We start from the raw sequence: 70,863 nt of genomic DNA, 5'->3' as shown, positions 1-70,863 counted from the left end.
ATCTTGTCGTTGAAGATCTTTTGTGGTAGTTGATATTTAAATGTATTTGTCATTATAGCATGTCGATCATATAATAATCAACGTGTTAGGTCCTTGCCTTGGCTTATCTTGGAGATGCATTCAGTCATGCACCAGCATTACAGTTCAAACGTCATATCTCTGTAAAGATGTTATTGGGCACTAGCGTCAGAATGGGGCTCCAACCATGAAAAGTCGCAACCCGTTCTTCAAAACGAAACGACGAAAAAGGACTCAACGCGTCTTTAGTTTTTGAACGGAAATTACGCGCCGCATCACCTTGTCAAGCGAAGCCGAAAACAAGCGAAACGTCTCTGTAAGCGAAGCCAGCGCGAGCTCTGACACTGATGAATGGAATGCACTCGCCGTTTCCACTCCACCTCCGTCCAGCGCGCTTACTTGCGTTGTAAAAACGGACAAAATAAATCATGCTTGCGGAGAGATCTCGAAGCGGTCCCGGTTCAGCGATCTCCTACAGTGGGACTGGCCCAGGATCGCGCGCTGTCAAACAATAGCCCAGGTTGGTCGCGGGGCGGCGACTGGCACGCGTAGAGCCCGCCGCGCGCTCTTCCAGCAAACCACGGGGTCTCTCTCGGGTGCCAGATGCCCTCGGGTCTACATCTGGCTTTTATAGCAGGGATTAAATCGATTCTCTCTCTGACATGTGGGAAAGATATCTACGAAGTTGCCTATCTTGCAATGCATGCACGACTGCACAGACATGATAGCTCCTTCGCGAGCGCTGAGGCATGTCTCATTAGCGCAGGTGTGGTTTTTCGTCGGATGACGTCCTTAGGGTATTTGTTTGCCTCTGTTGGCGGGGCGAGGCCACTGACTGGATAACATAAGCATATGTGCGTGTCCAGGTACGTGAGCTTGAATCGGCCGAGAAAAGTGAGATACATCGCATAGTGGACCGCCTCGTCACGTCAGTCCAGAGGAACTGTGTGACAGAACGCTTGTCTCGTTTGGCCAAAAGGCTGCTGGTCTCATTTGTTGCATCCTCTGAAGCCATTTGGTTAACATCTGGCATGACAATTAAAATGGAATGGTATTCAACATAACGTTGGCGTAACATGTGCCATACCGACATTGTTACTCTGTGGTGATCGTAGCCACCGGCGTAGAAACGGCGTTTCCTGTAGGAACCGTCGTTTCTGTGGTTTCCCAATAATTTCACTGAATACTGACCTTCAGCATTTCCTATTTCGCGTACAGCGACCTTTTACGTCAGGTCATTTCAGTCCATTCCGCATCACTCTGACGCGTCTCCTCGACACCCAAGACACCGTTTCTGTGGCCCACTGCCGTGTCACGTCCAGACCCTGGCGACCGCGCCTCTGGCCTTTGCCGCCGTGTGCGTTTGCTCACCGCTCACCGGAGGGCGCTCTCCGCCAGCCATCTCCCGCTGTCCTGCCTCCCCGCCGTGTGTTTTCGCTCTCCGCCAGCGCTCTCCATCTCGCGGTCGGTGAGGCGTGACGACCGGCGCCGGTCGGGCCGGCGCGTGACGGGGCTGCCGTCGGGAATCCTCGCGGTCTGAGCCGGCCCGGTCCAGCCGGGTCAGACTCGCACCAAAGTATATCACAATACGTGTCCGTCTGCTCATTCCCTCGCTTTGGTCATGCCGCACTTACTAATTCCAGAGTTGTAACATGTTCGAAGACGGCGATGACATGCTCATGCGGTTTCGTAATCCGACGATACTGATATCACAACAGCTGGATTTTAAGCTCCCTTACTCACCTGCTCAGGTTGATCATGCTGTATTTGACCATTTCGACCTTACAGCACATTTGCCGTTAATGATGTCATGCTTGACTGTGCGACCGCTTCACCGGGCTGACTGATGTGATTTCTCCCCTCTCGCTCCGTGTTATGGAGCGCCGATAGGCAATCGCTGAGCGCCGGCAGCGGCCGGCCGGCTGCCATCTGTTGCAGCGTGGAGACTCCGCCTGAACTCAAGTGCCGCGGAAGAGGTCCGCACGCGCCCCGAGCCACCTCACTGTGGCGTGCTGCGTTGCAACAGACCAGGGGTAATATAACGCCGGTGATAGCTGTTCTATTGCTTTGCGCCCCCGGTCCGTTTCTATGAAGACCGGGCCACAGCCAGTCGTGATGCATGTAGGGCTGCCAGTGCTCGTGTCATGCAACACACTGAACACTGACGTTCTCTAGAATAACGAGCCTCCCTTGTCGTACAACGTTACATAGAGAATCACACTTTTCACGCTATGCTTTACAAGCAAACTCCTTTATCACACTATCACTTTACTATGTCTGCAACACTTTTTGTACACGGCTCGTCAGAGCAGCATAATGCTAGACCTAACGTTGAAAAATACGAACTGACGCATCATGCGCTTGCAGTATGCAGTGCCTCTATAGTATTTACGGCAGACAGCGTTTATTTCTTGGGCGTGCGAAAAGTGCAACACGCGGTGGAGCCATCGCTATGCCTTAGGTAAAAACAACCAGGTAACCGGTGAGTCTGTATTGGGTCTCATTGTCGTATCTCGTGCAGAGCCCGTCCAACACTCGGAATGCACATTACTTCAAAAGCCACATCGGAGCCCACGCTGCCGGATGAACCTGGTTAGTCATAGTGATTTAGTACCTAAACGGAAGCCCGACGTCATCGATCTCACTAACAATATTGCACTGCTCGTGATCTCGCACCACGCTGTGCCATCCACGCACCTCGTCTGCGGCGCATCGCACCCGCAGCGTACCGAAACAACCGGAAGCCATCCGAGCCAGTCTGCGGACGCAACAACACTGTTCCACACGGTGATCGCCAATCTCTCGACACGCCGTCAGTGTCACACCGACGTCAGTCGTCGCCTTGGGCCGGCGCAACATAATTGATAAGATGCGGCCAAGCCCCAGATGTCTCTACTCGCGCACGCCCGGCCTAACAGGCACCAATTCCTACATGCACGTCACAGGCACGTGCCTGCAGAAAAATACTGCGATATCGGCAGAGCAGGAGCACATGACAGCTACACGTCTTCACCCCGTCTACCGATTTCGAAACGTTGGTACAAGTCACGAAAATGGTCACGTAGAAATGTGGCATCGGCCATCCATTGGTGCCATCAGCCGTGCGTCTCCTGAGCTAACCCGTGTTATTTCTACCATACTGTCGTGCCAGTCATGATCACTTCGACCGCCCGGGTCACAGCCACCCTCCGCCAGACCCCGAGGTTCGGCAGACCGCGCGCTACACACCCGCCGACCGCTCAACAAGCGACCCTCAGCTCTCTTCCGGCAGGACCTTGTGCGGGTTCAGGATACCGTGCGGATCCATCATCCTCTTCAGCTGCCGCATCAAGACTACAGCGCCGGGCGACTTGGAGTAGCCGATGTAGTCCCGCTTCTTGAGGCCGAGGCCGTGCTCGGCGGAGATGGAGCCACCTCGCTCCGCCGTCCAGCGGTACAGGCTCGGCTCGATCCGCGCCAGTACGTCGCCGTCAAACTCACGCGACGTCATGTTCAGGTGCAGATTACCGTCACCTGGGGAGGGGACAGTACCAGGTGCAGGTTACTGTCACCTGGGGAGGGGACAGTACCAGGTGCAGGTTACTGTCACCTGGGGAGGGACAGTACCAGGTGCAGGTTACTGTCACCTGGGGAGGGGACAGTGCCAGGTGCAGTTACCGTCACCTGGGGAGGGGACAGTACCAGGTGCAGGTTACCGTCACCTGGGGAGGGGACAGTATCAGGTGCAGGTTACCGTCACCTGGGGAGGGGACAGTACCAGGTGCAGGTTACCGTCACCTGGGGAGGGGACAGTACCAGGTGCAGGTTACTGTCACCTGGGAGGGACAGTATCAGGTGCAGGTTACCGTCACCTGGGGAGGGCCAGTACCACGCAGGTTACTGTCACCTGGGGAGGGACAGTGCCACGTGCAGGTTACCGTCACCTGGGGAGGGACGGTAGCAGGCGCAGGTTACCGTCCACCTGGGGAGGGGACAGTAACAAGTGCAGGTTACCGTCACCTGGGGAAGGACAGCACCAGGTGCAGATTACCACCTGGGAGGGGACAGTACCAGGTGCAGGTTACCGTCACCTGGGGAGGGGCAGTGCCAGGTGCAGATTACCGCCACCTGGGAGGGACAGCACCAGGTGCAGATTACCGCCACCTGGGAGGGGACAGTACCAGGTGCAGGTTACTGTCACCTGGGGAGGGGACAGTACCAGGTGCAGGTTACCGCCACCTGGGAGGGACAGTACCAGGTGCAGGTTACTGTCACCTGGGGAGGGGACAGTACCAGGTGCGGGTTACTGTCACCCTGGGGAGGGGACAGTACCAGGTGCAGGGTACTGTCACCTGGGGAGGGGACAGTACCAGGTGCAGGTTACTGTCACCTGGGTTACTGTCAGTACCAGGTGCAGGTTACTGTCACCTGGGGAGGGGACAGTTACCAGGTGCAAGTTACTGTCACCTGGGAGGGGACAGTACCAGGTGCAGGTTACCGTCACCTGGGGAGGGGACAGTACCAGGTGCAGGTTACTGTCACCTGGGGAGGGGACAGTACCAGGTGCAGGTTACTGTCACCTGGGGAGGGGACAGTGCCCACGTGCAGATTACCGTCACCTGGGGAGGGGACAGTACCAGGTGCAGGTTACCGTCACCTGGGGAGGGGACAGTACCAGGTGCAGGTTACCGTCACCTGGGGAGGGGACAATACCAGGTGCAGGTTACCGTCACCTGGGGAGGGGACAGTACCAGGTGCAGGTTACCGTCACCCTGGGGAGGGGAACAATACCAGGTGCAGGTTACTGTCACCTGGGGGAGGGGACAGTACCAGGTGCAGGTTACCGTCACCTGGGGAGGGGACAATACCAGGTGCAGGTTACCGTCACCTGGGGAGGGGACAATACCAGGTGCAGGTTACTGTCACCTGGGGAGGGGACAGTACCAGGTGCAGGTTACTGTCACCTGGGGAGGGGCCAGTACCAGGTGCAGGTTACCGGTCACCTGGGGAGGGGACAATACCAGGTGCAGGTTACCGTCACCTGGGGAGGGGACAGTACCAGGTGCAGGTTACCGTCACCTGGGAGGGGACAGTACCAGGTGCAGGTTACCGTCACCTGGGGAGGGGACAGTACCAGGTGCAGGTTACCGTTACCTGGGGAGGGGAACAGTATCAGGTGCAGGTTACTGTCACCTGGGGAGGGGACAGTACCAGGTGCAGGTTACCGTCACCTGGGGAGGGGCCAGTACCCACGTTGCAGGTTACTGTCACCTGGGGAGGGGACAGTACCAGGTGCAGGTTACCGTCACCTGGGGAGGGGACAGTACCAGGTGCAGGTTACCGTCACCTGGGGAGGGGCCAGTACCACGTGCAGGTTTACCGTCACCTGGGAGGGGACAGTACCACGTGCAGGTTACTGTCACCTGGGGATGGGACAGTACCAGGTGCAGGTTACCGTCACCTGGGGAGGGGACAGTACCAGGTGCAGGTTACCGTCACCTGGGGAGGGGCCAGTACCACGTGCAGGTTACCGTCACCTGGGGAGGGGACAGTATCAGGTGCAGGTTACCGTCACCTGGGGAGGGGACAGTACCAGGTGCAGGTTACCGTCACCTGGGGAGGGGCCAGTACCAGCGTGCAGGTTACTGTCACCTGGGGAGGGGCCAGTACCAGGTGCAGGTTACCGTCACCTGGGGAGGGGACAGTACCAGGTGCAGGTTACCGTCACCTGGGGAGGGGACAGTACCAGGTGCAGGTTACTGTCACCTGGGGAGGGGACAGTACCAGGTGCAGGTTACCGTCACCTGGGGAGGGGACAGTACAGGTGCAGGTTACCGTCACCTGGGGAGGGGACAGTACCAGGTGCAGGTTACTGTCACCTGGGGAGGGACAGTACCAGGTGCAGGTTACTGTCACCTGGGGAGGGGCAGTACCAGGTGCAGGTTACCGTCACCTGGGGAGGGACAGTACCAGGTGCAGGTTACTGTCACCTGGGAGGGGACAGTGCCAGTGCAGGTTACCGTCACCTGGGGAAGGGACAGTACCAGGTGCAGGTTACCGTCACCTGGGGAGGGGCAGTACCCGTGCAGGTTACCGTCACCTGGGGAGGGGACAGTACCAGGTGCAGATTACCGCACCTGGGGAAGGGACAGCACCAGTGCAGAGTTACCGTCCACCTGGGAGGGGACAGTACCAGTGCAGGTTACTGTCACCTGGGAGGGGACAGTACCAGGTGCAGTTACCGTCACCTGGGGAAGGGACGTAGCAGGCGCAGGTTACCGTCACCTGGGGAGGGACAGTACAATGCAGTTACCGTCACCTGGGGAGGGACAGCACCAGGTGCAGATTGCCGCCACCTGGGGGGACAGTACCAGGTGCAGGTTACCGTCACCTGGGGAGGGACAGTACCAGGTGCAGATTACCGCACCTGGGGAAGGGACAGCACCAGGTGCAGATTACCGCCACCTGGGGAGGGGACAGTACCAGGTGCAGGTTACTGTCACCTGGGGAGGGGACAGTACCAGGTGCAGGTTACTGTCACCTGGGGAGGGACATACCAGGTGCAGGTTCTGTCACCTGGGGAGGGACAGTACAGGTGCAGGTTACTGTCACCTGGGGAGGGGACAGTGCCAGTGCAGGTTACCGTTACCTGGTTTGGTACGGGCGCCAAATGCCAAATGCAAATGCCAAATACCCAGAGACACGGGATGCCTCAGAAAGGACGAGCCAGGCTCGTCTAATACCCCCAACTTGGTGCTGGTATGCGCCAACAACTGCATGCGTACGATTGTGCGTACCGCGTACAGCTCCAACGGCGCATACCGGCGCAGGCAGTGACTGACGTATACCAGCGCAAGCAACCCGTCTAACACACCCAAAACTGGGGCTGACCAGGCAAGTCAGTCACGTCACGGCGCGCCAAATGTGCACGGACCCGGCGCCCCGCAGATCCCGGGGACTGCGGCCGGCCGGACGCTCACCGATGTGTCCGTAGCCGCAGCAGGTGACGATGCTGTCCCCGAGCGTCTGTCGCATCTCCGTCACGATGTCGTAGAAGGCGTGCAGCGGCAGCGAGATGTCGTACTTGTAGTTGTAGCCGTCCACCAGCAGCGCCTCTGCGATGCGCTCCCGCAGCTGCCACAGCGACTGCCGGGGACCGCGGTAGTCAGCGGTAAGGCAACGAGCCCACACACGTGACAAACGCGCATACGCACGCGCACACACACGCGCAAACGTACAACCACACGCACACGTACACGCACACACCGACGGCGGTACAAAATATTCGCAGCCAGCACATGCAACCGCAATACCGCACTTCACTGCAGCATCCAGCAGGTTAAAACATCCACTCCGCAACAGCCGGTAACCCACATTAGCCTGGGACTTCACCTGGGCAGTCTAGTACCCACCTTGATCTGGGAGATGTTGGTACCACCTGTGACCCACCTTGACCTGAGCAGTGTCGGTACCACCTGTGACACACCTTAACCTGGGTAGTGTCGGTACCAGACGCGACCCACCTTGACCAGGGCAGTGTCGGTACCACCTGGGACACACCTCGACCTGGGCAGTGTCGGTACCAGACGCGACCCACCTTGACCAGGGCAGTGTCGGTACCACCTGTGACACATCTTGACCTGGGCAGTGTCGTACCAGCCGCGACCCACCTTGACTCGGCAGTGTCGGTACCACCTGACCTACCTTGACCACCTGGCAGTGTCGGTACCACTGCTGCGACCCACCTTGACCTCGGCAGTATCGGTACCAGCTGCGACCCACCTTGACCTCGGCAGTATCGGCACCAGCTGCGACCCACCTTGACCTGAGCAGTGTCGGTGCCACCTGTGACCCGCCTTGACCTGGGCAGTGTCGGTACCACCTGTGACCTACCTTGACCACCTGGGCAGTGTCGGTACCAGTTGCGACCCACCTTGACCTCGGCAGTATCGGTACCAGCTGCGACCCACCTTGACCTCGGCAGCGTCGGTACCACCTGTGACCACCTTGATTTGGGAGGTGTCAGTGGCCAGCACGCCGTCGATGACCAGTTCCCGCTGCATGCCCTCCTCGAGGAAGAGGCTAAGCTTCTCCTCATCGTGCGTGTCCCGGCTGCCGGCCGTCTCAATCACCATGTAGAACGGGTGGCCCGGCAGCGGGTGCGTCACCTGACACAGACGGATGACGTCACCACTGGTACTTCGGCGACGTCATCGCGAGCGTGCGGCAACGTTATCATCGGTGTCGCGGCGGAAACAAGCGAGGACGACGAAGGAACTCCGCGGCGTGGGAGACGCCCGGGGGTTGCACCGGTCGCCGCCTTTTCGGTGTGACGAGGGGAATGAAAACCTGACAACCGACACGATTCGAGCCGAGACGGCGACGAAAGCAGACATCACCTACACCCGACACCCAACAGACACGGACTTCATCACCTACTGGACTCATTTCCTCACTCTCATTTCCTCAACTCCTGTCAGTTTTCAAAGCGTGCACACGGCTGGGCGTCGGCACACAGGACACATGATAACTGCTGAGACAACCTCGCACAGCTGACACAGTTGGAGCGGAATAACTGGATGACAATCAGCCAGCTGCACATACAGGGCCACCAACGCCCGAAGACACTGCCCTCACTAACCAAACGACGCCGAGCACCGACAGATCGTGGGCACCCCGACGGGGACAGCGGCGGCAACACGACACCCACCTTGAAGGTTGTTGCTGACGCACTCCTGCGAGGCCGCGTCCATGAACTCGATGGAGGAGAGGATCTCACCCAGCTGCGTCTGCGCGAACCGGTACGTGGCCAGCACGTCCTCAAAGCTCTTCACCGCTGGAGGGCGGAGGCGACGACGTTAGTGGAGCTCACACCCGGCAGTGGTCGGGTCTGGCTAATTCAAATAATGCTTCACCTTCAAGGGAAGTGAAAAAACGACAGCACGTTTTTAAATAGTGCACGATGGACAAGCCACGTTATTCTGGCACGCGAAGAGAGACGTTAGGCTTTCTTGGAGTGCTAAAATCGCGCCCCAACTTTGACGAAAAGCAGGTCATGCAAATTTATCCCAGTCCGAAAGTGTTGTCGATATCATGACTTTTTCACGTAAAACAATCGGAGATTGAAAGTCAAATAGTTGACCACTAATGTGATCATGACCACGGATGACCACGGGATGGTGATGACGGGGCCTGCTCTCGGGACCCCTATCAATACTTCGGTGTGGGATGGTCCGGTAGTGGTCCTATTCGGGAGTGAAGCTCGAGTGTTTTAGGTTAGTGAGAAGACCACGATTCTACAGATCTCTCAGAGTACTGGAATGAGTGCATCTGAGTTTAAATCCTCGTAAGAAGGTGAAAATCCCCGAACGAGAACAGCCGTGATTAATTTAGCGTCTCTGCTCCATATCACGTTTCGCACGCAACCACTGCCAAAACAGCGTGCAAATTGCAAACGTATTCCAGAAACTGCGAACCGTGCTTGTGCGTGCGAATCGTGCGTGATAAAAAAGCCTCCGCCCCCAATACCGCGCTATCGCAGGACTGAGCCCCTGCTATGCCCCGGGGCGTTGTGCTCCGGGACCACCCACCGGCCGCCTCTCACCCAGCAGCACGAGGTTGACACAGTTGGGCCGTCGTGGGCAGCTGATGGCCACCTTGGTGACCACGCCTAGCGTGCCCTCAGAGCCGATCAGCAGGTGCTTCAGGTCGTAGCCGGTGTTGTCCTTCTTCATAGTGGACATGCAGTCCAGCACCTGGCCGTCGGCCATCACCTGCGCCGGCGTCGACCCAGCCGAGTCAGTGCCGGACAGAGGGGCCGTCACAGGCCGGCTGTCGACCGCTCACGGACTGAGTACAGGCCTCCGCCAGCGGCAGACACCCTCCCACGCAGATGGCATGCCCGCTTAAGCACACATGTTGACGCATTACCGATGTCATACCAGACACCCACCATCTAGCAGTCATCGCCATTCGAAAAACAAAATTGAAATTGTTTATTCAGTCTGGGCATGGTTTGCTAACCACATCCGGTCCCGTTGAATCATGAGTTCTCCTACAGCCTCCTCCAGCCCCAGTCACCAGCCCATCTTACCTCCTCCAGCCCCAGTCACCAGCCCATCTTACCTCCTCCAGCCCCAGTCACCAGATCATCTAACCTCCTCCAGCCCCAATCACCAGCCCATCTTACCTCCTCCAGCCCCAGTCACCAGCCCATCTTACCTCCTCCAGCCCCAATCACCAGCCCATCTTACCTCCTCCAGCCCCAGTCACCAGCCCATCTTACCTCCTCCAGCCCCAGTCACCAGCCCACCTTACATCCTCCAGCCCCAGTCACCAGCCCATCTTACCTCCCCCAGCCCCAGTCACCAGCCCACCTTACATCCTCCAGCCCCAGTCACCAGCTCCATCTGACCATCTCCAACTCCAGCCACTAGTACTTGACCCCACCAGTCCCAGTTACTAGCCCATATTACCTCTTCCAGCCCCAGTCACCAGCTCATCTGACCACCTCCAACTTCAGTCACTAGTACTTGACCCCACCAGTCCCAGTTACCATCCCACTCCTACCCCATCAGCCTCCCCCCGTCCCTGCAGCCCGGCCTCCCACCTGCCGTCGGCGCCCAGCCGCACTCACCGCCTCCAGGCCGAGGACGGAGCCGTGCAGGCCTCCGTACCGCACCAGCCGCAGGCCGCCGGCGTTGGTGGACACGTTGCCGCCGATCTGGCAGCTGCCCTTGGCGCCCAGATCGAGCGGCATCATGAAGCCGTGGTCGGCCAGGTAGGCGTCGGTCGCCTCCAGCACGCAGCCGGCCTCGCAAGTCAGCGCCCCTGGCGGGGGCACAGGCCGGGTCAGCATCACCCACTGCAGGCTCGGCTGGTGGTGGGGCGCGGGGCAGGACAGGCCCCTACGCGGCTACCGCAGTCGTGGCGGGCGCGGCACACCCTGGCGGCATCAGCAGTACCAGGACGTTTACCCGAAACTTCAGGCAAGGCAGACCAACGTAACAGAATGTCCCAAGGTTGCCCCCAGCCACCCCTACCAAGCACAGCTCGCACAAACACGGAACCCTGGACGTATTCTCCAAGCGGCCGCCGTTCGCGCTTCTCCATTCAGGTCCGCGCGCCGTTGACTGCCGCCACCGGAGCCCGCCCCGTCTCACCGACCTGAGTTAGTGTCCAGCGCGATGATCTTGTTCATGAGCGAGGTGGAGAGCACGATCTCGTCGAAGACCGGCGTGCTGCCGCCAACCAGGCCCGTGTTGCCGCCCTGCGGGCACACCGCCAGGCGGCGCTCCGAGCAGTGACGCAGCACGGCCGACACCTCGGCCGTGCTGCGCGGCCGCAGCACCAGCTGACTCGCACCTGGCGGCCGGACCACGAACCGTCAGTGCCGTGGTCGCTCACAAGATGGTCAAGCGCCGGCTCCCAGCTTGGTTGAGCGCGTAAAGTCAGATGGACAGCCCCCTATGTATGTACGTCGTGAGCAACGGATGGACGGTAAACGACAGCCCACTGTTAAAATGCCGAACGCGTGACAAAAAGTTCCCAGCCTCACTATTCGCTACCTGCAGTGCCACACTGCTATTCGTCACAGTTAGCGCTTAAGATCTGGGCGCAGCGTATAACCGTGGTAAAGCGCATCGCGTTACCTCGTGCCCTTGCCGTGCCTTTTACAGTCACCACACAGAAAAATCACGTCAGCGGCATGACCCACGGATTCGGCGCAAACCTATTTTGTACTGATCAGTATTGAAATCATCAAAATAAGCAAAAGAAGTGGTTGAACAGCCCTGGGCCCATTCGGCCTCTGACCTCTAACGGAGCGCATCCAGTCAGTGTTGTAGCCGTCCAGGTCCTCGGTAAGCACCCGATCGGGTCCGAGCAGCTGACGGAAGTGCGTGACGTCATCGCTTGTCAGCTGACTGAACCGGCCCCGCCTCAGGTGCGGGTACCGCTTCGAGGTCAACTCAACCTGAGGGATCGTGCGCTGGTTAGCGAGCTTCGAGGTCAGCCCAGTCTGAAGTGCCGGCCGCTGGTTACCAACGGTCGGTCGGCTCAAGATGAAGCACCGTGCACTGAAAGCCTGACCCCGAGATTGGCCTAACCTGGTATTCACTCGCGCCGAGTAATGAGCTTTGCGAACATCTCCACCCGAATCACCATGCGCTAGCTGCCATCATTTAGTCAGCACACCTGAAACACCGCCAGCTGATCACCGGGCAGACACATCGTCTTCTCGGACCCTCTCCGCTGATGAGGCTCCGAAAGTGGCCAACAGTGTGTTCACTGCATGAAGCACCTGAGCCTGCATGATTGAGGGGTGCCAGGTTGATCGCAGGTTAATGCTCAGAAACAGCTGTTTGCCTCTTCTTGCCAAACTGTCGAAAGATTCATTACCACCAGAGGTGGTTTCAGGGGGTGGGAACCATCCTGCTCCAATGGAAGATTGGGGCAGAGGCACTTGCCAAGTTAATGTGACACCAAAGGCATTCCCTGGAATGATGAAAGGGTGCAAGATAAGGCTAGGAAAGCACTCCAAAACACAATAGGGCACTCATGCAGCTTCCCTGAATTTGTGACCATGCAGAAAATCACTATTCAATTTATTCATTTTTCTTGCTTCATTATATTACTAAAATTGAGAGATGCGCTTTCTCAACACCCAGAAGTGCAAATGGAAAACAAAAATCTATCCCAAATGCTTTAGGCCATCAAAGACATTTGCAAAATAAATGCATGGTAAAACATGCATGTATGTCCAGATGTGTGCTCATTCTGCTGTCTTGACAGTGTGAAGCTCTGTATTTAGTTCATCAAGTTTACACCCACACTCATTTCTGAGTTCACTGATTGCAACACAAAAGAAGTTGATACAACAGCTTTTTTGAATGAGGTAAAATACAGCCTAGCACAATAAAAGCATATGTGGCTGCTCACATTTGTTTCACCTGCTAAGTGTGGCAAAAAAGCACATGTACATATTTTCTTGATCTCTTTAGCAATGTCAGAGGACACCTGACAGTAGCATGAGTTGCTATATGCAGTGAAACAATGTTTTTTGGAACTTATCGTGATTCAGCACTGTTTGCTGCTTATGCTTACCATAACTTGAGACCTGCGGAAGCAAACAAGAAAATGCTGTACTACCTGAAAGTTTTGCATGTTATGCACCAATAGTGCTCAGGACATATTAATGCTATGCATGATGCATTATGTGGATTCTGTCCCATGCAACAAACACCAGTAGCTACCTATACCAGAGAATGTGAACTAAATTTTTTAGTGGCACATCTGGCATCACCTTAATAGCCAGAAGCTACCATATCAAGCCCCTGCCCCTCTTTGCTTAACCATCAAATTCCTTTTTCTGGGGTTCTTAATTTACTTGGACCTAACCTGCTAGCCAACCTACTTCTCATACTACTTACATTTCCAAATGAGGTTGCTGAGGTGTGTATCCGTGCAAGACATTGTCGGCAGGATTTCAAAACTGTGTGCTGCATCTTTTGCCAGCTGCAGGTTGCTACCTGAAACTAAGGCAAAGGGTCTCAGTCCTGCAACTCACACTTAAAGCACATCTGGACTGAAAGCATCTGGCTCAATGCAAGCCCATTTTGAAAAACAGTGAGCATTCCAGACAATGAAGAATAAAATCCTGAAACACACACACAAATGACAATGAGGGTGAGGCTCACAATACAAAATGTGGCACAGGTGAAAATGTCATTTTGAAAAAAGTTTGAACTGAGCCTCAGAAAGGCCAAGACTTCCACAAGCATACAACATCTGGGTGTCCAACTAAGGTGAGTACAAAAAGGAATGCCTAAAGACCAGCAAAAAGAATGACAATATATGCAATCAGCTCAAAAACTGCATATCATGAACAATATGACAGTTGTTCAAGGACTTGCCAACACTGACCACCATTATTGACCTCCAATCCTAACACCTAACACCATTGTTGATCTCCTGGCTGCTAGACTTATATGTAAGCTGTGCGCACCCGCATCAACCACTCTCAATGCACCGCAATGCATCAAATGCCCTCAAAACTGGGTCAAGTGCTAAATACAGTTCACATTTCATTTCACAGGGGTTATAATCATTTCATAGAAGAAAATCTAAAAAGCAAAGCTGTTGACCTATAAATAAAATGTATATGGTGAACTGCCAACAATACTATGACTGATACACTGGTCATAAGAAACAAGAAGTGAAATGCAGCCCAAGTGGTACAACAGTGAAAATTGCTGAGCGATGTAGGGCTATTTCATTCTACATGGCACACTTAGTTAACAAGTTATTTCACTCTTCGTACAGGATGACTGCTTTTCTACAAGTATCATTACACGCAAGCACGTGCAACTCACGTGCGGACCGACAACTCGCAAGTAGACCTGAACACAGCATTGTACGCAAGGTGATCGTGCGTATATTTTTGTTAGTATGCCCCATATGTCACTGTTGCGTTGTGTTTGCAAGGTATGGTAGCTGTGAATATGGAAACTATCGTAAAAGACAAATTTATATTTTATTGGTACAGAAGCCCAGCAGTTTGTCAGTAAATTTGGAAACTATCGTAAAAGACCACAGTTTATATTTCATTAGTATAACAGCCCAACAGTCAGTCAGCCAATCAGTAGGCGACAAGTCGTACGCTGGGTAGGCTAAGCTACGGTACGATTTTCAAAATCCTTTTATTCTTGCGGGAGGCTGCGGCGGTGTGCATTCGAAAGCACTGCGGGGCGCTGTGAAGTACTGTCACTGTGAAGTTAGGTGATACTGTGAAGTATCCATCAGCCAGAGACTCTTATTTCAGGGGTATGACCTACTGGCACTGCCAACGCATTACTGAGTTGCGATGAAAAGGCCGGAGCGTGGTGCTGAGAATGCAGCAGCTTTAACAAATATATGCATGCTCTCGCGCGAGTTGTGCGACGGTGTGTCATATTGTTTTGCGATATTTTGGCCCCTGCTGTAGCTCATTTGGTAAGCACGCATGCCTTCCGGTCCCCCCCCCCCCCATCTCTGGACGGGTGGGTTCGGCTCGCGTAAGGTGCCCATTATCTCTGCCTAACAGGTCTGGCCTGCAGCCAGTGACAGCGGTCACGCTAAAGGTCAGGTAACGTCAGAGGACAAAATGAGCCGTGCCCGGCATTGCGGTTCGCCGCCAAATTCTGCCGCTGACCTGGAACCGCACGCTGGGATTGTAGGGACCAGGGCTTGCGCAACAAGCGGTGCTCAGCATAAGCTCTGATCCCAGAAATCCATCCATTACAGTTTTTTGACAAAATCTTGAAAAACATGGGAACAAGCGGCGTAGTCGCACATAATGAGTTATAGGAATGAGTGGTGAACAATGACGTAATTATCCAAAAACATAGCAATAAACGGGTTTCTCCCGGATTTCGTCCTCTTTCTTGTCAAGTTGGGTGATTGCTGATGAAGCACAAGTTGGGGAGGAGAGGGGTAAGTCCATCCAACTGAAAAAGAAACTACACCCCCGATTAGTTCACTATAAACCGGCACCGTAAAACTGCGCTGGGCGGAAGGCGCCTATTTCATTGGAACGGCAACCTAATAGTGCAGTGCCGAATACCGAAAACGGCCGGCCGGCCAGGAGCGTGGGTTTGCTATGCTACGGCGGCCTTTGAAATGCTTATGATCGTTTCCGCAGGGAGCTACCGTGCGCACTCAAAAGCACTGTGAGAGAACCATGGGCTGCCGCGGCAACATAGCCAAGGTGCCTGTTGTATTGGTATGACCCCCTGGCAGTACAATACTGAACGCGGGCGGACGGCCGGAGTGCGAGGACGAAAATGAGGCAGCCATTTAAAAAACTTTCATTCGTGCGCGTAGGGCTATCAACCGGCGGCATAACAGCGGGTGATCATGAAAGAACCAGCCGGAAACAGGGCCAGTGTCTCGTTTTTATGAGGGAAAGTGGGAACACGGAACCAACACTGAAAACTAGGCAAATGTCTGCTGAAGACTTTGGCCAAATGGAGGCATGGCGAGCATCAGAATGGCGAAGCGCATTTGGGCAATGAAGCCCGTATATGTTGCCGGGTTTGTCACATGCCGCTTTGGTCACCTGAAACCCAGGCAAGGACGGCTCCAAGACGGCTCAATCCAGTTTGGTGCAACACATCTTGCTTCGGAGGGTCAGCCAATGGGGCCTCGGAGGTCTTCCAGCGGGAGATGAATATCACAGCACAGATGCCCTCTAGAGAAACACATTCCTTCTGCAGAAAATCCTGGATCAGCGCCTGCCGCGCCTGGGGGCCGGAACCAGCTCCTTATCAGCAGAGCCTGTCGGGCCAGACGGCGCGTCCCGAGTCAGCTGACCAGCCACTGGCGATCACGTGACCCGGATTGGCGGGCGCCGCCGGCCACCGACAGGAGAGAAACCGGCTCGGTCGGCCCGGCAGCGTACAGATCTTGATGGATGGGGTGCCTGCCCCAGACTCGGGCGACGGCCGAGCCGACTCAGCTGTTTGTGTCGTGACCGCGCGTGCCGCCCGCTGTCGGGCCGGGCGTCCAATGGAGGCTTATTCAGCTCCGCCGCCGGCCGTGAGCCGTGAGAGAGCCAAATCTTGCCCGAGTTTCGTCACGCAGGCGCGATGCGTTTCAGCGTGAATCCCATAGTTCCCTCCTCGCTCGACAAAGACGTCCGCTGGAAGGGCTCTCCCCGTCCGAGAATTTCGTCAGCTCTGGAGTGAGAAGGCAACCGGAGCGCTGGGCTGCCAGCTCATCCGGGGCTTTCTGGGCGTGCGCGAGTCGTAAACAATAACGGCTCGGGAAGCCCAGAATGATTACATGGCAGGCGGGGCCGGCGGTGGCCTACCCCACAGCCACGAGAATGCCGTCGGCACGCAGTCACTTCACAACACCACTGCGATGACGTCACGACGCCGTCTCACCATACCGAAAAAGGCTGCGATAAACCGGTTACGACACCGTTTCAGCGACAACGTCACAACTCGGCCGAAACATCACGACACGGTCACGGCAGCGGGCACTGTTACGACGGTGAGTCATCGCTGCAAGCTGCGCCACCCCGCGGCCACCGCGGCATATGCAAGGTACACATCATCCCAACCGATGCCGTGTGCTGTTTACAGTTTCAGGTACTTGCGCACGTGGAACGGCCGGTTGATGGGAAGTGCTGCAGTGTTGCAGGTGGAAGTGCCATGGTGCGGCCGGCGGCGCGCTGCGCACGAGCTCAGGCGGCAAGGTCACGACTCACGACTTCTGAGAACGGTGACGAATGCGCGGGTCGTCTGGCGCTGTTTGCACCGACAACGCCTGGCTTCCTGACGATTGACGTGTCTAAACAATATTCGTGCACGGGGCTGGTGTCAGGTAAGCGCTTCTCAGGCAGGAGGCATTGGCGTGCATGGACGGCACCATCAGCAGAGGGCTGCAAGAGACGGAGGATGATCAGAGGGGATTGCAAGCATTTTAGGGCCATTCATTCATTGAATCCACCCCACAGCAAGAAGAAAAGAGCCGAATCAAACCTGTGGGTGCAAATGACGGTTGACATTAATTATCGATCCGAGTAAAATGGCATCCTGATTCTGACTGATTCTAAATATATAAAAACAATGTGAATCATGATTTGAGCCAGCAAGCCACGAACGTTAAAACATATCATAACGGTTAGAATATTTTATAGCTTGTTGGAACATTTTATTACAGTTCTAGTTATAAAAACTAGTCATTCCCGAGGTTACGCAGTTAAGGCTGTAAATCATCCACAAATCATTTATCGCACACAAGGACAGATTCACAAACGCTGTCTTCGGGTGTCAACAAAGCCTTGGTGGGCCAAAGTCCGGAGGTAAGTGTCCTGGTTTAAACAAGTAATCGGATTTCGCTTTCCTTCATCTTGCGGATTGTTTCAAAACAAACTTCTTATGGTCAGTAGTGCTTAGTTCTGGTTCAGAAAGGTGACATTTTTTGCTCCACTTGGGCGGTCCAGTGGGGGAATGCCTCGCTATTCCCGGCTGGATCCGCCCATGAGTAAGAACGATACGTTTAACAAAATTTTTGGAAGCCCGTTTGTATGTAAATAAAATGCATGCGTTCCCTGAAGAATCAGGCAAGCAAACCGTTCTAAAAATAGATACATTGCACATTTAGAGATACAAAGGTTTCGGCATTGTGTAAATATCCGTGAAAACTTTGTATTTTCCTTTTTCTGAACTTCTTTGTGTTTATAAAGTGTCTGCGTAAACCATGGCTTTCATGCGTCAGCTTTAGGCCAAGTAGTGTGCTAGCTTAAAAAAAAACTCCGATTTATTGGGTACATCAATAAATCTACACTGGCTGATCCATAGTCATGAAGTATTCAAACTGGCTTTTTTAGCGCGTGGTGAGACTTACGACTTGGTTTTGATTCAAGTCCGTTGGCATTGATCCAGGATGATCAGTGCTCATTCAACGCTTCAAACCTCCAAAGCGAGCAGCACGAGACTTTCGATGACTCGAAGATGGTTCAGAGTTTGTGCAATGTCGGCCATGCTAATTACTCAGCCGAATCAAAAGGAGCTTACAAAAGTTATGTAGTCTGAGTCATTAAGTAAGGTGTATTTCTTAGTCAAAAACACGCCCTACGAAATGACCAAACACGTACATAATTATCACAAAGTGATCTGTATTCAATTCAATAACGTGTACGCTCCAAATCACACCAAGCGCCAAGGATCGCAATCGAGGTTGGTGCAAATAGTATTCTTGCTGGTTGTTAGTTGGTTATAAATCTGAATCGAGTCGAGCACACCTCTCATCGGGAGCATATGTTTCCAGCCGTCTGCGGCAGCGCTGCCGAAGGCCGCAGCACTGATGCGTGAATGTCACGTGAATGAATGCGTGAATGCCACGGAAATACAAGCGTCTCAGCACTGCGAAAGATGATGCGGGAGATGTCATGGGGCTTGGGCCTGGCCGCGCACAGAGGGGGTGCACGCATATATTCGTTGGTGTTGACGTCGTCCTAGTGCATGTCTGCTGGTGTTAGAATGCTTCAGAATTTTTTGGATCAGTCCAAGAAAATTATCGTATCCTCATCTTTATCAAATTTCATGGTTATGACTCGCTGGGAACAAACTAATGCGCATTTGAACCCAAGTGATCACCGCAGTATGCTGAATCGGAAAGATATATATTTTGGTCATTCCTGCCAGCACAGATTGACATACTATTTTGGATCATCCACTCGTTGGTTTGACTGCTGCCTCTGATCATCCATGCCACGCTATGCTGGTTATGTTTGTAGAAGAAGACATGCATTTCATTGAGAGCATGTCATTGTAAGCAATACTAGCCAGATGGGTGTTGCGTGTCTGTTGCTAAGCTACAGATAGTGTGCGATATTTTTTCAGCCAGTAAAAACATCGTTTGCTCCACAATATAATCATTCATTGGTAAAATTTCCCCTCTTGGTGTGCGGTTAAGAGATGATATAACGACTTACAGTCCTTAAGGTGATACCTTGTGAATCATGTGCTGAGAGCCCAGGCAGATCCGACACTGTGCTAGCCATATCCGTTAAAGTTCCTGGTGCCCTCTTATTGCTCTCGTTTTGTGGGCATGCGGCTTCAAACGCGGCAGCTCTCTGGATTGTGTTGTGGGGCACGGGCCAAGCAGCACGGCGTACACTAGACAACTTCTGCCCACATGTTTATTTTACATTGTTCCCGGTTGCATCATACTTTATCATGCCTAAAGAGTTGAGAATATACAGCTGAACCCATCCACAAATAAAGCCTACATTGTCATCCGGATCCCAAGCTGGCCCTGTTGTTTTAAAACACTGTACGCCTCAGAACAGCTCGAAATCCGTCTGTTGTCAGGGAACCATTCCAACGGAATTTTCCGGCTTGCGTTCGTATGGTTACATGTTGACTTTCCGAATGTGTGATCAGCTTCTTTGATGCGATGCACTCCGCAGTCCACCTCCATCACCAAACCGATGGTAAGTTACAATTGCCTCGCAAAAATAGGGTCAGCTTGCTCATCGTTTGCCGTGGTGTTGTCATTATCTGGAACCAGCAGTGATTACCTGCCATGATTGGCATGTCCAGCGTATAATTGCCGGGGCGGGTCAAACCACGCGCGAACATTCCGGAAAAATGTTTCGACTACCGTTCCGGGCTATTGGCTGCCCGGGACAAATCTGCAGCGAGCTTCGTGCGCAACAGCTTTGGTCACGTCGGTCTCATCATTCCCCGATGCTTCGTGTGCTTGGTTCATAGAATGCAATGCCTAGCCATGATGTTTTGTTTGATTGATGGTAAGATCCTTCAGTTTGAACATTTTTAGTTTCCATAAGGTACGGATCTACGGATACAGGCTCGGACAAGTCGGTCTGGATCACAAGCTGCGGATCGGTGCGTACATGCTCATGCATAACACATTAACCATGCATTCTACGCTTTTCGGAAATGCACTCTGCCCCTCCCTCATGGCTCACGCGTGTCGCCTGGGAAATCCAGTCCGCCCTCGAGCGCGGCGGCAGCGGCGGCGCCGGCGGGGGGCGTGCGGCGGTCTAACCCCGTGACGTCACGGCAGCCAGCGCAGCGGCGGCCGGGAGATGGGGCGCCGGTCACGTGACCTGGCGGCCCGCCGGACTGGGCCGGCCGGACCGGCCAGCGCCGCGCCGTCGGGCGGCAGTCTGGGCCGTGCGAGCCGGTGGTGAGTCGGCAGAGGGCAGTGCGGCGGGTGTGGTGGACAGTACGCTGGAGAGGCAGGAGCCGGCAGGTGGCCTGTGAGAGGGCGCGGGTGGCGGTATCTGCCGCACTTGGGGCACTGGGCGCTCGGCGGGTGCGGTGCAACCGGTGTCAGCCATCGTCACAGGGCCCACGCGTGCAGGACTCGCCCGCAAGGCGCCGACAACAGGTGGGTTGGCCGCGTGTCGTGAACAGCCTGAGACTGTGACATCTGTAGCGATTCCATTTGACAGTGAAAGCGTTCACATTCCCCAACAGGCATTTGACAGCGCCAAGCCGCATTTGGCCCGTTGCGTGTCCTCGAAGCGCGTATGCTATGCACGGCACGAAACGATCAATAGGTTACTGCTTGAAGCGGGCACCGAGCCAGGCAGCGCGGGCCCGCTAAGGTATGTGTACTGCATTGGGACAGCATTTGGGACCCGGGTGTAGATCGGGGCCAGGGCGGGGCAGGCCAGGGTGGGATCGGTGATGAGCACAGGCGGGGGACCCTAGCAGCCGTGATCGACCGGACGTAGAAAACGCGCGCAAGTGGAAATGACGCATCTGGGGTAAACAGCTTCACACAGGCGACTCGTGTTCCTAACGTGCCCGACCTTAATGCAGAGTCCGAGCCACGGCAGCGGTCTACACAGGTTCCACGGACAAACTGACGCATATCGGCGACCCGCTCTTGTACCTCGCCTCGCCGATTCACCGACGTATGGGGATACCTCACCGGTCTCATAGGCTTTTTCAGTCCTGATCAGAGGTGTAGCCTTCTTTTCAGTGGGGGGGGGGGGGGGCAGGGCTTCAGCCTCCTAAACTTGGGCTTCATCCCCCCCCCAACTTTGGGAGCAAAGTGGGCAAAAGTCTGGGGAGATACCAGCTTGTTGGCATATTGTGGGGGCAGGTTTGGGCATTTTTAACTGTTCAGCCCCGCAACTCATTTTGCGAAACTGTGCCCCTGGTCCCGGTCGATGTGTGTATTGCTGGCAGCGCCGTGGAGCGTACCGCTGAGCAGTCTCATCTTACCCGCTGGCCGTGCTCTGAGAGCGTCAATGGCCCAGGATCTCAAGAAATGTTTTGAAAAAAGCAGTAACATGGCAGGCACTGGCAGGCACAGAAGGGCATGGCACTGCAAGTCATAAACCATATTAACTTTCAAATGCAATAACCGGGCGGTCGCAAGCTATTGTGAGAAGAGAAATATATTGTCATTGAATTCATGCCACCAATGGGCTTGGATTTGACTGGTCTTTCATTTGGCATTGATATCTTCTATGGAGACCCGGGGGTCCTCGGATGATCACGACGGGGAGCTCATTTTGATGGTAACTTATATGACATTATCATTTCTATGAGACTTTTTCAAGGCTCAAGCAATGTCTTTTATTGTGAACCAGTGAATCAATTGCGCCTTTGACATGTATATAGCCTACAGGCCTGTATCGCCATATCTTTACAACCCAGCGCCCAATGATCAAACATTCATCGCGTGCTTCTGGGCCATCCCTCGAGAAATCAGTTCCGTGGTTATTCATTGTCACCTGTGTGTAACACCTACCCGGAACATTCCTGCAATGATCGATTACCCACTGGGATGGACTTGTCTGAAACAGTTTTTTTTTTATTACGTGTGTGGAAAGGCTGGGTATGCGATCGTGATTCAGTTCTCCTCCGTCTTTCTGTTGTGAGTTTTCTGTATGCGCTTTAAAAATTCGGCAAAATATTGGGTGCCAAATCTGCTTTAATTCAGGCGTTCGGTACGTTTGGTTGTTGCTGAAAAAGGGCATTTTGAAATTGTAGTTTTATGCTTGTTCTAAAAATAATAAAACGGGGAAGCCGTAGTGGTATCTATACCTGATCCTTTTACCCGTACTCGGTGCTTTACGCGCACTGCTTTTCTTTGGAAGATGGCCAGGTCGTATTCGATAGAATTGTGGCAACTCATAAATGTTAACCATTCCATTACTGCACGCTTCAATGTACCACGCACCACGAATTTAAGACATCTAATAAGGCTTGGTGTTTCTTACCAATGAACGCTTGGCAGCTGGCGTGTTGCACGGTACCCTTCCTGGTGTGCGAGCTAAAGCAAGCAGTTCCCTGACTCACGGAGCGCCCCGAAACGCTTAGAACAGCTGAACGTCCCAAACGCTCAGAGCAGCTGAGCTTCCGAAGCGCTCAGAGCAGCCGGACGTCTGAAGCGCTCAGAGCAGCGGAACGTCCGAAGCGCTCAGAGCAGCGGAGCTTCCTAAGCGCGCAGAGCAGCGGAGCGTCCGAAGCGCCCAGAGCAGCGGAGCATCCTAAGCGCGCGGAGCAGCTGAGCTTCCTAAGCGCGCAGAGCAGCTGAGCGCCCCGAAGCGCTCAGAGCAGCGGAGCGTCCAAATCGCTCAGAGCAGCTGAGCGTGCGTCGGCGCGGCCGGGTGCCTGGCCACTGAGGAGCCCCATGCTCTGCAGGCCATCATGCTCGAGCCGGGTGACCTTACGCTCTATCAGGCAATTGGTGGGGCTCGACTCCTGGCGGCTCCCGCCCGCTGCTGATAGTGGCCAAGTGTGGACGTGTCGGCTGACAGCCTGGCAGCTGGCAGCTGTCCACGGCCGGTGCTGGGTGGCCGGCTCACTTGTCTCGACTGCCCCCCCACTCCCCCCTCACCGAGCCCGCCATCGTTACATCCGGGTCGGAGCTGATTGACCCGCGGGCCTCAATCCTTCGCCAGTGAAAGTCCATCCAGCATCCACAGCACATTCTGATGCGACATCGATGCAAACAAGATCATGTCCCCTTACTCTGCCTTCTCAGAAGCCAAGAGCAGAATCGGAAAGGGCGAGGCCCCGACACAAAAATAGAATATGAGAAGATCACCTTCGCACTGTTTTATGCTTTACATGTCAATGGATGTAACTCGTGTTCTCGATTTATGTACAACAACCAATGAGACGAAAATTAGTGCGGCTGTGCCCATAAATTTGCCAAACTATGTAGTTTCTACGGAATGTAGCCACTTCTGCTGTGGTTTCGATGAAGACATGTTGTCGAACTATCAGCGCATCTATATCTCCATTTTCCTGCTTTTCTCTTAGGAATGAGGCTATTGCTACTGTCTTATTTATGTCATAACGTTCCTCGCAAATGCACCTCACGACTTACGAATGTAGCCTTTCGTTACCCTGGTTAAAGCACGTCCTTTTTGAAGTATATTCATTTCACGATTACCGCGAGCTTGATATAGACATTTTGTTTAACGGTTACGCTCATTGCTCGCCATGTTTATGCACTCGACAATGATGTTATCGATATTTCCACAATTGTATACAATATTGTGTGACGACAGCCATGTAGCGGGCCAGTGCAGTTGCATGCTGTTCTGGTTCGATGGCGTGACAGCTCAACAGAAATGAACAGAAGGTCAAAGTACTGAACGAAAGCAAGACCGTCCGTGACTTTCCGCCATGGAACGCGCGGCTGCCCCACCCCAGGTGGTAAGCAAAGCCTCTCCCGCCCGGGTGTGTTACTTGTGGAACATCAGGTCATGCCGGTCAGGATCCTCCGTCTTGTGCTCTTCTTTCGATGGCGGTGAAACGAGGTGAACCGTCCAGCGATTTCACTCTGTTGGACGCTCAGGTGTACCCACACACTTGCTCACACTTGCACACACTTCTACACGCCACTTCAACACACTCACACACCTACACACACTTACGAAGCACGTGTTTAACGGGAGGCTGGGGATGGATGGGTTTCCGCATGCATATTTCTTTTATCCGCCTGGTTGGAAGTCCGTACAAATCATTTTGTGCGCTCGGTGCACGCCCTTACCTTTTCTGTGTCAATTGGGAGGGAATGAGACTGGAGACGTGTGTTTGTACTGAGGCAAGGATCTGGTTTATCCACCATGATATTGCTCAAGGCAAATGACGCCGTGGTGCCCTTGGTCGGAGGACGAGTTTTAGGCGGGATGCTTTTGAACACTCACTATCTGTTAGAAACAAACAACAGCAACACGGCCATATTGAAACAATCGATGATTAGTTCATGTGATCGAGCCTATCAAAAAGTGGAAAAAAAAGTACGAAATAAGAGAGGAAAGACAAACATTTTAATTCACGAGGATGAACATGAAAATGTGTACAACGAGAGGCTGGGAATGCAGGGGTTTCCACTTGCACATCTTCTGTTTTATCCAGTCAGGATGGAAATCCGTGCAGATCATGTGCCTAGTCAGTGGCGGTGAGTGACGAGTGACGCGCAGTGGCGGTGACAGAAGCGCGCACTGGGAGGCGAGGCACTATCTTGGTGATCGTGCCAAGATAGAGCTGCACCCGGCATTATACACACTGCCTGACATTTACCGGGAGAAAATGATTCTTACTGTGGTAAGACTGTTGCAACATGATTGTGTTTACTACGATACAGCAAAAGCAGAATGCCAAAGGCGGTCTGTAAATTACAAAACTAGGCACAATGAGATGCACTATGACCCGCCCTACCCATGTACATAATGAATGTTTTCGTTATTTGCATGCAAAGGCCTACACTCCGGGCAATACTTGCACAAACATTTGACATGCCTATATGACGATTAAAGGCGTGTTCAGGTTTTACTGAACAGCATATATGGTATGGTAACATGGTCTGAAACTTACGCTTAGCACTACGGTGCTATAAATAGATAAGATGGAAAAAAGTTCGCACGTGCGAAGTAAGAAAGGATAAGAAACCCTTTTGCGCATAGGGCGCTTGCAGAAAGGATGGGCTCATCAGCGGAACACGAAAGTCTACAAGGACTGCTGCATTCCATGCTTCACCTCTGTGGGGTAAACATGGTCTGAAAGAAACGATGTCGGAGGTGATTTTAGGACCGACAAAAATGGCACGTGTGCTGTCCGTCAGATCCGTCGCTGCAACGTCAAGTAGAAGACTCCATACCACGCCATGATCTATCATAGACTGTACTGGAGCATCAATATAACATCAACATTCAGACGATTTCGGGTTGTGCAACGTTATGTTTGAATTCGGGCTAGCATATAGAGCACGCCATATATATATATATATATATATATATATATATATATATATATATATATATGTATGTATATGCACTACGTGATGGTGATGGTGATGGAGATGGTGAAATTTGAAAAATGCTTATTTATTAAATGTATATGCAGTGGCAGTGAAATTCCCATCCTGGCTGACAACGTTCTGCAGTTTTTTTATATCTGATGACAGGGTGCTTCTAAGTCTACAACTCATGCACATCACGTCTACGAAAATGGCGAGGTGCATGACAGAAATCATGGTTCGATCAATGTTATCCTGGGACGACCGATTCAGACGGATGACTCGTAGCAGACAAAGGATAAGGCTTGGCTTTTTAAAGTGGGACCAGGGCAGGAGAGCTGTATAGCTTCATAGCTTGCCGGGTGCTGATGTCGCTGACACCTAGCGTAACACAGTGCAGATCACGCCTTATGGTTATGAAACTGACCAGTTACGCGCGCGCGTCAATGCCACATGCATTCCGGGAAAGTAACGTCAAGATCCAGAAGGTTTCCATTCAATTGAATAAGGTGGTGGAATGCTGCGTCGGCACGCCCCTGTAGTAAACACTTGGTCCGATGGCTGCTGCGGTAAACATTTACGTACCGCGCCTCGGATTCGTCTCTTGTGGACGTGATGTAACGTGACGGGTTTATGGCGGTGGCATCTGCAGGCGTCCCGGTATGTGTACCGTGAGCAATCGCATACAGATGAATAGGGCGGGATCCACACACGAAGTGCATCACTGGTATCTCAGTCGGATACGTTATCGGGCGATGGTGCCGATATCCGGCAGCGCTAATTCCCCGACGCCATCCTGGTATAGCTGAGATGCCACAGCACACTCACCTCTCACGCAGAACCAAAGCACATCTACTCCTAGATGATGTGCTGTTCTGTTCTTGCGCGGAACTGTGAGTGGTACGCGTATTTTTTGGTGGCGCATTTGGAATGGAGCACAGGGTGTTGAATGTAACACATCTGGAATCCGTCTGGAATGTAGCACGACGTGGCAAGCCGACGTTGAGCGGAAAGAGTCGGATGAGGACCTCTGAAACTCGCGGAGGGTACTTCGTCTTGGTGATAATGCCGCTCTGCTTCCTGGTATTGCGACCGGCTGCCGGTGATGGCCAATGTACCTTCGGCACAAGCGTGGGTCGATGAACACCAACTGAGGCTGGCGTAGTAGACCGTGGTAGTCGATCTCATAGGATCAGCAGCTGAAGCTGGTGTAGTAGACCGTGGTAGTCGATCTCATGGGAACAGCAGCAGAAGCTGGCATAGTAGACCGTGGTAGTCGATCTCCTGGGATCAGCAGCTGGAGCTGGCGTAGTAGACCGTGGTAGTCGATTTCATGGGAACAGCAGCTGATATTAATCCGTGTGAGTGGCCCGATGTCACCTTCGCCCGTGGCCCACCTCACGTGTGTGTCGGGCGAACAGTAGCCAGTGCCCATGCCCTGCTGTAGTTGGATCAGAAGACGAGTTGGTCGGGATTGTGAAGGTTGTTTCGCAGCACGTAGTTGCCAGAATTCTCCAATAACACATTGTTTACTATCTTGACAATGATGGGCACGATCGATGATCGGTCTAGAATTTGCCACTTATAATTTTTTTATTTTGTGTAACTATTTTACATAGGTCTTCTCCTTTCGTATAACCCTTCTTTACCGACGATGCTACAATTCATGATGCGCTGAAACAGCCTGACTTGATCTCGGAACGCCTTCCCCACGTTCTGTTTTCAGCAGTAAATGTCTTTCTAGGCAGAGGGGACGCAATGGCGGAACGGTTAGCGTGTCGGACGCCCACGCTAGGGCCCGGGTTCGAATCCCGATTGCGCCATGACCCCTGAACGCTGATATGGCCAATGCAGTAGCCGGCCCACCGTCAATTAGGCGTGAGGATGAACGTCGCGTTCCTTTTTTATTTCAAAAGTGCGTTTTTTGTAAGTTGCTTTAAGGGGAATTTCAACTAACTCCTCAACTCACCAGCTGTTACCTCCTCAGGTTGAGGTGGTGTATTAGCTTTGGGAGCTGCGACCCGTGCTCTAGGCTGACTAGACTGACTAGCTCTAGCTCTCGCTCTGGGCTGACTAGACTGCCATACCCGCGAACCATTAGGTGTCCGTTCCATAGAACGATACTGCTAACTGCGGTAGGCGCGGCCGCGAGTATTGCGGTGACAACGGGGCCATTGTTTGTTTGGTTGACGGCATGAATCACCACTAGTGGCTCGTTCTTTGCCTTGCGCTGATCCCGCATCCGGCACGACGCGTGAACTTTTTGCGTGCCGCCATTTCGCAGCCAACGACTAGCGACAGACGCACTTGCGGACCACGCCGCATTTGCATTCCGTTCTGCAACCGCTTTAACCATGAAGAGCTGAGGTCAGAGGTGCGACACCCGTATGGCACGTGCAGAGGTAATTTAACATCACAGCCAGGCCCTGGTCCCTCTCGGTGCCTTGGTACCAAGGCAAACTCTCGTTGCCGCCTGGGTGTCCCACAGCCCTCCGGCCGTGTTTGGACCCTTGTAGAACCCTCGGGCCGTATCGGGAACCTTACGGAGTCCTCCGGCCTTGTCCGGAACCTCTGTAGAGCCCTCCAGCCCTGTCAGGAACCACCATAAGTCCTCCGGCTGTGTCGGAACTCCCTGGGGAGCCATCCGGCCGTATCGAGACCCCGTGCGGAGCCCTCTGACCTATGTTGTTACCCCTTGCGGAGCCCTCTAGCCGTGTTGTGACCTCTCGCGGAGCCCTCCGATCGTGTCGAGACCCCCTGCCGAGCCCTCCGGCCATCTACGGCTGTGTCTGGGGTCACGGAACCCACTGTCTGTCTGCGACCGTGCCAGAGGTTACGGGACCCACTGTCTGTCTGAGGCCGTGCCAGAGTCACTGGACCCACTGTCTGTCCGCGACCGTGCCAGAGGTCACGGGACCCACAGTCCGTCTGCGGCCGTGCCAGAGGTCACGGGACTCACTGTCTGTCTTAGACTGTGCTGGAGGTCACGGGATCCACTGTCTGCCTGCGGCCGTGCCAGAGGTCACGGGACCCACTGTCTGTCTGCGGCCGTGCCAGAGGTCATGGGACCCACTGTCTGTCTGCGGCCGTGCCAGAGGTCACGGGACCCACTGTCTGCCTGAAGCTCCGGGGTCGTTCCGTCACTGCTCAGCTGATTGGTGCCGGCGAACTCAACCGCCGTGCTGATGCTGACCAGGCGAGCGGCGGCCATCGGATTGCCATGCGCCATTTCCAGTGCACTTAGCCGCGTTAGCCTACCCCGCCGTAATCTGCTTTGGCGGGTACAGATGCGTTTGTCTGACCCGATACGTGCCGATGAATAGTGGATGTAGCCAATGATCCGCGTGCCGCAGTCGACCGTGGGTCCAGGGTTTTGTAGGCATGCTGCCAAGTTTCTGGTCTCGTATTTAGACTGTGAGCTTACATCAAGCAAGCATTCGCCTTAAACGTTAGTAGCCTAATCAGCTGCTGTGTTTTCGCCGAAGCGCGAAATACGAAGCATCCTTCCTCAATCCTTCCGATCGATGCAAATTGAACTGCCTAATTCTCGATTCAATGGGTTTCATCGCTAGGTCGTGAATGACATGGGAAAGTACCTAGCATTGTTTTGTAATATATGGTGGTGAATATATATATATATATATATATATATATATATATATAGAGAGAGAGAGAGAGAGAGAGATATAGATATAGATATATATATATATATATATATATATATAACGGGATATATGTATATATATATATATATCTCTCTCTCTCTCTCTCTCTCTCTCTCTCTCTCTCTCTCTCTCTCTCTCTCTCTCTCTCTCTCTCTCTCTCTCTCTCTCTCTCTCTCTCTCTCTCTCTCTCTCTCTCTCTCTCTCTCTCTCTCTCTCTCTCGAATGATCGAATGATCGAATGATCGAATGATCGAATGATCGAATGATCGAATGATCGAATGATCGAATGATCGAATGATCGAATGGGGAAAGCGAAGTTACGTGGAGACTGTCAGTATGCAGCACAAGCCCACGTGAGCAAATGGCTGGCATGCGAATGAAAAACAATGCACACAGCACATTGTTCAAATAATTGCGCTTGTCGTTGCTGAAAACCGCATACGCATGCGACCAATGATTACAGGAATGTTCGCTTCCACAATGCGCGACAACCCTGACAATCGTTTACTTGTTGAGAACGTGGGCAGCCTGTTTATCACATGAAACACCAACACATAATGATGGTAACATGCTTTACGAAGCACTTGGACTCTTCCAAAAATATTGGAAACCAGGAAGCGTCCTATTGTAATAAATCATAAAACGAATATGTCAACGTCGCGACATGGCTGTCAACAATTTTGGTCTTGTTCACTGGGCAGCATCTGGCAGTCACCCTCCGTCTCTGCGAACATAGCGTATCCGGCTTGCTGTTAAATGACTAGAAACGAGGTGACATGCGAGATTTCTTCCCCTCCCATGTCGTCATAGGATCCGCCACCACTCACGCGACGCTCGTGCGTGGCAGCTGCAGGAGCTGCAGCGGGTAACATTCCAACGACACCAAAAAACGGACAGCGGGGCATTGGACGGCGCCTGACCCAGCGTCACTGGCTTACACTGTGCCGTTGCTCCGCAGAGTACGCCGCCCCGTCAGCCGCCGATGCCGGCGCCCCGCCGTTCAGCGTCGCCCCGCTAGCGGCGCCGCCATGGAGAGCCTGTGCGGCCGTCCGGGGCCGCTGGCCTGGGACGACGTGTGTCACCTGGACCTGGCGGCGGCGGCCGTCGCGCTGTCCCACGTCACGGCCTGCGTCGTCGGCGCGCTGCTCTGGCGGTGCCGCCCAGCCGCCGCGCCCGTCCGCTTCCGCCGCCACGGCGCGCGCTGGGCGCTGGCGCTGCTGTGCGCACTGCTGGCGCTGGCGCAGCTCATGGACGCCAGTCTGGGCGAGTGGTACGCGTCCGTGGTGCACGTGCACGTGCTGGCGGCGCCGGCAGCCGCGCTGCTGGCGGCGGGCAGCGTCATCTGGCTGGCGACCGTCAGCGAGCGGGACGCTGCGCCGGTGCGACTCCTGCTCAACGTGGCGTATCTGGCCATGGCGGTCACACTGTGCGTGCTGAAGGTCCGCTTCTACAGCGGCGTGGCCGGGCTGGGCGCCGACCACATGCGGCTGGACCTGGCCTGGGCGCTGCTCGTCGCCTACGGACTCATGCTGGGCGTGGAGGTGCATTTTGCCATCTCGGAGGTAAGCTTGAAACTGAGCTGTGGGAGCGCGTCTTTCGGTGCCCATGCATGTGTCTTCGTTCGTGCGCATTCACGCTTGTGATCTGTGTGGTGTTGGCAGGAAAAGAGGGAAAACTTACGCGATTCTCCTTGCCACTTTTTGTCCGATATGTGAAAGAGCAAACAGACGACAGAGCCATTCGGCAGCCGCAACGTCTCTGCAACTCAGCCTATTCCGGTTGACGTCACCTGTTATCACTGCAGTGCCGCCATATTACGCCAGGCGATTACCCGCTTTTTACACCGTCGCATAATGCATCCGCATGTGTGCTGATCCAATCAGCCGAGGCACATGCAGGGGGGTCATGTCATGTCGCCTTCACATAACACTTTACACGCGGAGATCAAACGCAATCGCTTTGAGCTGGCGCTGGTGCTAAGCTGCCTTGATCGTTTTTCTGACGCCGCGGCATATCTGGGTATACGCAGTGTTTAGACATGGTCGTGGCATATCACTGGGGACGGCTGCACGCTCCGCTGCCATTCAGACGGAAGTTCAACCACTTCCGGTCAGGCCGCAGGACGCCGGAAGTGAGCCGGACAAGCAAGCCGCCAACGGGGGGGGGGGGGCAGAGGAGGGGGATGGGGTAGCGGTCAAGTCCGCGAACCCGTCGGGATGGGGGTCCGCGCACTTCGACGACGCGCGGGGTTGGGTTCAGCTAGTGTTCTGACCTCCGGCAGTACGGTGACGGAAGTAGCTCGCGCTCCAGAACAGGTCGTGCGACGCTGCGTGCTCGGTCCCAAACTTATAAGTGTTGCCTCAAGTCGCGAATGGTTTTGACTCGGTCTGATTATTATTTTTCAATTCGGACAAGGCAGCGGCTGGGTTTCCTTCGTGCCGTATGCAATGCCGGGACACGGCCATCTCGTGGCCTGCACGGCCCGTGCGCAATAACATGTCTCATGGCGCTCGACATTTGCAGCTTGCATCTGCCTCCGGCGCGATACGGTGCGACCAGGTCCTGACAAACACGCGCTGGCCACGGCGGCAGCGAAGGCTGCCGGGCTAAAATCGGCTTGGGCGTTTCCTGATATCATAAAAAACACAAAAGTAGTCTTTGATGCCCATATGTTACTGGGGTCCGAGTCAACGGGCTCAGCGATGATGGCGCCCGTGGCTGGCCGTGTGGTTGGAGGTTAAAATCACACGCTGTGGCTGCTTGGCTGATGCTATGGACAAATGCAGCGCAGTCTATATGATGCGATATTCATTAGGCGGCTGAGGCTAGCCCGATCATCGTGCAATGTAGGTCATGTATGGGGCTGTAATTACACGGCAGATGTAGCACACGCGTGGGTATTATTTTTGAACGTTATATACCATTTTGGCTTCTCTGTGACCCGTAAAGAAACCCGAATCACATGAAGCATGCACCAAATTACTTGTGCTCATGGGAAGAGGAAAAATAGCACAACTGTCGTAGGCTTACGGGATCCATTGCGTGTTTTGCCTGGGGAGGGGGGGGGGGTTTATCTAGCAATGACAAGCTGGTGGCTAAACACCGTACCCACAGTGGTTCCGCCTTTTTGTTTCGTTATAAGGCAGCGCCAGAAGTAGTAATATTTCGATGAATGAAATATTCAACCCCCAAAAAGACTCATTTTATTTCCCCCCCCCCCATTTTCCCTTTCACGCTGTCTCCATCTCTACGTTATTTTCCTCACTTCCCTCCTCGTTTGCTCGCTGCCTGCCTGCTTGCCTGCCTGCCTGCTTGCTGGCCTCCCTCCCTCCCTCCCTGTGGTGCGCTGTATGCAGTCGTGGGTGACGGGAAAGTCTGGAACCATACCAGTGAGTCTGTGGAGGCGGCTGCAGACAGTGACCCAGCCGCACCTACAGTGGTTCCGCCGGCCACCGCTTGGCACGCGACCGGGTTTCACAGTGGGCGGTGGCCGGCGTGGCCGAGGAACCACAAGATATGACGTCACTCAGCCGTGATCCTGACGGCGCTGGCTGGCGGCCACGGTGCTCAGGGCCACTGTTCCGGGGCCGTTCCGGACCACGCCAGCAGAGCACCCCCGGGACCGCCGGCCGTGACGACCGTGACGTGACGGCCGTGATGTGACGGCCGTGACGTGACGGCCGTGAGACGCGCCTGTGACGGTCGCCGGGCTAGGGACTGTCACCGAGCGCCGGCGCCGTCTCCGGCCGCCGGGCGGCTGGGCGCCGTCGGCCGCCGCCGTCCTATCAGCGGCGTGTCGCCGGACGCGCTGCACGCCTGTAACGTCATCATGGCCGGCCGCGGATCAGGCCTCTGGGGGAGGGGGTCGAGGGCACGCTGCACCCGTCGCTGGTTGGTGCAACGGGTGCAGCGCCCGACCGGCGGGAGGGCAACTCTGGGGAGCTGTGGGGCACCGTCTGGGAAATGGATGAGCTGTGAGCAATACATCCTTTAGACTGCCATAAGGTGTGATCTGTTGGAGGCGCTTGAATGAGGCGCTTGAAGACGCTTGAGGTTGAAGTTCTTCTCCCAATGACGTGGGCTAACATTCGGTACAATGGTTTTCTCCAATCACAGTTTCGTAAATGTATGATATTTATTTATCGATCATTGCCTCACTTTCTCATTTTCGGCTACTATTAGCTTGCTTTACCGATAGGTGCATAGGCCCACGTAACACTCGTCGCGGCTGTGCCCTGTCTTAGCAGCAGGAAATACTGCGGCTCAAGGGCAGCGCCGTGTGTACGAAGTATGACGCGCGCCGTCTGGTCCAAATACTTTAGCTCCAACGCACACAGCCATCTTGAAAGTTGCAATTGAAACTAGGTGATATACGCGCAATCTTTCTTGGGCCTGATAGAAATAGTATATCATTTGAAAGTGGATGATCTACTGTATCAATTGAGCACAAGTATGATCAGTTCCGGTCTTTTCCTGACCTCGTGACGTTTTCTTACGCCCGCGACCATTAAAAAAATCCTATTTTAAAGAGAGAAAAAATCAGTGAATGATGTCCAGTACATTGTCTGAGTGGCGACGCAAGTTTTCTTTACAACTGTGATGTGTCATTGGAGCGGATGGTGAGGTCGTGTCGATATGTTATGACCATGACATATAGACGTGTCGACCGTGTGAACCTTTAGATATCAACATCGGAGCGGATGGTAAGGTCATGTCGATATGTCATGACCATGACATATAGACGTGTCGACCTTGTGAACCTTAAGATATCGTTGATATCAACATCGGAGCGGATGGTAAGGTCATGTCGATATGTCATGACCATGACATATAGACGTGTCGACCTTGTGAACCTCAAGATATCGTTGATATCAACATCGGAGCGGATGATGAGGTCATGTCGATATGTCATGACCATGACATATGGACTTGTCGACCTTGTGAACCTTAAGATATCGCTGGCATCAACATGTAGACTCATGCCGACCTTTAGATATCGTTGGTGCGTATCGCGGAACATATATGCCGATATGGGTATCATTTGAAAGCACGTAGCCCGATCAATACGTTGGTGATAATTGGAGTATGAGGGAGACCGCATGGCTCGTGTCAGTCAGTGACCTGAGCTTGAGCAGTGGTTTCAGGGGAATTTACACCTATTCGACACAGGTATCATTTTGAACACCTTTTAGATCTAAGTGATGAGCGCGGAACGGGGCAATTCCTTGGCCACGAATGCACAGCTGACTTTGTAAATTCCTTAGGGATACCTGTGGGCCGTATAGTGCTATCTGTCAATGTGGGTCATTGTGTTTCTGTGTCGCCGCATGATGCCAGGGGGGGGGGACCCCACCGGCTGGGTGAACGAATGGGCACCCGCTCCACATGGGTGACGGGCTGGGCTGGGTTGGGTGAGGAATCTGGGAAAACTGGTGGTGCGGCTACGGATGTAGGTAAGACGTGTATAGCTTGTGGGGTAGACGCTACGGTATAAGACACAATGTTACGGTGTCGCTTTTTTAGTCACAGTTGTCTCTATTGACACCGTGCAATAATCAGTACGAAATGAAAAAGCTCTGGTGTAACTTGCGTGGGACCCTTCTATGATATGTAACTAAGGTGCGGGCTGAGTGCAAGCGGTGGATGACAGGTGGGCGTGAGGGACAAGGGACGGATGGCGGTCGGATCCGGAAAAGAACGTCTTACCCACGAAGGCCTGTTATAGCAATGCTGTATTTTTGGGGTGAGATGTGCTGTGTATGCATGTATGTCAGTGTTATGATTCTTACAGCAGCCACTGGTCTTACCGAGCAGAAACCTCTTATGTTACTATGAGACTGAGTCACTACTGAATCGGCGCACATAACTGGATGCCAAACACATAACACATGAATGCAGGAAGTAATTTCACGTGGAAGCTTTGCAGGCACCTGTGGCTCAAACACACTTGGTTTTTGGCATCAGCTGCACTATACCGTGCACACGGTGACCAATCAATATGTGGTGAACTACAATACCGCTGCGCCATATTTAGTCACTGGTACTAAGCGGTGGCACGTTTAAATTCCTTTCATGGATCGCACACGGCGTAAACATGTGCGCCATTCCTATGCCATCTCCGATGGGTTTTCATGCCGCGAAAAGAGCAGTGTCTTCGCACACAGGTTTTTGTGACTGGTCTCGGGGAAGGCGCTCGTGCTTACTATGTGGTTTTTACATCGGCCGCGGAAAGCAAGCATGTTTTACGGTTCGCCAAGCAGACCTAACAATACCGTCGCATGCATTTTTGCCATGCGAGGTAGCATGCAATGGCACTCTCATTGGGGCCCAAAAAGTGTGTCAAGATGTCAAATATTTGCAGAGTTAAATCCGTGCCCCGAACATTCGAATGATAGAAAAGGTTAATTGTGTTCTGGTTTTCTTGTTTGGGTTTGGGTTCTAGGTACTGTGGAATGGTTTGATTGGTGTTATGAGCGGTAGAATCTGTCAAATATGACTGCACATAATGCACGAGCGTTAATATATGTATGCATGCAAGTGCGTGATTATATGGAGCCTGCCAAAGTTCTTAGTGCTCTAGCAAATGTCCGACGTGGGAGAAAACGTTGAGGAGTAGAAGTAATACCAGGCCGTGCAGCTCGATATTCTGTGCTTTCTTGTTACGCTGGGCTTTTGTGTCACATTAGATGAGCGCTGACAAGAAGTCAAAGCCATCAGATCGATCGCAGAAAACATAACAAGTTCATGATTGCTGAGTTCGCCGTGAGTTATTAACAAAGTATGCACATACGCAAGTTGGTTCCTCGATTTACAAGGATATGCGTGCATACACACACACACACACACACACACACACACACACACACACACACACACACACACACACACACACACACACACACACACACACACACACACACACACATATATATATATATATATATATATATATATATATATATATATATATATATATATATATATATAGGGGTGTATGTAAGTAAAACTAATAATCCCGGGGAAATTGGGATGTTCGAGACATGGCCCAGTGATAGCACACACCATAGTTAAACTCATAACACGCCCAGCGCGTCGCTTGGGCCGCCTGTTTGGCAGCGTGCCAGGAGGAAACGTCATCCAGGCGGACACGGTGTGGCCCCGCTATGAGGAGCGTCGCGGGAGTACGGGAACGCTGGGATCCGGGGAGCGTCGGGGCGGTAACGGAAACGCTGGGATGTCCGGGGAGCGTCTGGCGGTACAGGAAACGCTGGGATCGGGGGGGAGCGTTCGGCGGTGTACAGGAAACGCTGGGATCCGGGGGAGAGTCGGCTGGTAGCAGGAACGCTGGGATCTGGGGAGCGTCGCGTTGCGGCGAACCGCTGGGATGCCGGGGAGCGTCGGCGGGTACAGGAACGCTGGGATCTGGGGAGAGTCGGCGGTACAGGATAACGCTGGGATTCCGGGGGGAGCGTCGGCGGTACAGGAACGCTGGGATCTGGGGGAGCCGTCGGCGGCACCAGGAACCGCTGGGATGCGGGGGAGCGTCGGCGGTACAGGAACGCTGGGATCCGGGGAGCGTCGGCGGTACAGGAACGCTGGGATGCGGGAGAGCGTCGGCGGTACGGGAACGCTGGGATCCGGGGAGCGTCGGCGGTACAGGAACGCTGGGATCTGGGGAGCGTCGGCGGTACAGGAACGCTGGGATCCGGGGAGCGTCGGCGGTACAGGAACGCTGGGATCTGGGGAGCGTCGGCGGTACAGGAACGCTGGGATCTGGGGAGCGTCGGCGGTACAGGAACGCTGGGATCTGGGGAGCGTCGGCGGCACAGGAACGCTGGGATGCGGGGAGCGTCGGCGGTACAGGAACGCTGGGATGCGGGGAGCGTCGGCGGTACAGGAACGCTGGGATCCGGGGAGCGTCGGCGGTACAGGAACGCTGGGATCCGGGGAGCGTCGGCGGTACAGGAACGCTGGGATGCGGGGAGCGTCGGCGGTACAGGAACGCTGGGATCTGGGGAGCGTCGGCGGCACAGGAACGCTGGGATCCGGGGAGCGTCGGCGGTACAGGAACGCTGGGATGCGGGGAGCGTCGGCGGTACAGGAACGCTGGGATCCGGGGAGCGTCGGTCGTCCTGTTGAGACGAAATGAAGAGAGGAGCTCACCAACATACTGGTAGCCGTAGCGACGAATCGTCTTTGTTATGACCCCCGCTGCCTTTCGTTGAATGCCGAAACCAGTTTCCCAACCCTTGTCCCGGCATGGGATTCAGTTACACACCACATGCGTCGCTTCAGTCACACGTAACATTTCTCTTGTCTACCTTCCGGGCTTTAATGTGACAGACCGCGTATATACGTAAGACAGAGGTGTTACAACACCAGATATGCCAGGAAAGGTCGGCACCTGCTCACCTGGGCGCAGCATTTAAGTCCCGCTCGTGGTGGCTGCGGCTTAACCGGCCCAAGGTCAGGGGATAAGGCAGCTTCTCTTTCGCGCGAAGCAACGTTTCGGCAGCAGTTTACAATGCTCACAACTGCACTTCTAGACAGCAGATGTTTTTGCTTACGGGAACAGCCGAGCTCTCCGTTGCCGAGCTCACACGGGCCGCTCGTGACATCGACAAGTCTAGCGTCCAGCTTCAACACCGTCGAATGTACGGTGTCATTTCCTGGACCCCTGCATGCCTCACTGCATCGTAGTTGTGACAGCAGCCAGGTGCTGTAGCGGCGCAGTTTGTTGGCGAGCTGCTCGAGCAACGACTGCCAGCCACACCCGATCACACCGGCTCCGGTTGCCAGCCACACCTGATCACACCGGCGCCGATTGCCAGCCACACCTGATCACACCGGCTCCGACTGCCAGCCACACCCGATCACACCGGCTCCGATTGCCAGCCACACCTGATCACACCGGCTTTAACTGCTAGCCACACCTGATCACATGCAGGCACCATCTACTGTATATAGGTCGGCAGGTACACAGCTGGCACTGCTGGTCGGCGGCCGCGTTTTACCGCGTACTATAATACCGCGTAATACCGCGTATTACCCGCGTCGCACCGCGTTCCTTATTCCCGTAAGTGACCTCACCTGTGAACAGGCCAGTGAAGCCCTGATCTAACCCTGCCCTGAGTGTGTGTGTGTGTGGGGGGGGGGGGGGGTTAGCGAACCAACCAATAGGTAGGTTGCTAATTACTAGATTCGGAACGTCTGCGTCCAGTTTGTGTGGCACCAAATCGTCAACAGATCTTCAGTAGGTTGAAACGCTCGTTACTGAGGAAGCATGCACCAATTAATTTTTAAAAAAACGGACGACTATGGTAGTAGTGCCGAGTCTCCCAACGTGTTAAGTGTGGGAAAATTCCCCCGCACTGTACCAACTTCCCTTCGCCCACTTCGCCCACTCTCCACATACTTCCCACCAACTCACAGCTGTTCTAGCCACTGGCAGGCCCCGAGGGGGCCGCGGGAGCATGTCTTGCACTTCCCAGAGGTCCATATCCGGTCGAACACTTGCGTTTTTTAATACAAAGCGTTAACAGTGGGACGTCCTCTTGCTTCCAGCCAACCAGGAAGAGCCAATGGGCGGAGCAAATCTTTTTGGTTGATTGGTAGGGTCGTGATTGGGAAGATGATTATGAGGTTCAGGGGCCCTACGCTGTTGTTCGGGTGCCCTGTATGTCAAATTGCTGGAGCGGTTTCGGTCCTATTGGAGACGAGGAGGGGGAGGGGAGATACGCGGACCGATATTTGGGGCCGGTCGTGTCGTCTGGATCTCCTCCCCACTCCCCTCACTACACCTCTTTTCGGACAGTCCTACAGTAGCGACCAGAAGGTTATGAGCTGTTATCCCATGTGCTTCTCTTGTCTGCGTGATGCTCCCGTGACGGATGGGCGCAGCGGCTTCGGCCGTCCGGCTAGCCGTTTCACTTCGCTCGGCACTCTTTTCACTCCAGACCAGACTCGGCACTCTCGCCACTCTAAACAGACTCAGCACTCTCGCCGCTCCAAACCAGACTCGGCACTCTCTTCACTCCAGACTAGATCCGGCACTCACCCCAATCCAGATCAGACTCGGCACCCTCTCCTATCCAGATCAGACTCGACACCCTCTCTCATCCAGACCAGATTCGGCATTCTCTCCAGTCCAGACCAGATTAAACACTCTCCAGTCCAGACCAGACTCGGCACTCTTTCCAGTCCAGACCAGCTTCGGCACTCTCTCCAGTTCAGACCAAACTGGGCACTCTCTCCAGTCCAGACCAGACCCGACACCCTTCCCGTCTAGACCAGACTCGACACTCTTTCCAGTCCAGACCAGACTGAACCAGGCTCAGGGCGAAGCCATAGTCGACTCTGGTGTCAAAAAATATGTGGTAGGTCAAGGTGGAGTCGTGTGAGCGGTAACCGGTATTCTCATTTCCAGCTCTCATGTGAAGAGCAAATAGGAACAGAAGACGCGCTCTTGTTAAGTGTCCTTAAGATGTCCTTATGTTAAGCCAAGATGTCGCTACCGTGGCCTAAATAGGCCTTTATGTAGGCCAAAGAGTGGTTTGCCGGGTGAGCTTTTTCCTTCCAATATCAACTCTGTCCTAATCCATTGTAATTAATCCGCAGGTAATCGGAAAACGTTCGTACCCGAACCGAACCACTGCCGTTTGCGGACATCAGCTCGCAACGGAGTGTTGACCACGTGATGGACACAGGCTAATTGTAGAATTCACATATGATGCCTTTATTTTGTCGTTGAATCAAACTGGTGCAGCTGGCGATCAATGAATGGAAACAAGCTGAAGATGCGATGTAGGGTTCTTTGAAAACGCCGGCATCATGCCATTAAGAACGTCTACAAGAACATGATACCTCCGGTATCTCGACGTTGGAATCATAGGCAGAATGTGTTTGACAAACCATACCGCCCACGGCCAAACCACAAACCATACGGCTCACAGCCAAACCACAAACCATATGGCTTACGACCAAACCACAAACCCTACAGCTCACAGCCAAGCCACAAACCTTACGGCTCACAGCCAAACCACGAACCATACGGCTCACGGCCAAACCGTAAACCATACGGCTTACGGCCAAACCGTAAACCATACGGCTTACGGCCAAACCACAAACCATACGGCTCACAACCAAACCACCAACCATACGGCTTACGACCAAACCACAAACCATACGGCTCACAGCCAAACCACAAACCATACGGCTTACGACCAAACCACAAACCATACGGCTCACAGCCAAACCACAAACCATACGGCTTTTCCGCTGCGCGGGGACGAGTGGGCGCAGATCAGGTGATAATGAGCCTGAGACGGACCTGTCAGTATCCAATTTGCTCGCACGCATGCACTTCCCTTCCAGACACACAGATATGCATGCCCCCGTCGCGCGCACGCACGCACACACGCATAAACACGGGCCAGGCATGCATGATTACTGATATGTTCGGCGAATGAGGCGTTTGCGTTGATGAAAACATGAAAAGCTAAGAAGGATGTCGCCTAGTACTGTGCGTGTAGCGAAACCCATTGAGTAATCTGCACATGTGCGTTTGTAATTTGGATGTTGAGAGACGAAAAAGCTTCATCGGAATTCATCCTGTAGCAGACCCCATGCCTGCATCGGAGCCTATTCAAGGCTGTGCTTTGATGTCCAAGTGTTGAGGCTCACAGTGGAAATCAAGATTATGTTCTATAAGTCACGGTTGGGGTCGATTTCGATCGAGCGGAACCGAGCATGCACCTGTATGCTGGCTGGAGTCGCGCGCTTGTAGGGGGCGGATGGTGTAGTGATTTAACTAGGCTTCTGGAGAACCAGAGGTACGGGGTTCGATCCCCTGCGGTGCCCGCCCGTCCTGCGAGGGTGGGAGGCAAGCGACGCGATATAGCCTCAGCAGCTGAGTGCACGGTAAAGCCCAATAACGATGATGATGACAAATAGCGGTCGTCAAAATGATATAGAGATAATGAGATATAATAATGATATGTGTAATGATGTATGAAAATCATATGCGTCAATGATATATGATATTGATATATGACAATAATATATGATAATGATATATAATGAATGGCGAAATATTTTGGTACGATGTTTGAAACCTGTAATTGCTGGAGAACGGAAATTTACGTAGCATGCGTCAAAATGTCTCAAATGCAGCAGCCCATGTAATCATACACCCCCCATCTTTAACCAGTACCATCTCCGACTTAGGTAGCCATTAAAGTCATTAATGGGCTTCATTTAGGTGGCCGTCAGTGCTGTAGTAATGCATCATCTTCTGTTTCAGCGCTATGTATGCGGTACATCACGGCTGTACTCTCTCACACCCGAAAAAGAAAACGTGGACAACGTTGTCTACAAGCACCCACACGCAAGCGCCCTTCAAAAAGTCACGTTCTCGTGGATTTTCAACCTCCTGCTAGTTGGTTTTCAAACTCCGATCGAGTTTACAGATCTCGGCAGGTGAGCTTCGAGTGGCTTGTACCGCTGCCAGGACGCGGGCTGAATGATCGTCCTAAAAAAAAACAAAAACACCCAAGGTGTCGCGTACGTCCCAAGTCGATCGATGCTTAGGTGCAGGCTGCCTCTTGGATGCATTTTTATTTAACCTGCATAATATTTAACGTTTTGATGCGATCAGTTATGCAAAACGGGGCAGTCTTATATGAGAGCTCGAGCTCAGCAGTTGGTGGATCTCTGGAAGTCTGCTTTGCTCTTTGTGGGGTTAAATCGGGACACAAAATGTCTTGCCTGTGCCATTTTTAAAGGCAGTGTTCTACATTTGTGTGGGGTGTTAAACCGAAATAGCTATCTTAAAGAGAATTCGGTGCAATTCACGCCCCGACCTTACTAAGACCTAAACCCCTCAAGTTTCTGAGCTACACGCCCACGAAGATGTGCAGACTGTTTCGAAGGCACTATTTCAGAGTCACCCAGGCATCCACACCATAATAACGTCACTCAAATCCTGTCATTTCATTAGCCATTAGGCGACCAAGGCCAAGAAAATATTATTGTTCAATCGCGCATATCTGGTATCCGTGAGTACGATTTCCAGATGCAGTGATCGTCAATTGGCTCCCAATCAGTGTTGTGCAAAGCACGATGACGTAATGGAGCAATGACGTGTTTTAGAGGACATTTGCGAAACAAAAATATTGTTGTTTAGAGCAGTCTTTTTCACTTAAAAATATGGCAGCAGTTATAAGTGAGCCTATTTCATCATATCTGCTGCCTGCTTCAGTGTCTTCAACTGTGGAACATTCCCTTTAATTGGTGCAGAAGTGGTGTGTGCGACCCACGTGAACCTTCTAACAATGTCCCTGTCTTTTTCATCAGCCTGCCCTCTGGTGAGGACACCTTGCCGCACTACGAAAAGCTGAGCAAATCCTTGAAACGAGAAAAGGTGAGCAGAAATAAACCAGACTAGGTCGATTCCTTCAGTAAAATCCGACGGGGTGAGATCCGTCGGAAAAATTTGGGAGACAAAAGTTTGATGCGTTTGATTTCCAGTGTAATGATGTCTGGGGTGAAACGGCAACCGTTGGCCAGTTACTGTGCTGTCCACAATACGGCACATCTGTCGGTAGTATTTTATGTTTACTAGTTGTGAGAATAGGTAACAAGTCAGCTACCTATTTGCGACATATTTGTACTGTTGTTTGTCCTAGAAAGTGTCAGAAGAAGAGCGTAAAAGGTGTTTTTTTCCAAGATGGGTCATGGCCATTATTCACTCCTGTGCCTCTTGGATTTCAGTAAATATTTCGGCGTCATTCCTCATGCTCAGCTACTTTCCAAGCTCCACGTCTGTAAGATTGACCCGGCCTGTTTCTTCTCCTATCTTTCTGGCCACTCCCAGTCAGTCTGCATCTCTTCTCTCTCTCTGGTGACAGAGTGGTCTTCAAGCTGCTCCCCAATACCCAGGAAGTCTTCCAGGGATCGGCCCTTGGTCCTCTCCTATTCACAATCTTCGTCAACGCCCTCAGCCTGCAGGTGCTGGGCGTTCATGTGACCCAGTACGCTGACGACTCCCAAATCCTCACATCCGACGATAAACGCAACGTTCCTTCCCTCATCCAACGCATGTAAACCACCCTGTCCTCCCCAGCATCGTGGTCCCACGCCCACGGTCTCAATCTCAACGCATCCAAACCTGAACTCACTCTCCTTGGCACCCGACAGAACAACCGCGGACTTTCCCCTGTCACCGTACGGGTCGTTGGGGAGACCGTTGAGGAAAGCCTGACCGTAAACAATTTGGGTGTGCTTTTTGGCCGCCACCTGAGCTGGGACGCACACGCCAGTGATGTAGTAAAAAAGCACATCGGTGTCCTGATCGGTCTCTGCCACCTGGGACATTTCATCCTGTAACGAGTGCTAGTGACCATATTGCAGGGTCTAGTCATCTCGCGCGTGAGATACTGCATTGCGCTGACCCCTGGTTTATGGCCAGGGGCTCAGCTGTTAACGAGGCCAGACTGTTTAAAGTAGTTAACTTTACTACCAGGGTGGTTACTGGCCTGCCAAAGAATGACCACGTGTCTCGCGCGCGGGATGACCTGCCCTTTGCCACGCTTCCCCAAATGTGTGGCGTACAAACTGTTATCGCTGGCGCACAAAGTCCGTGAGCGAGGTGACCCGGAGGCTCACCTCACTCACCTGATTGTTTCAAACATACGCTGGCGCGCGGACCAGTTACCCGCATGTGACTACCCGCATGGACCATAACCTGCGCCTACCAGCGTTGCGCACGGCGGCAGGACAGCGGTCCTTTGCATACCGAGCGGTGTCTCTCATCAATGAGTTGCCTGTAGATGTCCCAGGACTGAATTCGGCAAGTTTTAAGCGCACTGTCAGCTCTTTTTTGTGCGATAGGGTTGTCTCATACTGTGTATGCGGGCATACATTTGTGCATGTTTTTATCCCCTATCATCTGCCGCATACAATACATATCACATACAAGTTTTCTTCCTTCCAAGTAGATATGCATGTTGTATAGAATAAGCTGCATGGAATAGGCCGATCGGCTATAGGGAATAACAAGGTCACGGCTCTTGATATCTTTTTGTGAACTGCCATCTGTCAGTCTGGTGGACCTCAGTTCAAAACCTCCGTACAAAAGTAAAGCCATTGAACTCGCACGGTGCCGAACTGTGTTATGCCTGAAGACGGAACACATGCAACACCTACTTGAAGCACACACTTTTTCACCCCTGAAGCCTGCACTCTGTCCTCCATGAAGCACGCACTTTTTCACCCCTGAAAACCACACTCTGTCACTCCTGAAACCCGCACTCGTCGCCCCTGAAGCCCGCACACTGTCGCCCTGAAGCCCGCACTCTGTCGCCCCTGTAGCCCGCCCTCTGTCACCCCTGATGCCAGCGCTCTGCCACCCCTGAAGCCCACACTCTGTCAACCCTGAAGCCCGCACTCTGTCAACTCTGAAGCCCGCACCCTGTCAACCCTGAAGTCCGCACTCTGTCAACCCTGAAGCCCGCACTCTGTCAACCCTGAAGCCCGCCCTCTGACACCCCTGAAGCCCGCACTCTGTCAACCCTGAAGCCCGCACTCTGTCAACCCTGAAGCCCGCACTCTGCCACCCCTGAAGCCCGCACTCGTCGCTTCTGGAGCCCGCTCGACCGCCGATCCCGTTGTGCCAGCACCCTGTCAATCCCCGGTCTGTGTCTGTATGCAGGCACAAGCAGCGGGCGCCGGCCGCGAGGTGCGGCTCTGGCGTGTGATGTGGCGCACACACCGGCGCCGCCTGCTGCTGGGCGGCCTGCTCAAGCTGTGTGGCGACCTCTCCGGCTTCGTGGCGCCGCTCGCGCTCAAGAACATTATCGAATTCGTGATGCTACACCAGTCGGGCGAGCTGCAGGTGCACCACCTCGAGAGCGCCGGCGTGAGTAGTACCGCACCAGCCGCTGGTGCCGCGACCTGTCGGGCGCGCGGCCCGCCCTCACGCCGCGTGTCGCCGTTGGAGGTCGGACGCTGGTGGACAGCGAGACGGGGCTTAACTCTCACCTTGAGCGGAGAAGCAGCGAGCTCAGTGTGGAGGTTTTGAGCACATGAGTCCTGACACATACATTGCTGGACATTGTGACCGTCCGCATCCCTTCCGTTGTTTACGAAGTTCTTACACTGGCCCGTCACTGCTTTCACACAAGGAACAGGCGCCTGTTTTTAAATCCCGTGAAGTGTATTTTATGGCTGCATGCCAAACCTGTGGGACTTTGCGAAGTCCTTCACACTGCCATGCGAGAATCGGCCGACTCCTGCGGCCCGTAACGTTGTATTTTCCGCAGCAAACATTAAAGGCTGTGTGTGGCTGAGCTGTGTGCAGTATTCGCTTTTTGTTTGTAGCGGACCGTCAGCAGTGGCTGTTCCGGACGACTCTGGCGCGTCGCAGTGACGTGTCGTGCAGCCCTGCCGCTCCGCCAGGCAGCCGGGGTCGTGACAAGAATCAGCGCTGGAATGCGGGCCAACTTTAGGATCACGTAGCACTCAGGATGGCCAGCGTAATACCCCTGCAGCGCTTACGTGCGCGCGGTCCCATGCATGCCCAACGCTCGCCCGAAACGGGCTCCCAGCCTCACCGTTCACACGCATCTCTGTCTGTCCCCAGTACCTGTACCCGACCGTGGCCGACTTCCTGTCGAACGGCTACGTCATGTCGGTGCTGGCGCTGGTGGCGGCGCTGGCGCAGGGCACGTTCTCGCAGTCCTGCACCCACGTCATGGTCACCGAGGGCGAGCGGCTGCGCGCCGAGGTCCAGGTCCGTCCGCGCCTCGCGCGGCGCAGCTGCCCGGCGCCGCCAGGCGGCAGCACAGGCTCCGAGCGCTCTCCTTGGCGATCAGCCGTCGGCTTATGGCAGATACGCTGCGCAAGAAACAGGCATGCGTCAAGGCAGCGATGCTTGCGTAGTTCCTGTGTGCTATTAGATACATGCGAACGGAGCCCTTGCCAGAAACTCAAGTCGGTGCGTGGTTCGTCTGCGAGCTTTTGTGTTGTGACGGAAGCTGGAAGCTTTCACGTGAATTGTCTGAAAACGTATGGCCAAACATCATGCCTTTTGTACCGAGCTGAAAGTAACTTTATATATTTTTAACCCACACCCACACCCTTGATAATACCTTAACTCGCACCAGCGAGTACCAGACTGGCAGCGAGATGCCCTCGCTTTGAGAACATTTGTCGCCCACCAGTGGCTTGTAGGTTCAAGGAGACGTTTTCGCTTGCTTCGCTGGCGGGGAGGTGACGCTGCTGGTGTGGGTAGCCTAACCCCCAACAGTTTATCGTTAACCCGAGTCTCGACAGTGTGAGGTGGTGTCAGTAAACACAGGTTCGAGGCCATATTTTTTTCTTACGGGAGAGGGAGTACGTCAAATGTTCTTCGAATTCCAGCCAATTTTTACCGAAGCCCTGCGAAATCGCCCAGTGTTTATTGTAAACCTTGTGGCTCAAAAGGGCCGTACCCCCCCCCCCCCCTTCCCCCTCTCTCACCATCCATTGGCTATATCTCAGAGTTAACAAGATACGTTGCTTGCAGCAACATATCATTGGTTCGCATCCCAGTGATGCACAGTGTATCCCATTTTTCTAAGATTTCAGTGACCGCCTCAATCGGCAGTCTCGCGTGTGCGGTATCACTATATTTACCGTCGCTCATGTTTAACTTCTTCCCAGCTTTGTGGTATGTTTTCGATAGCTTGTGTACACAGAAGAAGCTTTCGATAGACAGCTTCTGCACAGCTCGTTTCTCCTACATGTACCAAAGTGTCACCCTGCCGAGTGCCAAAACATGCCCCGCTCGCCAATCCTGTGAATGGCACCGATAACAGGCGGCGCGGGCTTATGTGGTGGATCGCCGTGAAGGCTGAATCCGTCGTTTGCACGACTCTCGTCGCGATTTGTGCAGCCGTATGCGCTGTGTTGGGCTAAAGAAGTGTAGACAGACAAATTCACTCTCGGAAATTAGTCAAATGGATTATCACCCAACCACACACTGTCGCCCACCAGTGTTATAGGCATTCAACCATTGTTCCGGGGACACGAACCCGTGTTTGCATGTGTGGAAATGGGAGGGGGGGGGGGAAGGAATGGCCACTGACAGCCTGAGTCACAGCAGCCGCGGAAGTCTCCAGCAGTGACTCAGCTGGTCCGACCGGCTACTCGGAGCAGGCACGGCGCGAAGGTGACGCGGACAAAAACTGTCCTGATTGGTCGATATTTGAGTCGCCCAGAGGCCGCAGAACATCCGGGCGCGTTAGACGCCGGAAACCGCAGTGGCGCAAGAGCGCCACTGCGGCAAATTATCAGAGTGGATAAAAGTCGTGTAAATGCGCAAAATACAGTCGACCATGGGCAGCTCCGTATGTGCTGTGAGAAGTTGTCTGGATCGTACGCGGCCTGAAGAAGAGAATTAGCAGCACTGGTGGGTTCAGTGCTCGCCCGAGCTGTCGCTGGGCCTCGTGACCTTGACTGCGGCACGGCGAAGAATGCGGGCAATTCTCGTGGTCTGCGCAGGGCCGCCTGGCTGCAGTAATAGTCTACTGAACATCCGCAGGCGTGTTTTATTGCAAAGCTCTGAGCTGACCTAACCGACCCAATGTGCTGTAGTGGAAACCTCTTATATCATGGGGCGTTGTTGTTTTCAGCGCGAAATCAGACCTCCCAGACCCAACGATGGGGACCTTTCTGAACCCAGCGATGTGGGTCTTCCTGAGCCAAACGGTGTGGACCTCCCTGACCCAACGATGGGGACCTTTCTGAACCCAGCGATGTGGGTCTTCCTGAGCCAAACGATGTGGGCCTCCCTGAGCCAAACGGTGTAGACCCCCCTGAACCGATCGATGTGGGCCTTCGTGAACCCAACGATGTAAGCCTCCTTGAACCCGTCTGTGTAGGGCTCCCTGAACCCGTCGATATAGGCCTCCCTGAACCCGTTGATGTGGACCTTTCTGAACCCAGTGGATCGGCCCATCGCTGTAGTTATCCCCTGGATGCTGCAGGAAACGGTCGGCAATGCTGGCTAGACATCTGTCGCCGCCCAGGGAGCATAAGCCCTCACTAACAAGGCTGATAGTCCCCGCGTTACGGCGAAGACGGTGAGCGTCACACGGCCCCGTCTCGCGCGGCCAGGAGCCATCTGTCTGACCCGAGCTGGAGTGTGGTGCTGCAGCTGAGGCTGGTCGGTCCGCCGCAGGCTCTGGTGTACGAGAAGTCGCTGAAGATCCCGACTGCCGGCACTGACCACGCGACGACAGACAAGTCGGACACCCTGCAGCGGCCCGGTAAATTAGTGGCCTCGATCGTGAGACTAGGCCGTCCACAGGCGCGCTGCCTATTGATAGCGAGCGTGGTGCCACAGCCTACCGCGCTGACTAGGCCTGAGCGCATCGGAGTCAACACGGCGGTGTTTTGTGTTTCAGTTTGCATGCTTATTTATGACGATGATATCGACGGAAACAGATTTGTGACAATTTAGAAGGACTTACCCCGCAGTTTTCTCCGCTAACGTCAGCGTGTTTGCAGCATTGCAACACCTGCAGAAATCAACCTGTTCAACATCCTTTTACAAACCACTTGAGCTTGAGCACTTATCGCCATTGAAAGAATCGTATGACATCGTTGAGTTGTTTCCTGACTGTCCGACAGCAGGGGGCCAAGGTATCGGCGAGACCGGGCATAATGACCACGTCGACTCCGGCAACATCATCAGCCTGCTGTCGGAGGACGCGGCCAACCTCTCAGAGCTCATCTGCCAGTCTCAGTACATCTGGGCCATCCCGCTGAAGGTGAGGACTGCCCTGGCAGGCACTGTGTGGACCTGAAGACGCGTACAGGTATTCAGGGTGGCCGTGAATGCCAGCGTTTATTTGCCCTGGGGCATCCCTTTGAAAACCCGGGAAGTATCAGTCGTAGTGTCGTTCTATGAAGGTCGTCCTGGATGTGCCAGAAGAGCATACGTATCAATATAAAGGCCTGTGGTGGCAATTCAAAGCGGCGTTATCATGAGGCCATCCCTGATGAGGTGCGCACCCTAATGCCAAGAAGGTTAAGGCAGCCTTTAGCCCGTTTTTTGGCCGGCAATGGTCGGCCAATTCTACTCCATGTGGGCCGGTCCACCAGCTGTGTGCGAACGACGGCGGAGGCGCGGTACCTTCCTGCCCCTACATCCCGCCGGTCAGGGACCTCTGCAGTCCAGGGCGGGCGTGCGCGACTGCACGAGGCATGACTAGACAGAATTTCACGAGTCGCCGGGCCCACACCAGCGCCAGTGGCGTTACCACGACGGGAAGCCGATGGATGGGTGGGCGCGGGGGAGGAAATGGCTCATGGAGCGAAGCATGTGGCGCCGTATTTATGGGCTGTTTCGACCACAGCGGGATTGTCCCATACGGTGATTCTGACATGACCCGGGACACGACTGCGCATTTGCTTTGGGTTTTATGGGGTTTGTGCCGGCGTGACTTCTCTCTGTATCGTGGCCTGGGTTCGCGCCGTCACGTACCTGGCGCCTAATATTGGTAACACCCAGTCAGTCTAGAATACGTTTTTAGAATGAACATGAAATCCCACATGGTTTGAGACGGTCAGCTGATGCGGTGCGTGAGAGCAGTGTGGCCCTTGCTCAGATCATCATTCTGCTGGTGCTGATACACGGCCAGCTGGGCATCAGCGCCGTCATCGGCTGTTTCGTGTCCATCTTCCTGCTGACACCGCTGCAGTTCGTTATCGTGAAGAATCTGCAGGCCAACAAACACGTGCTGCAGGTGAGCGGAAACAGTAAGGGGAAAGGAGGGAACGGACCGTCACGTCAGTATATTGCAAACTAGACCTGTGCGTCTGGTCCCATTGGCGGGCGCAAATCTCAGAAATGTTGACAGAAATAACGTCCAGGGGTGCACACGAACATGTGCCTAGACATTGCCAGAAATCCTAGTCCGGAAAACAGCTCCGAGATCCAACAACAAGCCAGCTTTCCGAAGCTGAGCTCGTCCGCTCCAGCACCATGCTTGACTGTGCTGCAGGCGAAGAGCGACGAGAGACTGAGCCGCTCCATCGAGTTCGTCAACGGCATCCGCCAGCTGAAGCTCAACGCTCTCGAGTTCGCCTACGAGAAGAAGATACAGCTCGTCAGGAAAAACGAGCTGAAGCTTCTCATGAAGGACTCGTTGTTTTGGGCCCTGAACAGTGCGTAAAGGCGATGTTCATGCTCTACGTTGGGTGTCCGAAGGCTGGAATGCCATGCAAATGTCTGATGAGTGTGCAAATGCATAATAATCTATAAATTGGCATACGGCAGTTGAACACCATAAACTGGCATAGGCATTGGACAACGACCTTGAATGTACAGCGTCATGTATTAACTAGACATATTTTTGGTTAGATGGCTTTAGTTGTTATCAGTTGTTATCAACTAGTTGTCATCCCCTATGATTTTCATCACCACAGTCGTTCTCATTTATCAGTGTCTCTTGCTTCCATGCGCCACTATCGGCCGACCGGTTAACCATTCCTCCGTTTTATCGAGCGGAGGCGCCGCCTCGCTCTGACCCCTGTGACGTGGCTGACCCGGCATGAACCCTCCCGCAGTGTTCCTGACGCAGGCCTCGCTGACGGTGATCACCATGACTACATTCGGTCTGTACAGCCTGCTGGAGAGGACAGCCACTCGTCTCCTCCCACGTCTTCAGCGGCGTGGCCCTCTTCAACCAGCTGACTGTGCCGCTGTTCGTGGCTGCCCAAGATCGTAAAGGCGATCATCGGTGCCTGGGTGAGGTCCGCGCTCGGGCTGCCAGCAGTGAGCTCCTGCGCTCGGGCTGCCGGCAGTGAGCTTCCGCGCTCGGGCTGCCGGCAGTGAGCTCGCGCTGGCTGCCGGCAGTGAGCTCCCGCGCTTCGGGACTGTCCGGCAGTGGAGCTCCGCGCTCGGGCTGCCGGCAGTGAGCTCCTGCGCTCGGGGCTGCCGGCAGTGAGCTCCGCGCTCGGGCTGCCAGCAGTGAGCTCTGCGCTCGGGCTGCCGGCAGTGAGCTCTGCACTCGGGCTGCCGGCAGTGAGCTCCGCGCCGGGGCCTGCCGGCAGTGAGCTCCTGCGCTCTGGCTGCCGGCTGCCAGCAGTGAGCTCTGCGCTCGGGCTGCCGGCAGTGACCTCCGCGCTGGGGCTGCCGGCAGTGAGCCCCGTAGTGGGACTTCTGGCAGGCTCACACCAGTCTGAAGCCACGTGTATCGCCATGCTGAAGGATAACTCGACAAGGGAGGCTGGCTGGATGTCTCACCCGAGACCGTGGGATGCGTAGCACGGGTCCTATGGAGCGTCCTGTATCGGGAGCGTTTGTACATTCGCCAAAGCTCACGTCAGGATCCAGCTTTGTATGGCTCAGCAGTCTGGGAATAGCCGGTAGCGAGTCTAGCTAAAAGAAGCATCGCATGCTTCGGGTTCTGGTCTGAGTGGAAGTGGCTCACAGATCCCTTCCTCTATATCAACACCTGACTGGAGAAGTTGTGTCACAGGGCCTAATTTAAGCTCCGCTGTAGCTGTGATGTACAACGCCACTTCCTCTCCCGGTGTCCCAGAGCTCTAAAATGACAACTGCGAACGAACCGGCAACTCGAAATCTAGTGTGCGGTGTTTGCACAGAGCATGCAGCGCTCGTGGCGTGTGGTGATTTATGACCGCTAACCGTTGATCGTAAAGCAGCGGATGTAAACAGTGAGCCAACGCGCCGTGTGTGGCGTCGGCCAGTGACGGCATCGCGTCTGTGTCTGTGGCCGCAGGTGAGCATCGGCCGGCTGGGCGACTTCCTCGGCCTGGCGGAGGTGGAGTCGCTGCGTCGGCAGTCCCCCGTCTCAGGGGACGCCGGAGCCAGCCGCGCAACCCTGGTGGGTGCTCCTTTCGCGGCGCAGCTCCCGCACACCGCACCCGGGGCACTGTGACCGTTTGGCGGACTTGGCAAGGGGCACGGGCTGACGGCGTGCTGATGTTGGCACGTGGCGGCAGCTGATCACGCTGATCTCGTGCATCTGAATGTGGCAGCATGTTTTAAGTGCTATCTTTGCTGTTTTGTGCTTTTTGCGTTATCCATTCACTTCAATCTTTCTTTTTATCCATTTTTTCACCCACGTTTTCAAGCCTGCGGTTTCTTGTAACAACGTTGGTTAATCGCGAGCGTTTTTTGGTTCACGTGCCTAGCCACAATGCGAGCACAACGGCGCCTTCTCTCGCAAGTTTGACCCTGGCGTCCCGCTGTGGGGCCATTCCACGCTTTGTTAGTATACTTTGGTTCGGTTTTCATGGCATGCGTACACTAGACCACTGTGTATCTGTGGCGTTCAGCCAGGCGTTTCAAAACCGAAAGGGAACGCATCCTGTCTGCGGGTGTAACAATAATCTTACCTCGGGTGAATGTGGGAGCGAGGTGCCGATCTTTTTAAGACACTTCTTTCCATGCAACGTCCAATAAGCATATCTGTCATAACACTTTACACACGTCGGGAAGGCTTCTTCAGTCTCTGTATTTGAGTTCCTGTGCCGGCCTATGTAAGGTTAAAGCTTACTCGTGTACAATCATCACACGCCGAGCTCCCAGTGGATAGCTCTGTTGCTCAGGTCCAACGCGTCCGACATCTCGCTCACCGCCGTGAGAACAGATAATGCCAGCGGCGTTAATATTTGCATGAGTCAGCTAAATCCCACGGCTGGTATATTGTCCTGTTATCCGCTGCGAATAGCACGTGACGTCCGAGGTCCCTGACGCCCGACGACGCTGCTCCCGGCTGTCTCGGCGTCTGACGCCACCTGCACCGTCCCCAGCAGGGGCCCACCCCATCGCTGTCGACGACGACGACGGGCAGCCGCTCGCCGGAGACGACAGAGCGGCCGGACTCGCTCGACCTCTCGCCCCCGGAGGGCCCGGCCTGCCTCTGGGGCAGCCAAGACTCCGTATTCGGCCTGCAGAGCATCCCGGAGGCCGACGAGGAAGTGGACGCGGCGGCCGTCGCCGGTGCTGTGGCCGCTGCGGTTTCGAACCGACTGGCGGCCGACGGCCAGCCCAGAGCGAGCCGCATGGCCGCCGGCGACGCGGCCGCGCAGACTGACGACGTCCCGAACGGTGGGCCGCCGCAGGGGAACGGAACAGAGGACGACGCCACAGACGTGCCGCCGCCGACCTCCTTCGCCTCCGCCTCCGCCTCCGACCCCGCCACGGACAGGCAGGAACCGGGACGTAACAGGCCAGTTCGCGTGCTCCAGCCACTGAACCTGCAGGCGGTGCGCTTCGCCGTGGACCCCGTGGAGCCAGATATGGATCCGGATGGGGAGCCGGCGGCGGCGCGGGAGGCGCCGGTGGTGCGCGTGGAGCAGGCGTGCTTCAGCTGGCGGCCGGACGGTGAGGCCGACACGCTGGCTGACATCAGCCTGGTGGTGCCGCGCGGCCGGCTCACCATGATCGTCGGACCGGTGGGCAGCGGCAAGTCGTCGCTGGTGGCCGCACTTCTCGGCGAGCTGCGCCGGAAGAGCGGCTCGGTCACCTGGGCCAGGTGAGAGGGAGACGCATCGCTGGCTGGGCTGCGGGGTGGCCGGGTGTCACAAGCTAAATGGTGCCATATGAGGAAACAGTAAGTCTTACTGATAAGCCTTTCAACCTTTCCCTGCCAGCACCTACCGGCGACATTCAGCACTGGGTCAGACTGACACGCAGTCCATGGCACTCCTGATGTCACTGTCGCCGCCGCGTTGCCCTGGCGCTGGTGAGCACGTTATTGTCGCCGCCGCGTTGCCCTGGCGCTGGTGCGCACGTCACTGTCGCCGCCGCGTTGCCCTGGCGCTGGCGCACACGTCACATCGCGCAACACCAGACCGTCGCGCCGCGGCCTCGCTCCGACTGAACCTCGTCTGCCGGCAGCTCGGCTCCACTCGCCTACGCCTCGCAGTCACCGTGGCTCTTCAACGACTCGCTGCGCAATAACGTGCTGTTCGGGCGAGGAATGAATCCGCGCCGCTACCGGCGCGTGCTGGCCGCCTGCGCGCTCGATGAGGACATCATACTGCTGGGGCCGGCCGGCGACAGCACAGTGATCGGCGAGCAGGGCGTCGTGCTGTCCGGTGGGCAGCGGCAGCGCGTGGCCGTGGCGCGCGCGCTGTACTCGAACGTCAACTGCGTCATTCTGGTGAGCCCAGGTCACGTGGTGGTGATTTCCTTGTGCGTCGGGTGTCCTGAATCATGTGCAATAGTGTCAGCCGTAGATTTCCTGTGCTTTGTTTATGACATCGGATATGCCGACGTTGAAACCAGAGTTCTCTGTAGACAGGCCTTGTGAGGTGACTGTTAATCCTGCGACCCGAGTGGTTCCGACTAAAATGAACTTTCGCCAGCCTGCTGGATAGGTCGAGCGGTTGTGCGGCGTCACATGTAGGTGACCGATCAGCGACTGGAACCGTGAATTTTCGCGCCCGCCGCCGCATTAATGTCAGCCAGATGCTGGCACAAGGTGTGGAGCGAAGAGACTTTTATGTGAAGCCGGATGGCGAGGCGTGGTCTTTCGAGTGTGCTCAATGATAGCTTGGTGGCGGCCTCTTGCTGCCCAGGACCGGCCGCTGCTCTAGGCTGCTGCATTGCTATCACTGCCCCACGTGCGCCAGAGCGTTTGTTTAGCACCAGCGCAGTATGCTCACTGCGCGTGCCCCAAACTGGCACTTTTCCGGCGACATGTCTTTGATTTAAACATTAACGTGAGGACACGCCTTCGGTTATTTGAATGGGGTCACGGCCTTGACCGAGGGCGTGGTCCCGTTTCAGGACGATCCGCTGTCCGCGCTGGACGTTCATGTCGGGCTGCACGTCTTCGAGAACGGCATCAGGAAGCTGTTGGTGCAGCAGGGCAGGACTGTCATCTTGGTCACACACAAGCTCCAGTATCTGAAGCACGCAGACCAGGTGTGGTTCAGGAAGTCGGCCTCGGGCCTATTCGTTGCACTGCGAATCCGACATTATAGGCTGACGGGATACCACTGTAGGAGTGGGGGGGGGGGGGGGGGACTGTTGGGAAGACTCTGCGCTGTCTTGCGACAACAGTTGGCAATGTGTTTTACAGCGTTCCTTATGAAAGATGGTAAACCGCTTACCCTCTGCTGCGGTAACTATTATAACACGGGTCATTTCTCGATGGCAGCATTTCTTGGAGCAAACGATTATATCCGTGACTAATTTCATTTCTGGATTTAGGAACGCATTGAGGCTTGCTCCACGGGGCACGGTTACATGATTCTATACGCTAAATTAATGTTGTTTTTTTTACTGATTTTTCATGATGCGTAGAATTTTACATGATTTAGCACGTACATGTGCACGTACATTTAGCAGGTCATTACTGTAATAGCTTGTGACGGCTATTTTTCCAGGATTTATAGGTATATGATGATGAAAAACGCATTCGAGGTGAAAAGTTAGGGACCGGTTTGATAGTCCTGACGATAAACCATAGATTTCACTTCTGCCCATCCTATTTTTTGAATGTTTCGAATTTAGCACTAATTTAACCTTTTCACGCCAGCATTATTAGACAGGGACCTAATTTAATACCACATATAAGTAGGCCATTTCAAGGGCGAAACTCATCTTGTGTCGCCAGATCTATCGAAGCAGCCGATAAACGTTACTCGGGGAGCATTTTTATTGAAGACACCGCAAATATTAAATGACACTAAATCAAGGGTTTCACTCCTGTGTATCATATTTCTCGAGTATTTCAGATTTGGTTTGAAATATGTCCTTGTCTTATAACATTTACTTGGAAAAACCTGTCTGCACAATGCAACATAACCTGGAATTTCGGTGACTCGGTCGTCCAGTCTCTTCACCGAACTCACTTGACTGAAGACACGTAGACCGCCGACTAAACTCGGCATCAATCCATTGATGCGTTTCATTGGTAAAGTAATGGTGGAGTGGAAGGGTCTCCTGCCGACGACATGGGCTTATCGATGTGGGCCTGTTTCAAGGTCTGACCAGCCTTGATTTTTGGTGCACATGTACGGAAGTGTTATCGGACAAAACATGGCATGATTTACTGCACTCGCACATTGGGCAAAATACAGCCTCGAGCAATTAGCTCACGTCGGATGGCGACGCCGTGCCTCGCAATGCATCTCCAACGTCATCTGAGAGGCAGCTTTGCCGCCATCCGACGGTGTACTTCTTAGTTGACGGTCCGACCCATTTCCTAACTTCCTCCCCAGTTGGCTGTCCCGTCCACGAGTCACGCCTCGGTGCCCGGTTGATAGCTACGTTCTTCGATGGCAGCCCCGTTTCCGGTTCATAACGCCGTGCCCGACTGATGGCTCCGCACCCAGATGATGGCCTCGTCCCCAGTTGAAGTTACACCCCATGTGACGGGGAGCCCCGTCCATTCGTGGCGATCACGTCCCCATATGGCAGCCCGTCGCCGGTAGCAGTCTATCCCCAGATAACAGCATGCTGCCAGTAGCAGCCCGTCCCCAGATAACAGCCCGTCGCCGGTAGCAGCCCGCCCCCAGAAAGCGGATCCGTTTCCAGCAGCGCCGCTCCCTGCCCGACTGACGGCGCCCGCTGGCGGTAGGTGGTGGCGCTGGAGCGGGGCCGGGTGCGGCAGCAGGGCACCTTGGCCCAGATCGCCGAGGCCGACCCGGAGCTGTACCGGCGCTGGCAGCAGCTCATCCAGCTGAACCAGCAGCAGGAGAACCAGGAGGCGGCCGCCGAGACGCGGACGGCCCGCGAGCGCTGGCGCTTGCTGCAGAAGATCCAGAAGGCCAGCCGGCTCATGACGGTTAGTGAACGGGCCCGCATCTAGCGTGAGACGCGGTGGTGCGGACAGGTCTGGGACAGAAGTCGCCCGCCGGGGCCGGCCTCACTGGGGCGGACAGGTATGGCATATACTGGTAACAGCATACTTGCCAGCACAAGTTACAAGCCTAGCAGCGAACATCATGCGATGGCGCGCTTTTACCTGAACTCGTTCCTGAGTGGTGTCGTTGATTGGCGTTCTTCCCCCCCCCCTCCGCGGCCCCCGTGTGAAGTACAGACCGGGCTGTGCCGGCACGGTGCGCGCTCCTCTGAACGCCGCGCGTTCCCGCCCACAGGCGGCGCCGGCCGTCAGCCGCGACAAGTTCTCGTCGTTCCGTCGCGCAGCGCTGGGGCGGCGCTCGTCGCTGCGCCACCACATGTCGCACGGGCTGCCAGTGCCGCTGGACGTGGGCAGCGACGATTACGGCGCGGTGCCTCGGCGGCGCGCCACCACCGGCGGCCGCCGCGGGCCGGCGGCCGGCCTGGCGCTCAGCGTGCGCCGCCGCCTGTACCGCCGCTCCAGTTCGCTGGGGCCGCAGGCGCCGGGCGCCCCCAGCCAGCCCAGCACGCCCGACACGCCGGCGGAGGACGCCGAGCGCCGGTACGAGTCCCTGCGGCTGCAGCGGATGGTGTCGTCGCCGCCTAACATGCCGTCGCCGCTGGTGCCGGCGCGGGGCTCCGTCTCGGACTCGGGTCGCCAGCTGCTCAACCTCCTGCTGCGGAGGTGAGCTGCTGAGGATGTGAGCTGCTGAGGAGGTGAGCTACTGAGCCGCCCGCTGCGGGGGTGAGCTGCTGAGCAGCCTGCTGCGAAGGTGAGCTGCTGAGCCGCCCGCTGCGGGGGTGAGCTGCTGAGCAGCTTGCTGCGGAGGTGAGCTACTGAGCCGCCTGCTGTGGAGGTGAGCTGCTGAGCCGCCTGCTGCGAAGGTGAGCTGCTGAGCCGCCCGCTGCGGAGGTGAGCTGCTGAGCAGCCTGCTGCGAAAGTGAGCTACTGAGCCGCCTGCTGTGGAGGTGAGCTACTGAGCAGCCTGCTGCGAAGGGGAGCTACTGAGCCACCTGCTGCGGAGGTGAGCTGCTGAGCCGCCTGTTGTTGAGGTGGGCTGCTGGCCGGCCTAGTGGTATGGTGTGCGCCTCAGTACGGCAAGACTGGGATGAGGGCTGGTGGCGCTGATCGCTTTTTAGAGCTATGCTTACGTGCTATGGGTTCGCTGGCAGGTGGAAGCTTCCGGTGGCCCGTTCCGAGGGATCCGTGCTGGCTCTTATGTCATAGAAAATAGTTTTGATGCGGTCATTGGTGTTTTATGCGCTTACTTTATGGTCGCGTAATTTCAGCGCCGCAACAAGGTTGTTTCGTTGGCTTGCTCTATAAGTCTCCAATTACATGGAGCACCACCATCCCTCGCTGCCCTGAACGCCTGCCTCTCACCAGCCCCGCCGCCCTGACCGCCTGCTTCCCCCTGTGGCAGGAGCACAACCAGCTCTCGTACGTCGCCTGTCGACCCCGAGCGTGACGTACCACCCGAGCAGATGGCGCCACTAGTGCCGGCCGACCCGCCGCCGCCGCCGCGGCCCCAGCTGACACGCGCGCTCTCCATCGCCTCCAACTACAGCGAGATGTACCGCGACGAGGAAGAAGGTGAGCCAGGCTGCCACCAGTGCCGAGACATGGAGGCTGCACAGGTTGGCGGCGGAGGTTCCACAGGCCCGCGGTGGAGGTCCCACAGACCCTCGGTGGTGGTCCCACAGGCCCGCGGTGGAGGTTCCACAGACCCTCGGCAGAGGTCCCGTAGACCTTCGGCAAAGGTCCCACAGACCCGCGGTGGAGGTCCTACAGACCCTCGGCGGAGGTCCCACAGGCCCGTGGCGGAGATCCCACATGCCGCGACGGAGGTCCCACAGGCCCGCGGTCTGTTCGACGAAGAGCTGTCTGTCGTGATCTGACACGGATGTAGTTACAGATTAAAGCGCGTTCTCTGACAAATGATTTTGTTGGGTTTTTCCTAATGCATATGCATGAAATGAAACGTTGGCTTAGCGCTCTTGTATATCTTCAGTGCCGTATTTGATTTATTGATTTACTTTAAATGTATCGGTCTGGCGCATCATTGATGAGTTGGATCGTTCGATAGATGGTGCATTTCAAGCACAATGAAGACGTCTGTACTCTGTGTGTGCAAATATTCATATAAGGCTTATATAGTTCCGGATCCGCATCTTCGCTTGCACTAAGCTACGCTCTTATGCTATTTACCGTTTCCAGAGTCTGACCTGGACTCAAGACGCTTTCTAGACGAAGACAGGGAAAAGGGCAAGATTTCAAAGCTGGTGTACATCACGTACATGAGGGCGTGCGGATTGGGTTTTGGCATTTTGTACCTCACCATGGTTCTGCTTACTCAGGGTGAGTAGATAATGCCAGACCTCTACCTTATTCACTGATGGCTCTTCAGCCCTTCATGGGGGGGAAGGGGGGGGGGGGGGTAGTAGCCTCTCCCCGGATTGTGGAAATGACTGCTGAGTTGCACCAGTAAGGTCCACCAAATTTTCAGCATACCCGATGGGTGATTAATTAAACACGCCCTGGACCGAACCCAGTGTTGGTGTTTGATCGGGCCGCCCTCAGCCGTGGATTGCAAGACGGACCAAACTTAGTCTACTGCCAATCGGTTCAAGCCAGACCTATCACTCCCCATTATGCTTGAGTATTGAGGCTCCACAACTTCACAGACATGTAGCCTTTCCATTTATGCTACGGTGCATGTCACTGCCATTCAAGGGTCGTCGTGTGAACAACGGTCGTCTGTTATGTCACCGACTGCTGCATGAACTGCAAATACAGCCACCACGACCTCGCGACCGCCTGACTAGCGCGCGGCACCGCCCACCGCCAGGCGCACACGTGGGCACGGACGTGTGGCTGAGCAGGTGGAGCGAAGCGGCCAGCCAGTGGAACCGCAGCCACAAGGACCAGTGGCAGCAGCTGGCTGGCGGCAACGCCACTCCCGCGAGCGCCGTGGAGCCGGAGGACGTGTCGGACGCGTATGAGGCGTTCATGGCGTCCGAGACGCGCTCCTACCTGCTGGTGTACGGCGTGCTGTCGGCCGTCGCCGTGCTGCTCGCGCTGGCTGCCAACCTGAGCGGCCAGTGGGCGGGTGCGCGCGGGCGCCGCAGCCTGCAGCGCCGCCTGCTGGCCGCCGTCACGCGCGCCCGCAAGGAGTTCTTCGACCGCACGCCGGCCGGCCGCATCATCGACAGGTTCGCCCAGGACGTCAGCTTCATCGACAAGGTGCGAGAGAGCGGCGATGGGGGCAGTGGGAGGAACTGGGAGAGGCCGCGGGAGAATGTGGAGGTCATGGAGGGTAGTGCGGTTAATCGAAGGCGCTGGAAGGCCGGAATACCGGAAGGAATAGCTAGTAGGTGGTGGGACGCAGTAGAGGTCACTACGATGCGTTGGATGGCGGTTGCAGGAGACGGGGGTGATGGGAGGCCCTAGGAGACGGCGAGAGATGCTAGAGTCGATGAGAGACGGAGGATGCTGCTGGGAGGTGCGGGAATGGTGGAGGCAGGGCTCAAGATGTGGCCTGGTGTCTGTGGTACTCTGTTATCTGTTATCTGACAGTCTCTGTGATAGCGTGGAATGTCTGCGAGATTTGCCATTGCACTCTCGCTTGTGGTGATGCATTCGTATGACCGCCTTTCGGAAACGACTTTTAGCAGCAGAAACTTAAAGTTGCTGTCTCCACCGTAGGGTTTCATTGATCTCTTCCGCCTTGCTTATTCTCGTATATCCTTATGTCCTTATCGTGCATTATCGTCTAAACATGTTTACGTACAAATATTTTTTCGCATTAAGTTGTAGATCAAGGGCTACCATGGTATGTGCGACGTAAATTTTGCAGTGTGTGGGTGGGGGGGGGGGGGGGCTTAGCAACATGGCTTGAATTGGGTGATCCCAAGCAAGCTAGCTGGATGCCTAAGGAGCGCAATCCGTGACATGACTAGTTCTGGCTCATGTTCGAAACGGTGTTACGCATGACTTAGCTGGTACTTCTTCCTTACACTTAAGTGCGGAAGTCCTGACATTTTAAAAATCAATTGGTGCGGCCGGAATGGCAAGGATGTCCCCAAACGTGCCTGTGAGTGGCGACTTCTAAGTGGATGCATAAATTTAACGCTGGCGTTCTCTTTCCACAGAAATTGGCAACTGAGATACACATGCTGCTTTTCTTCGTCCTTCAGTGCTTGACAGCAGTAATAGTGAACGTCGTCGTGACCTGGTGGTTCATCTTCATCGCACTGTTCATCACCGTCATCTACTACTTCCTGCAGAGATTCTACAGAACATTCGCCATGTGGGTGACCGCGCTGTTGATAACAGCCTCCGTTGATTGCTTGGTGCGTTATGTGACCACCGGTACAGCATCTCTCTGTCTTCAAATCGTTCACTGCACATTATTTTTATCATTGTTCAACGTATTACACGAAATTACATTTTTGTTCGTAGATGTTGGAGTCCTTACGTCTGCTGGCTTGTTGCGCGTGCCATTTGCCCTCCGCCCTGGCGGAGCATCTCCAACTCATGTGATCTTTTCCGAATGATTTCGCCTTGCCACGCCTGGTCGGGGCACAATTTCCACGCGCCAGCGTGATCGCCCTAGTAATGTGGAATTGAAGTGATCACCTGTATGTGTCGTTTTAGGTACTTATACGCACGACCATGCACATGCCAAATGTGTATCCTCATCAACGACAAGTTCCCTGAATATTGCATTACATGAAGCCGCGTATTTATGTTAACATTTGGATTCCCAGGTCATAGCCTTGGGGTCAAATCAGGTCAAACGAGGTCAAAATCCACATTGGTGTCCAAGGTGCCCCCAGTACCTAGACGCGTGTTCTAACCAAAAGGCCATTGGCGCTCATTTAATGTCGGTAACCTTGTTTTATCTTTCGCAGGTCGTAGTGACCAAACTCATTCAAGACTGCTTTTTTGCATTGCATTTGAATAAGCGTCAAGTATTACGCTAGGGAGAATGTTTTCCTGAACCAAAATGCTAACGTGGGTCATTTTAGATCAGTGACCTCTCCTGACATGTAAGAAGTCCATGGGAGATTTACAATGCGGTTCCTATTATCAATGAATTCAAAATGAGCACTAGAAACTTCCGCGCACAACAAGCTTTCCAGTAGTAAAACAGATTGGTCTTCACCTTTGTCCGACGTCCATGCCTGACTCTTGGTCCATGGAATATAGTCTCTCAGTTGTTGTGTTGCCTAAAAAATTAACTTACAGATGTCTGGCCTTGTCTAACATTCCGTTGTTGCATCAGATTGGATGATTTCTTAGACATTGTCTTCGTTGATTCCATGGCTGACTGACCTCCCCTAGGTTAGCGACCTTACAAGGTACGCCTAAATTTCGAATATCGAACGATCCGCTATTCAATCGTCTACAGCTATGCAAAATGTGGCGTGGCTGCGCTGCGCCGTTCGGGAACCATTTTAGAAAAACCTTCGGGGGCCAAATTGACCCCGACCGGAGCGCGTATCAAGACATCCATAGACCGTATGAGGTGCTCGCAGACAGCAGCGCTGTTTCGCAGACCAGTTGGCGAGGTTAACAGTGAACTAAATGGCAAAACCTGCCCCGAAAATACGCCCACAAGTGGAATTCTCTCCGGATTTGGCCCGCTTTCTTCTCAAAGATGTGGTCTGGAGCCCAAACTGGGGTCACTTAGACTGAATGGAAACTGTCTCCGTGTGCAAAGACAGTCAGAGTAGGCCGCTGGAGACGGTATTTCTTCAGAGGAGGGAAAAATAGGCATCGTACCCAATGACGTAACCAGGCCGGGGCAAAATTGGGGTGCAAGGGCCCTTTCAGCCAAGCAGTCCGCTCCGTTGCTATAAAAGGGCCTTGATTGTGTATTTGGAATGTTTGTAATGTTTGGGATCCCACTTTGGTTCCTTTAGGCCCCTTTTTGTGTTTTAGAAACCTCACGGGCGTCTTAAACCGCCAAAACGATCCCAGACATTCGCTCCCGGGGAGCCTCGCCGCCTCCAAGGGCAGAGGGAGCTACATGACCACAAACGTCTTCCCGTGTTGCCTACGCCATTCTACGCAACATAATCCACCTACACACGGAACATATATTTCTCTGACCTGGCCTTAGTCGCATTCTTCACTAATCGATTTTTGAAGGGTTGAAAACAAAACGAGGCTTAAGCGGAAGCAGGTTCGAGACGGGCGCAAGCCTGTTTGAAGTCCATTGTACCGCTAGCTGCCTAAAGAAATAACGCACTTTTTTACTCTTTTGAATTTCAACCATTGTCTTAAAGCGTAAGACATTGAAACATTATTTTCGGACGACCCATGGCGCGACGTATGAAAGCAGGGCATTCCGACTCATTGATGAACGATAAACCATCCGCAAATGTACGGAAAGAACGACATGCATAGTATGACACGTAGGCCATCAGCTTCCATCATCAACGACTTACCATCCCGCGCTGGCGTCTGTCTGTAAGTCGGCCCGCCTCTCTGACGCTCTCACCGGCTCACAGTGAGCTGCAGCGGCTGGACCACATCGCGCGCGCGCCCGTGCTCTCTCACCTGGCCGAGACGCAGGCCGGTCTGAGTGTGGTGCGCGCGTACGGCCACCAGAAGCGCTTCTTCGCCACGCTGCTGCAGTGCGTCGACCTTCACCTGCTCACCTCGCTGGTGTACGAGTCGGGCCAGCGCTGGCTCGGCATCGCGCTGGTCAGTCGGAGGGGGGACGGGGACGGAGGTAGCTGGCGGCCGGCTGCCGCTGCCGCAGCGCTCGGGTGTTCTGGTTCCTAGACTATTTCTCGGCGTCTTTGACTGACATAGGCTCAAATGTTCGTAGGACGATATGTGCGCGTCATCAAGACTGCCAGTCGCAGAAAAGTGAAAGAGACAGAAGGCATAAAAACACGGAATGAATCGTAAGGGAATCGTTGAGACAAAGTTTTATGAAATCACACCTCCTGAGTAAACCATGTCCGAAAGGACAAAGAGGATACGAGCAGAGACAAAAGGGCAAGCAGGCGTCATTTACAACATAAACAAGACTCGCGGCGGTGTAAACAGTGTCTCCGGGATGAGCTGGCGGCAGTGTGGTCGTACGGCCCTCCTAAGCACTTCATGTGGGTCGGTCTGTTGCAGGACTACCTGGGGGCTGTGATCGTGTTCGTGTCGAGCGTGTCGGCCGTGACAGTGGCCGTCACCAGCCGGGAGCGCGTGCCGTCGGCTCTCATCGGCCTGGCCATCAACTACACCCTGCTCATCCCCACCTATCTGGTGTGGGTGGTGCGCTCGCTCAGCGTCGTCGAGATGTACATGTGCGCCGTGGAGCGCGTGCACAAGTACACCATGCTCAAGGCGGAAGACTACAGGAAGAAGGCTCTCGGTGGGTGGAGGGAGGGAGAGAAGGGAAGTGAGGAGGTTCGACACCGTTTGAACTCTTGACCTCTTGAGGGATACTGTTTTTTTATAATTCGTTTCAACAATTGACACTCTAATGCAGCGCAATGGTCTCCAAATATGCTTTCGGTTTGTTCAAAATTAACACCACATCGAAAAAATCAGTTTCATGCACCAATAATGCGGGCTGGGTTACGAACTATTATAGCGACTTTTATTGACAGTCAACTCACATGACATTGACACCTGTCTCCAAAACGTCGTTTAAATAGTAAGGTCACCGGCATTTCGTATGCCAGTTGTATAAATTATGGACCATGCTTAAAGTGGGACTGACCAGCCAGACAGACCTAGTATGCTGCTGTAGCGCAGCCGTCAGGCGACGGGCGGCCGCCGCTGTCGAGTGTCCGCCGCCGTCATGTCCGCCGTGCATGCGTCCCGCCGTCATGTCCGCCGCCGTCATGTCCGCCGTGCATGCGTCCCGTCGAGTGTCCGCCGCCGTCATGTCCGCTGCGCATGCGCCCCGTCGAGTGTCCGCCGCCGTCATGTCCGCTGCGCATGCGTCCCGCCAAGTGTCCGCCGCCGTCATGTCCGCTGTGCATGCGTCCCGTCAAGCATCCGCCGCCGTTTCGTCTGCCGTCGGCCGCCGGCTGACCGGCAGGACCCTCTGACGCCCGCTCCCTCTGACGCCCGCTCTCGCCCGCCGGCAGTGGCGCCTGATTGGCCGCGACAGGGCAAGATCGAGTTCATCGGCGCCAGCGTCGGCTACTCAGGCGAGGACACGGCCATCGTCAGGGTGCTCAAGGATGTCAGCGTCACCGTCCTGCCCGGCCAGAAGGTGGGGTCGCCGCGCGGAACTTCCAGCTGGCGTCAGCGCAGCACCGTTTGTCGGTGACAGCTGATCATTGAATGCATATAATCTGCTGTAATGCCCCAGCTACAAAGTTGAGCGGAGCTTGTGGGTGGACTCCATTGTTGTGCTGGTGGCAGACATCCCTTGGATTGAGTGGGATTGTGATCATATGGTAGAATATGCAACTGTAACGTAACTGCACCGAGTATCGCATCGCACCGGTACTCCTCCAGCGTTCCTTCACACCTTGCCGGAGATCATAATTTTGTAATGCCTCAGATTATAACTGTTATTAGGGACGTAACATATTCTTGTTTGCCGCTGATAAACTGCAAGTCTACAAGCTGCACATATGCAGCATTGGTTGCGACCATCGCCTGCGTCCAGGTCCTACCCAACCTCGAAAGTTACTCTGTTTGCCCACAGGTGGCTCTGGTGGGCCGGTCGGGCAGCGGCAAGTCGACTCTGGCCATGGCCCTTTTTCAAATGTCGGATCTGCTGGAGGGCGTGATCCGGATCGACGGCATGGACCTAAAAAGCGTGCCTCTGCACTCGATCCGCTCGCAGGTGGCGCTGATACCTCAGGAGCCGCTCCTGTTCTCCGGCACAGTCAGGTCAGACGACACAGCGGAACCGTTGGCCCAAATAGTTTATTCTACCCCGATTTGGCCACTCAGCGTGGGACAAATGAATGCGGTGGAACTTAACGTGCTCTAACAATCAAAGATCTAGTGTCTGGGCGCTGCTGCATATATGCGCTTTTTGGAGAAAAAACGTGTTACACATTGCGCATCCAACGCACAGTCGCATCCGCTGTGTTGGTAATCGTTCGTTGGACCTTAACCGTCACTTCGAACCCAGCCGCCCTGCTAGTTTGACCTTTGGCGCCACTTTGGACCCAGCCGCCGTTCTGGTCTGACCTTTGACGCCACTCGGCTGACCTCGAGGACCCCTTGGAGACGTACACCTTGTCGGTTCGGCGCGCGGGCGCCATCATGGTGGCATTCCCAGTGTTGGCTCAAGCGGTTCTGGCATTGTTCCTGCTTTTATTTCAGATCAAACCTGGACCCGAAGTTTGACATACAAGACGAAGAAATCTGGAGGGCTCTTGAGCTCGTACAAATGAAGGAGTATATAAAGAAGCTAGGGAAAGGTTTGGGTAAGTTCGATGAAGCATGTCTCTGGATGTTTGTTGCGCAGGGCTGTCAACCGGAGTTGACAGGCGCAGATTTACCTTCGTTGCCACGTTTTCGACTTTTTTTTCTCACAGCACAGTCATGAAATGCCTTACTAAGGCACACAACAGACCTGGCTAACTAACTAAAGAGTGTTTTTTACCACAAACACTTGGTGGCGGTGTGCCCCAGTGCCTGCTGGCTCCGCGGCGCCGCCCGCCCCACGTGACCGGCGGTGCGCCCCCTGGCAGAGTCGGAGGTGCAGGAGGGCGGCGACAACTTCAGCGTGGGACAGCGCCAGCTGCTGTGTCTGGCGCGCGCGCTGCTGCGCGGCGCGCGCGTCGTCGTCATGGACGAGCCGACCAGCTCGCTGGACGCCGAGACGGAGCGCAAGGTGCAGGCGATCGTGTGGAAGGCGTTCGAGAAGAGCACGGTCATCACGATCGCGCACCAGCTGACCACCGTGCTCGACTACGACCAGCTGCTGGTGCTGCAGGACGGCCGGCTGGCCGAGCAGGGGCCGCCCCGCCAGCTGGCCAACAAGCGAGGCGGTTTGTTTGCCGGTATGCTGCGCGCCGCGCTCGACCAGGGCGCGTCCCTCACAGACAGGCTGACCTGAGGTCGAGCTGGCGGCGGTCGGCTGAGCTCGACCGGCACGCCTGTGACCTCATCGGCGACGCCGCGGCGTCGATGACTTGCGAGATACTCGGGCCAGTTTCGTGTCGCGTGTGCAGAGAAGTATCTTTAGAGCATTCGGAGGGCGGATCAACCTGAGAGTTCCGCGCTCTGGCCGATCGTGGAACTCGAAAACGGAGATACAGCCCCAGCGATGAGCCTTCAAGCGTACTGCTAGCTTTTATATAATACAAGTGCTATTTTATGACAACGAGCGGCGTCTTACCACGCATCACATAATGCACAGCCCTGCTCCCGAAGCCTGGCCAGCTAGTGAAACATGTTGGGCCATCGGTAGAGACGGTGCGGCCTGAGCACAGCACCACAGTAGTCAGGCAGTGGACATACCCCGTGAGAACGCCCTCCCGATCTGGCCACGTGTTGACTTGGTATCGCCCGGGCGCCGTCCACTGCCGTACCAGCTCGCTGCAGCGGGCAGTACTCGCTCCCAGCTCCCCGTCGCCCAGCCAGCACCGCTGACCCCGCCCGTGACAGACAATTGCACTGCACGGCCGCGGTTTATTCGGCACCGGCATGCGCAGGCGCCCAGGGGAGCGGCCTTCTCGGCCGCGCCCGGCCGGGCACAGCCTGCGACCGCGCAAAACGACGTACCACGACGTACCGACGTACCACGACGTACCGTACCGCGACGGTCAGTCATATTGGGTTGACATTTGATGGCCACCTGGCGGCGGCAACATGAACCGCGGCACACGGCTGGGGCAATCTCCACTGCGTGTAACGGTACAACCAGCCGGCGACTGCGCGCACAACTAAACCAAACATTCGGAGTACGTTGCCGGGCGCGCTTAAGAGAAGACAACATTCTAACCTGACCAGACACGAATTTGCGTGAACGTCCTGTTTCGCCGCGGTGGAGATTTTCCCATCCGGCGCCTATTGCGGACAGCGCACACGCATCACCACTGACGCCGCGCGGGCCGCACTCCGGGGGCGACCGCGCGGCAGACGCGCGCTCGAAACGAGGACCGCGCCGGCCGCCGCCTCAACACAGCACCGCCCGTACAGGCGTTTGTACAACGATTGCACACTCGGCTCGAGCCGAAGCAAGGCATCCTGAACCGGTCCGCTCGGCGCCGAGAGGTGGTGAGCGAACACCGAGATCCGGTGGCGGATGACTGCGACACAAACACGCCAGGAGACATGGACCCAATCTTCGGGTGCGCCCTGATACATCGTCTTATCCGGGGGACGCTTCCCTCCCGTCTTGTTGTATGAGTCGTCAGTCGGGGTTGCGCGCAGAATGAGTAGCCGAGGGCGATTGAAGTCGAGTTTGAAAGCACGCTTTGGCTCCTGAGAGCAATTTGAACGCCCAGCAAATACGTGACGCCGGGCCGCCTATTACTTTTCTGGATGCAACCCCTCACTACGTATTGCACGCCCTTGTTGCACTTCGAGGATGGCCGCTAGATTACAACAATCTATGATACCCTAGTTTACAATATTCATAAGCGTATAATCCAGTTCCAAAGGGCGGCTACAACAAACAGACCCGTAACTTCGGGTGCACACTAACCTAAACGGCGCGGTGCAGCCACGCGGGCCCACCTTGCACCGGTGGCCGTCAAAAGCCTCAGAGATGTCGATCACGCCCCGCACGGGCGGGGTGGACCCACGCTAAGCTCGTGCACCCCTGAGGGCGGGGCCTGCCGCAGCCGCAGGCGGCAACGGTCCGCGCTCTCAGTCCGGACCGTCGCCTCATACTGACTGGGAGTCGCCGCCCGCAGGCTCAGCTCCAGTAATTCGGCAAGAATTGTAGACGCATATCACTGTGGCTGGGCGTGGCTGGGCCACCGCGGCACCTGAGCACCTCGCAGCAGATGCGGCGGAGGGGGAGACAACAACACAGACACACGCGTGACGCCGAGCCGGGCGCGCGGCGAACCGTGCCCGCCTGCTCGCGGGCGGCGGGCGAGGAGCACGCTCCCCACCATCGCTACGCTGCGAACTGAACCAAGACAAAAGCTGTACAAAAAGAACGCGGGAAAACCCCTGGTAATGGTCTGCAATGCAGACGGCTCGTCACCAATATGTATATATACATAAATCAGGAAACAGCTCATGAAAGACGCCGCCACCACTGTGTGAACCACTGACCTCTTTACATTCACCCGCACGGCACGTCCCGCGCATTATCTCCTGTTAGGAGGCACACCCGGCTGGCACGTGCAGCCGTCCGACGGCGGGCGCTCAGTACCGACACTCGCCGGCCGGCCCCACGGCTCGGCCCGTGCGCGGCCCGCTCGCGCCGGCGGCGGCGGCACAGCACAGGCGCCCGGCGACGGCGCGGGCCGCCTGCCTCCAGGCAGACCGCAGAGATTCACTGTTGGGCAGGCCGCACTCGCCGCCGCTGAGATGCCCCTACGATTGACGCGCGTCTTCGTGGCCAGAGCTCCGCAGTCGACCGAGACGCGCCCGGCGAGCACGCGAAGAGCAGCCGTCGGCCCGACGGCCGCTTTCCAGCCGGCCGCGCAGCTGGTGCGCCACACGCACGCTGATGTTCCCCCGATCGTGTGTCTATTCTGAAAACGGGACACGGCGCGCGTGAGATGCTGGCTAGGACGGAGTCTTCATCACTCACGCACAACCTGAGTTTCAGTCACAACTCATCCTCACCTACATCTCCAAGCCGGTCCTCGTCACGTGCCCCCACCTAATCTACGACGCAAAGAGCGCGACACCAGCATCAGCTAGCCACCAGCTGATCCGCTAGGTTATACTTCTCGAGACGCCGGCCAGCTGCCAATAGATCACCAGCAGTAAGACTGCCGCTGCTCTCACCGTGATCGCCGTTAATGTACTCGATGAGGCCCATGCCCTTGGGCATGTCGGCCAGCGGGTCGTCGGTCGGGGCGGCGGTTGGTGGCGGAGCCGCCTCGCCCCACATCGGGTCGCTGCGAGCGGCCGGCACGGCCGCCGGCGGCTGCGGCGGCGGCGGCGGCGGCGCCCGGTTGTCCCCCTGCAGAGCGTCGGCCAGCTGCTCCGGCGTCCAGGAGCGCACCTCGGCCGCCGCCCACGCCTGCAGCTCCTGCTGCGGCGCCTCCGGCCATGCCAGCGTCGCCTTGGCGGCGGGCGCGGCGGCCCAGACCTGCGGCGCCGGCTTGACCTCCGCCTGCGCCGTCCAGACGGACGCGGCCGGCGTCTCCGCCGGCGGCGCGGCCGGCGCGGGCCACGTCTGCACAGCCGACTCCGTTGGCGGGGACCATGCCACCGGCGCCGCCGACTCCGGCGCCACCTCCTGCCAGCGGGGCACCGCCGCCGCCACAGACTCCGCCTTCTCCGGCCAGACCGGCGCACGCTCTTCTGACGCAGCCACCTGCGGCTGCCAGCAGTTCTGCGGGGTTGTCTCCGCTTGCGCCTGAGACGGCCATGTGCTCTGCATGGCCGTCTCGGCCTGTGGTGGCGCGGCCCAGGCGTTC

At 55.2% G+C, this 70,863-nt stretch overlaps 2 protein-coding genes across 2 annotated transcripts; one reads left to right on the top strand and one right to left on the bottom strand.

Annotated features, from left to right (window-relative positions):
* Positions 1 to 2,503: 2,503 nt before the first annotated feature.
* Positions 2,504 to 14,397, bottom strand: LOC119089542 (D-2-hydroxyglutarate dehydrogenase, mitochondrial). The gene is made up of 10 exons (XM_037212277.1): positions 14,370 to 14,397; positions 13,428 to 13,532; positions 11,812 to 11,971; positions 11,164 to 11,361; positions 10,634 to 10,827; positions 9,602 to 9,770; positions 8,697 to 8,833; positions 8,004 to 8,165; positions 6,978 to 7,143; positions 2,504 to 3,531 (listed from the first exon to the last, which is right to left on the bottom strand). Exons 2-10 carry the CDS (start codon positions 13,500 to 13,502, stop codon positions 3,272 to 3,274), a joined length of 1,521 nt encoding a protein of 506 aa, XP_037068172.1. The 5' UTR covers positions 13,503 to 13,532; positions 14,370 to 14,397; the 3' UTR covers positions 2,504 to 3,271.
* Positions 14,398 to 30,718: 16,321 nt separating this feature from the next.
* LOC119089989 (ATP-binding cassette sub-family C member Sur) lies at positions 30,719 to 67,634 on the top strand. The gene is made up of 27 exons (XM_037212788.1): positions 30,719 to 31,012; positions 41,752 to 41,927; positions 42,804 to 42,870; positions 45,160 to 45,366; positions 45,922 to 46,239; positions 48,670 to 48,851; positions 48,952 to 49,261; positions 50,102 to 50,239; positions 50,498 to 50,660; positions 51,063 to 51,143; positions 52,149 to 52,345; positions 53,277 to 54,001; positions 54,367 to 54,631; positions 55,261 to 55,398; positions 57,059 to 57,265; positions 57,579 to 57,737; positions 57,870 to 58,006; positions 58,746 to 58,915; positions 59,540 to 59,680; positions 60,171 to 60,565; positions 61,474 to 61,631; positions 63,841 to 64,036; positions 64,463 to 64,706; positions 65,431 to 65,558; positions 66,000 to 66,187; positions 66,629 to 66,732; positions 67,000 to 67,634. Exons 1-27 carry the CDS (start codon positions 30,863 to 30,865, stop codon positions 67,365 to 67,367), a joined length of 5,712 nt encoding a protein of 1,903 aa, XP_037068683.1. The 5' UTR covers positions 30,719 to 30,862; the 3' UTR covers positions 67,368 to 67,634.
* Positions 67,635 to 70,863: the final 3,229 nt, after the last annotated feature.

This window comes from Pollicipes pollicipes, unplaced genomic scaffold (genome assembly GCF_011947565.3).
Source record: "Pollicipes pollicipes isolate AB1234 unplaced genomic scaffold, Ppol_2.1 Scaffold_3087;HRSCAF=3621_pilon_pilon_pilon, whole genome shotgun sequence".
Taxonomy (NCBI): domain Eukaryota; kingdom Metazoa; phylum Arthropoda; class Thecostraca; order Pollicipedomorpha; family Pollicipedidae; genus Pollicipes; species Pollicipes pollicipes.
Note: the sequence above shows the minus strand (reverse complement) of the source record. Positions and strands in the feature narration are given on the sequence as shown.

Excerpts from the sequence above, each read along its gene's own strand:
- LOC119089542 (XM_037212277.1), bottom strand. The coding sequence starts at position 13,502 with ATGCAGCACACAGTTTTGAAATCCTGCCGACAATGTCTTGCACGGATA. Across the intron at positions 11,972-13,427 it reads CAGCAACCTCATTTGGAAAT|GTTGAGTTGACCTCGAAGCG; the intron begins GTAAGTAGTATG and ends ACGATCCCTCAG. Across the intron at positions 8,166-8,696 it reads ACCTTCAAGGTGGGTGTCGT|GTGACGCACCCGCTGCCGGG; the intron begins GTTGCCGCCGCT and ends CGTCTGTGTCAG.
- LOC119089989 (XM_037212788.1), top strand. The coding sequence starts at position 30,863 with ATGGCGGTCACACTGTGCGTGCTGAAGGTCCGCTTCTACAGCGGCGTG. Across the intron at positions 49,262-50,101 it reads TCTGGGCCATCCCGCTGAAG|ATCATCATTCTGCTGGTGCT; the intron begins GTGAGGACTGCC and ends GCCCTTGCTCAG. Across the intron at positions 58,007-58,745 it reads CTCAACCTCCTGCTGCGGAG|GAGCACAACCAGCTCTCGTA; the intron begins GTGAGCTGCTGA and ends CCCCTGTGGCAG.